The sequence below is a fragment of the Dreissena polymorpha genome, chromosome 8, assembly GCF_020536995.1.
Source record: "Dreissena polymorpha isolate Duluth1 chromosome 8, UMN_Dpol_1.0, whole genome shotgun sequence".
Classification (NCBI taxonomy): Eukaryota; Metazoa; Mollusca; class Bivalvia; order Myida; family Dreissenidae; genus Dreissena; species Dreissena polymorpha.
Genome location: NC_068362.1, coordinates 23,720,109 through 23,792,197, shown reverse-complemented (window position 1 = coordinate 23,792,197; position 72,089 = coordinate 23,720,109). Strand labels below are relative to the sequence as shown.

Below are 72,089 nucleotides of genomic sequence, written 5' to 3'. Positions count from 1 at the left end.
TCCTTTAAGCAATCAGCGCAGACCCTGAAGAGACGCCGCATCATGCGGCGTCTCATCTGGGTCTACGCTGTTTGCCAAGGCCCTTTTTTCTAGACGCTAGGCATAAATGAGTTAATAATTGAAACAGAAAATATTTCTTACTGATTTTGAGAACACGACCATGTTCCTGCAAACACTTCTTGGTAATAAGTAGCACATAAAAGCACTTCATGAATGTCAAGTTATCCTAATAAAAGTACATTTTATAACATTATAATAATGTATAATACCTACAACAACATGTTGTATTTATGCATACACTGGTCCTCAATGTATGACTATGTCAATTATATAAACAATTGATGCTTTTATCCCCCGCCATAGGCGGAGGGTTATTGTTTTGGCGTTGTCCGTCCGTCTTTCCGTCCGTCCGTCCGTCCGGCACTTTTGTGTCCGTAGCCATATCTTGGAAGTGTTTTGGCGGATTTCAATGAAACTTAGTATGAGTATATATATGGATTAGAGGATGATGCACGTCTAGTGGCATTGTACACCATCTGTTAATAACAGAGTTATGGCCCTTTGTATCTTGGAAAAATGCTTTTTTGTGTCCGGAGCCATATCTTGGAAGTGCTTTGGCGGAGGGTACCAATTCAACAAATTTGCTTGTTGATTTAGATTCTTGCGGCTTGCGGTTTAAATTTGAATCGCAGGTGCATGATTTCATATAAAGTTAACAGGTAAGCCGTCAGGGCTGTGCAGGGATAGTCTTGAACAATCTTGATACAGAACAACAATTTGATGTTACATGCCAAATACCAACTATCTGGGCCTTATTGTGTCAGGGAAGAGGTTTTTAAATTTTTTGCTATATGCATATCAATGAAACACGATAGCTCCAGGAAGGAGCAAATTTTAACCGGATGGTTTTAACAACTTTGTAAAGGACTATGATACAATGTGACATGCCGAATGAACACATCTATGTCTTGTCATTTTCAATAGAAAAAGTCTAGTCATTTTACGTTATAGGGCTACGTTAGCACGCCTGGGCTGTAGCTATTTTCAATCCCAGGGGCATGATATAAATTTTTTTAGCAGAGAACCACTAAACTTTAATACATGACAAATATTACAAAAAGACCTGAACCTTGCAGTTTTAGAGATTTTATGCGTTCATTTTCAAAATCTATTTTTAGCTCTGGTTACCTACAAATACAATGGACAGACATGAATTTTTTTTTGAAAGAAGGTTAACCAAGAATCATTTATGAAGTTTCAAAAAAACCTGCCAGCGGTCAGAAGTTGAAAGAAGAAAAAGTTAACAGATGCACAGAATAACAGACAACAGAAGAAAGGGGTTCCCTTGATAAATGTTTATAGTAAAACCGTCACCATGCATACCGTTTACTGTTGTTTACATTGACAGCCTCAGACACTGGAAAAGTGAGACATGTTGCTATGGAGATGGGCTTTTCAGAATACTAAGAATGTTTACCACATCAAAAACTGAGATGGAAATAAGAATTGCCAATGGGCCACTGGCCAATGACCCCCTCAATAAGTGGTTAACCCAATAATTTCTGAGCTTATTATTTAACTCTGTAAAAGATGTTTGGGAAAATGAATCATTGCAAACATGTTGGTATCTAACCAGGACAGGTGAATGAATATACAACAATATTAAACTATTAACCACTATTAACAAAAATGTTTATAATATAGAATGTCCGAATCCAAACGATTCAGAATCATCAAAGAGTCTGTCAGACAACTTTTCTAATTTCATATAGGTTGGACACTTGTCAGACAGATGGTCAGTAATGCATGCTCCTAATGTACATGAAGCTACTGTAATTTGTTAAATACTGTTTTTTTTAGAGATTGTTTCTAACACATTCGAATGTTAGTCAATCATTTGAAGTTTAGTAGGATATTTTTGTCATATTTGTCTGGATTGTTTCAGAAGTATAAAGAATCCAAAAAATTCTAAGACTATAGATGAGTTAATAGTACTTCTTCAAAAAGTTTGGAAAACCTGAAAGCGTCTATTCGGTATTTAATAACAAGTTGAACACTCTTTCATAATTACTTACATATAAGTTGTACATAATAATTCCTCATCCTTCAGCTCTTCAATGCATTATTGTCTTGCATATAATTGCCTAAAGAATCATATTTGATTCAAGTTTCAACCATTCAATATTTTATACATGGCATGTTACCCTATTTAATCTACTTCATTGAATCTGAAGAAGTGTAAAAAATAAACACTTAGATCTTAAAGAGATGTGTCAAAATAGTTTGCAAACTGAAATTAAAAATTGTAAGCAATAAAACTGCATTTATAAAACATAATCTTACTAATGACATGCAGTATAATTATTGTGAAACCACTTGTTCTTCTGTATGTATCCTCATGTGATCAGTCAAGTCACCACTTTGGTTAAATGCATAATCACACACTTTACACTTGTATGGAATTTCTCCTGTATGTGCCCTCATGTGTCTCTTCAAATGAACATTCTGTTTAAATAATTGACCACAGACCTCACACATATAGGGTCTTTCTCCTTTATGTAACCGCATGTGTCTCTTCAGGGAACCAATATGGTTGCCTGCATAAGCACACATCTCACATGTGTACGGTCCTGTATGTATCCTCATGTGTTTCTTCAAGTGACCACTCTTTTTAAATGATTGACCACACACCTCACACATGCACGGTCTCTTTCCTGTATGTGTCCTCATGTGCTGTGTCAAGTGACAACTATTTACATGCAAAACTACACGCTGCACAATTGTACTGTCTTTCTCCTGGATGCAACTTCATGTGTCTCTTCAAGTCACCACTTGTTATAAATGCTTTTCCACACAACTCACATTTGTACAGTCTCTCTCCTGTATGTATCCTAGTGTGAGTCTTCAAGAAACCACTGCTTTTAAATGATTGACCACACACTTCACACTTGTACGGTTTCTCTCCTGTATGTATCCTCCTGTGTGTCTTCAAGTTGCCATGAAATTTAAATGCTTCACCACACACCTCACACGTGTACGGCCTCTCTCCTGTATGTGTCCTCATGTGTGTCTCCAAGGTACCACGCAATTTAAATGCTTCATCACACACTTCACACTTGTGGTCTCTTTTCTGAGTGTATCATCATGTGTGCCTTCAAGTTACCACGCAATTTAAATGCTTCATCACACACTTCACAACTGTACGGTCTCTCTTCTGTATGTATGCTCATGTGTGTCTTCAAGTTATCACGAACTTTAAATGCTTCACCACAAACGTCACACATATACGGTCTCTCTCCTGTATGTATCCTTATGTGCCTCTTCAAAGTATGACGAATTTTAAATGCTTCACCACACACGTCACACTTGTAGGGCCTCTCTCCTGTATGTGTCCTCATGTGTCTCGTCAAGTTACCTCTCTGTTTGAATGCTTCACCACACACCTCACACGTGTACGGTCTTTCTTCTGTATGTGTCCTCATGTGTTTCTTCAAGTTACCACGCACTTTAAATACTTTACCACACACCCCACATTTGTACGGTCTCTCTCCTGTATGTATCATCATGTGTTTCTTCAAGTGACCACTCTTTTTAAATGCATAACCACATGCCCCACATTTGTACGGTCCCTCTCCTATATGTGTCCTTATGTGATCTGTCAAGTCACTATTCTGGTCACATGCATAATCACACTCCTCACACTTGTACAGTGTTTCTCTTGCATGTATACTCATGTGATCTGTTAAGTAACAATTCTGTTTACATGCATAAGATAAACACTGCACCACCTCTTTGACCTGTATGTTGTTGCATGGTCTGTGTACATGGCAGTCCATTTCATAGTCCTTGTTGCATTCTCCTCAGTCTAAGACAGCAAAATAAACATGGCATAACATTCAAACAAAGTCAAAAGCTTCAATCAGCCTCTGGGAAATCAGATTTAAAGAACCCACTAATATTTATTATAAATACATGTATGAAAAATCTGCTACATGAAACATATATTCATATCCAAAAGACAGCCGTTATGTAACAACACCCTCTATTATTACTATACCAAAGATCATCAGATCACATACTAGTAATTAAGTTCTTAAACTTTAATCAAATGTTCTTTTTACTTTCTTAGTTATGTGGAACACACAATCTGAAAGAAAAGCAAATAACCTAAACCAAAAAAAGAAAGCTGTGGTGACTTTAAATCACTAATCTGTGGTACAAAGTACAGGGTAAATGATTTGACCTACTGATTTAGTTTTTTTACAATGCATGACCAAGTGTTAATATTGGCAAGAACAAGATATGTGTCCATAGGGCACAGATGCCAGCATCATTCCACTTTTGTCTCGAAACAACACATACATTAAACAAGAAGGCCAAGATGGCCCTACTAGTTCGCTCACCTTTTTTTACAAGGCCTTGTTTAGTGCTTACCGGTAGTTGAAAATTCAGATCTCTAGAGCATATTAAATTGGTTCTCTTCTGTTAACTTTTGCAGTGTGAGCATATGATTAATTCTGATTGAGTACTGATCATTTGCATGTTTTTTTTGCAATGCAAACATTTTCAAGTAATGCTAATTCTACATGTGTTTACAAGGTTTTTGTAAGATTTGGACCTACAAATGTGGCCTCTAAAGTGTTTACAATGTTTCTCTAGAGCCAAATAAGGAATACTGCCCCGCCCACTGGCGGACATGTTTTTCAACGCACCGGAACCACTTTTGAACTCAACCAACATATCATCAAGACAAACATTTTGACAAAGTTACATAAAGATTGGGCATAAAATGTGACTTCTACAGTGTTTACAAGGTTTTTCTTTTTTTTGACCTAGTGACCTAGTTTTTGACCCAGCATGACCCAGTTTCGAACTCGATCGAGGTATCATTGGGACATATCTCCTGACCAAGTTTCATGACGATCGGACAAAAAGTGTGGCCTCTAGAATGTTTACGAGGCTTCTCTATTGCCAAATAAGAAAAACTGCCTCGCCCACTGGCGGCCATGTTTTTCAACAGACCAGAACCACTTTTGAACTCAACCAACATATCATTAAGACAAAACATTGTGACAAAGTTACATGAAGATTGGGCATAAAATGTGACTTCTACAGTGTTTACAAGGTTTTTCTTTTTTTGACCAAGTGACCTAGTTTTTGACCCAGTATGACCCAGTTTCGAGCTCAATCGAGGTATCATTGGGACAAATCTTCTGACCAAGTTTCATGAAGATCAGACAAAAAATGTGGCAAATAGAGTGTTTACAAGGTTTCTCTATAGCCAAATAAGGAAAACTGCCCTGCCCACTGGCGGCCATATTGTTCAATGGACCAGAACCACTTTTAAACTCAACCAACATATCATTAAGACAAACATTTTGACAAAGTAACATGAAGATTGGGCATGAAATGTGTCTTCTACAGTGTTTACAAGGTTTTTCTTTTTTGACCTAGTGACCTAGTTTTTGACCCAGCATGACCCAGTTTCGAACTCGATCGAGGTATCATACGAACAAATCTCCTGACCAAGTTTCATGAATATTAGACATGAAATGTGGCCTCTAGAGTGTTTAAAAACCAAATGTGGACAACGGATGGATGGCGGACGGACAGACGACGGACAAAGACCGATCACAAAAGCTAACCTGAGCAATCAGGTGAGCTAAAAAACTAAACTTTGGAGTTTAAAAACTCAACCTTGATTTGCAAGTTGTGCAGGATGACTCACACACCAACTAGAGCTTTGTCACAGACGTGACGTACCACATGCTGCATTGACACCGAAACATTTGCATGCTGTTGTCACAAATCAAGAGAAGCTAATTTATGGCGATGTTTTAGAATTATTATGCATTATCATTTATGGTCATTTTGACCTTTGACATCTTGAACAAATTCTTTTGCATGACACGCCATCCAATGACTGTGAACAAAACTAATGTACAGTCATTTTAAAATATCACAATGAATGAATGACATAGTTATGGCCCGGACAAGCTCATTTATGGTCATATATGACTTTTGAACTTCAACTTTCAAATGTGACCTTGACCTTGGAGATATCGACGTAATTTTTCCGCATGACACACCGTCCAATAATTGTGAACAAAAGTACCTAGTTATATTAAAATCTCACAATGAATGACATAGTTTTGACCTATGAACTCAAAGTGTAACCTTGACCTTGGAGATATCGACATAATTCTTTCGCATGACACACCGTCCAATGATGGTGAACAAATGTGCCAAAATGGTTCTAAAATCTTACAATGAACAACATAGTTATGGCCCAGACAAGCTCATTCACGCAAAGTGTGACGGAAAGACAGACAGACAGACAGACAGACAGACAGACAGACAGACAGACAGACAGACAGACAGACAGACAGACAGACAGACAGACAGACAGACAGACGGACGGACCGATCACTATATGCCCTCCTTCAGGTGCATAAAAAGGCCTGTACAAAAATATATGGGCCAGAACGAAACTTAAACTTGATCTGCAAGTCATGTAGATAGACTGACATTCACCAAAAAAATCAGGTATATATCTGCAAGCGTTTAGCAAAAACGCCCAGAAACTGTCATTGTAGCTCATGTTAATCAGGTAAAAAACTCCCAAAATAGAATTCCTGACAGACAGATGGATGGACAGTCTGATTTATGCCATCCTACCAGAGGCATAAGCGCATTTTGACAAAGTTCAATCCAAATAACCCACAAAAATGGCATTTGGGATTTTATAACTATAATTCTGAATATTGACTTTGTAAGCTAGTTTTTTTTTCGACGTGACGTATAGCCCCACATGCTGCACTGACACAAAATATTGTTCATGCTGTCCAATGATTGTGAACAAATGTGCTGAGTAATTTTAGAATCTCACCATGAATGACATAGCTATGGCCCGGACAAGATCATGTATGGCCATTTTTGACCTTTGAACTCAAAGTGTGACCTTGAACTTGGAGATATCGATGTAATTCTTTCCCATGACACAGCGTCCAATGATTGTGAACAAATGTACCGAATAATTTTAAAATCTCACAATGAATGACATAGTTATGCCCCGAACAAGATCATTTATGGCCATTTGTTATCTTTTAACTTACAGTGTGACCTTGACATTGCAAATATCGACGTAATTCTTTTGCATGAAACGCCATCCAATGATGCCATGGTGAACAAATTTGCCAAATGATTTTAAAATCTCACAATGAACGACATAGTTATGGCCCGGACAAGCTCATTTATGGCCATTTTTGACCTTTGAACTCATAGTATGACCTTGGAGATAATGACGTAATTCTTTCGCGCGACAGACCGTCCATTGATGGTCAACAAATGTGCCAAATGATTTTAAAATCTCACAATGAACGACATAATTATGGCCCAGACAAGCTCATTTATGGCCATTTTCGACCTTTGAACACAAAGTGTGACCTTGACCTTGGAGATATTGACGTTATTCTTTCGCGCGACACACCGCCCATTGATGGTGAACAAATGTGGCAAATGATTTTAAAATCTCACAATGACACGGCCGTTAATCACGCGCGCCACCTCTTTTTTGAGATGCGTTAATAAATGAGCCAATGCAACTTCCGAGGTGGCGCTCAGGCCCGGATGTTTTGAAATTTAACGGATATGTTAACAGGATGATTAGATTCAATATGATTTTCAAGACATTTCGCAATATTTTAACAAATCGGCCAATGTAGTGCGATTCAGCGATTATAAATTCATTTAAAAATGTACAGAAAAATTCAATCACAACCTATTTGGAAACGTAAGGACCTTTATAAGTTGTGGAATGGTAGAATTCGTAAATGCAAATCGATGTATTTTGCCTGTGTGACGAGCAAATACCCTGCCAATTAAATCGCTCATTACATAAAACGATTGCTTTGAACCTGTAAAAAACGTCGGCTTCTAGCCGATCTAATAGATAAATTTGCATTTTTCAAAAAGAGATGGAGCCAATGCCAAGGAGGTGGCGCTCAGATTAGCAGGTGGCGCCAAAGCACATTTATAGCTAATTTAAAGTGAAGTATTTTATGTTATGCTTTCTATTATGTTTATAGGACTTACATTATTTTTAGTAAGTTGACTACTTCAGCACATTTGAGTCGCGTGCGTTTTAATTAGAAAAAGTAGTTTTCTAATGATGTATTGATGGATTTAAACGATCGTTTTTGTAAGACAACAACATTTAACATGTTTTATACAAAAATGTCAACGGAAAAAACCCGAGCTATCTTCATTTTTTGGAGTTAATAGTGAGAAAAACAACATAACCGAGCCTAATTAAGATTTGTTGACCTTGGTCTTTTAGTAAATTAAGCATTTGGATTAACGGCCACAAAACATAGTTTCAAGAAGAAGTGTCATCTTATATTAATTTTGTGAACTTTCATACTGTATACAAATATTGATGTCGATGAATTATTTTGAAAATATTGAACATTAAGTAATTGGTTTGATTGAGTATTACAAATTGTTGTTATACACCGTACACTATGTTTCATTCATGTTGGTGACCTCTTAATTGAGTTGATCACTTATATATTTAAAAAAACTACATAATATTTATTACAGATTGTGTTTATGTTCTGTAAAGATTTGGGCCTTCGTATGCACGTTGAAAAATAAATTTGATATTAAAAATATCATTATCTATCAAATCTACGTCATGTGATAATGTCATTGCGATACGACTGTTAATTGATAGCATCCTGCATTTGCGCCACCTCCTATCATTAGCGCCACCTCCTTAGCATTGGCTCCATCTCTTTTGGAAAGATGCAAAATTATCTTCTACGTCGGAAAGAAGCCAATATTTTTGTGAATGCAGCATCTAATGTATGTTGTACGCAATCGTTTGATGCCGTTGGTGATTTAATTGGGTGGATATTTTCTCGTCACACATGAAAAACTCATCGGAATGCTTTTTAAACTCCACCATGCCACAGCTTATAAAGGTTCTCACGTTTTTAAATGGGTTGAGAATGCACGTGTCTGTACATTTTTAGACGACTCAATCTTCGCTGAATCGCACTACATTGCCCGATTGTAAAAATAATGCGAAATATGTTTTACAAACATATTAAACCTAATCACCCTGTCAAGTTGTCCATGAAATTTCAAAACATCCGGGCCTGAGCGCCACCTCGGAAGTTGCATTGGCTCATTTATTAATGCATCGCAAAAAAGAGGTGGCGCGCGTGATTAACGGCCGTGAATGAACGACATGGTTATCATAATGGCCTGGACAGGCTCATATATGGCCATTTTTGACCTTTGATCTCAAAGTGTGACCTTGATCTTTGAGATATCGTGGTAATTCTTTCTGGCAACACACGGTCCAATGATGGAGAACAAATGTGCCAAATGATTTTAAAATCTCACAATGAACGACGTTACGTTATGGCCCGGACAAGCTCATTTATGGCCATTTTTGACCTTTGAACTCAAAGTGTGACCTTGACCTTGGAGATATCGATGTAATTTTGCAGGACACACTGTCCAATGATCGTGAACAAATGTGCCAAATGATTTTAAAATCTCACAATAAATGACATAGTTATGGCCCAGACAAGCAATTGATCTTTGAACTCAAAGTATTACCTAGACGTAATTCTTTCACCCGACACACCGTCCAATGATGAACAAATGTACCAACTGCAAGTCATTTTAAAATCTTACAAAAAATAGTTATGGCCCGGACAAACTTTTGGTTTAAAAGGCACTAAGTCACCCCGTGACCTAGTTTTTGACCCGGCATGACCCATATTCAAACTTGACATATACATCATCTAGATACAAGTTCTGACCAAGTTTGGTGAAGATCGGATAAACTTTTTGGGACAGACCGAAAAACCAACACTGAAAAGACAGACAGACAAAGTGACTCCTATATGGCCCCCATTACCAATGGTAATGGGCGTATAATTATGAACAATGTTCTTCAAGATATCATATGACGTGACTTGTCATATGGTAACAAGGTTTTTCTGAAATTAGACTCGGCGACCTAGTTTTTCATCACACTTCACCCATAGTTTATCTTGGCCTATATATTTTAAACAGAGATAATGGCCAAGTTTCATCAATATTGAATCATAAAAAAGGCTTTAAAATGGTAATTATTAAAAAAAAAGTTTAACCTGGTGACCCAATTTTGACTCAAATTGACCCAAATACAAAATTTGCCTTGTTTTTGCCTTATTTAACATTCTGACCATTTCTCATCAAGATTGATTCATAAATGTGCCTTCTAACATAGTTACACAGATTTTCTAAAATTTGACCTGTTAAATTACAGGGTCCTCAATCTATCAAATCTGCCGCCGAATTTCGGCGGCAGTCCCCCACCTGAAAAGTATACTTTTTTCCCATTTTGGGGGGAAAAATTCCCCCTAAAAAAAATATTTTTTTTAATAGAAAGATGTGTCTCATGATTATTACATGTATATCTCAATTCTATTTCAATTTAATCTTTCAAACATACTAAATTATGACAAATGCAATGAATATAGTGCAAACATGTACAAATGTAATAATGAGAGAGTAAGTAAAAAAATCCCCCGAAAAGGGAAACGCCGCGAAAATTTCCCCCTCCTAAGGGCTGCGGACCCCTTCCCCCAAAGTAGTGTGAGGGCGCTGAATTAGTTTTAAAGTGATTGACCCAGGCTCTAACTTGGCCTGGATATTGCCAATATATAACATACTGACAAAGTCTTGTAAACATACATTTCACTGTTGCCTGTTACAAGCAAAATGTTGACTATGCTCAATAAATGATGAAGAACTTAAGTGACCAGAATACAATCTAGCTCGACTTGTGAACTTAGTGTTCAGGGAGGTAAACAATTATTACTATATAATGTTTGTAGCGCTTTCGCGAGACTTTCTAGTGCAAGGTAATTGATCTTTTGTTCTAGAGCTTACAGGCAAAGTGGGTATCATCTTATGGTTCCATATTCATACATCTGGCTAGGTTTCCCTCTTGAAAACTGTACTCAGTCAGGGGTCTTGGCTTTCTTCATTCTCTAAAAATAGTGTTTTAGATGACAAAATGTTGATAACATGCAACGCATTATATCCTACAAGATTTATCTTTAAACAAGTGGGCCTGAAAGGCCCTAAGTCGCTCACCTGAGATATCAAGATATATTGGGACAAATCTTCTGACCAAGTTTCATGAATATCGGAAAATAAATGTGGCCTTTAGAGTGTTAACAAAGTTTTACGATATCCATATAAGAAAAAATGCCCTGCCCCCTGGCAGCCATGTTTTTCAACCAACCTACATCATTTTTAAACTTGTACAAGATTTTATCGGGATGAATCTTCTGACCAAGTTTCATGTAGATCGGACAGAAAAGTGGCCTCTAGAGTGTTAACAAGATTTTAATATAGCCATATATGAAAAAATGCCCCGCCCCTTGGAAGCTACGTTTTCAAGCAAACATAATCATTTTAAAACTCGCTGAAGATATCATTGGGACAAATCTTCTGACCAAATTTCATGACGATTGGACAATGAATATGGCCTCGAGAGTGTTAACAAGGTTTTAGAAAAGTCATATATAGCCATATTAGAAAAAATGCCCTGCCCCTTGTGGCCATATTTTAAAAGCAACCAAAACCATTTTCGAACTCATCCAAGATATCATTGGGAAAAATCTTCGGACCAATTTTCATGATGATTCGAAAATAAATGTGACCTCTAGAGTGTTAAAAAGGTTTTACTATAGCCATATAAGGAAAAATGCCCCGCCCCTGTTGTGGCCATGTTTTTCAACCAACCGGCATCATTTTTGAACTAGTCAAAGATATTATTGGGATGAATCTTCTGACTGAGCTTCATGAAGATCGGAAAATAAATGTGGCCTCTAGAGTGTTAACAAGGTTTTACTAAAGCAATATAAGGAAAAATGCCCCGCCCCCTGGCAGCCATGTTTTTCAACCTACCGGCATCATTTTCAAACTCGTCCAAGATATTATTGGGATGAATCTTCTGACTAAGTTTCATGAAGATAGGACAATAAATGTGACATCTAGAGTGTTAACAAGATTTTACTATAGCCATATATAGCCATATATATGGAAAAATGCCCCTTGGCAGCCATGTTTTTCAAGCAAAGGTTACCAATTTTAAATTCATCCAAGATATCAGTGGCACAAATCTTCTGAGCAAGTTTCATGAAGATCGGGAAATAAATGTGGCCTCTAGAGTGTTAACAAGGTTTTATTATAGCCATATAAGGAAAAATGCCCCACCACCTGGCGGCCATGTTTTTCAACCAACCGGCATCATTTTCGAACTTGTCCAAGACATAATTGGGATGAATCTTCTGCCCAAGTTTCATGAAGATAGGACAATACATGTGGCCTCTAGAGTGTTAACAAGGTTTTACTATAGCCATAAAAGGAAAACTGCCCCGCCCCCTGGCGGTCATAGTTTTCAACAAACCGGCATCATTTTCGAACTTGTCCAAGATATTATTGGGATGAATCTTCTGACCAAATTTTATAAAGATAGGACAATAAATGTGGCCTCTAAAGTGTTAACAAGATTTTACTAAAGCCATGTATATAGCCATACAAGGAAAAATGCCCCGCCCCTTGGCAGCCATGTTTTTCAAGCAAAAGTTGTTATTTTTTAACTCATCCAAGATATCAGTGGCACAAATCTTCTGAGCAAGTTTCATGAAGATCGGAAAATAAATGTGGCCTCTAGAGTGTTAACAAGGTTTAACTATAGCCATATAAGGAAAAATGCCCCGCCCCCTGGCGGCCATGTTTTTTAAACCTACCGGCATCTTTTCAAACTCGTCCAAGATATTATTGGGATGAATCTTCTGACCAAGTTTCATGAAGATAGGACAATAAATGTGACCTCTAGAGTGTTAACAAGATTTTACTATAGCCATATATAGCCATATAAGGAAAAATGCCCCGCCCCTTGGCAGCCATGTTTTTCAAGCAAAGGTAACCATTTTTGAACTCATCCAAGATATCAGTGGCACAAATCTTCCGAGCAAGTTTCATGAAGATCGGAAAATAAATGTGGCCTCTAGAGTGTTAACAAGGTTTTACTATAGCCATTTAAGGAAAAATGCCCCGCCCCTGTTGTGGCCATGTTTTTCAACCAACCGGCATCATTTTTGAACTAGTCAAAGATATTATTGGGATGAATCTTCTGACTGAGCTTCATGAAGATCGGAAAATAAATGTGGCCTCTAGAGTGTTAACAAGGTTTTACTAAAGCCATATAAGGAAAAATGCCCCGCCCCTGGCAGCCATGTTTTTCAACCTACCGGCATCATTTTCAAACTCGTCCAAGATATTATTAAGATGAATCTTCTGACTAAGTTTCATGAAGATAGGACAAAAAATGTGACCTCTAGAGTGTTAACAAGATTTTACTATAGCCATATATAGCCATATATATGGAAAAATGCCCCTTGGCAGCCATGTTTTTCAAGCAAAGGTTACCAATTTTGAATTCATCCAAGATATCAGTGGCACAAATCTTCTGAGCAAGTTTCATGAAGATCGGGAAATAAATGTGGCCTCTAGAGTGTTAACAAGGTTTTACTATAGCCATATAAGGAAAAATGCCCCACCACCTGGCGGCCATGTTTTTCAACCAACTGGCATCATTTTCGAACTTGTCCAAGACATAATTGGGATGAATCTTCTGACCAAGTTTCATGAAGATAGGACAATACATGTGGCCTCTAGAGTGTTAACAAGGTTTTACTATAGCCATAAAAGGAAAACTGCCCCGCCCCCTGGCGGTCATAGTTTTCAACAAACCGGCATCATTTTCGAACTTGTCCAAGATATGATTGGGATGAATCTTCTGACCAAATTTTATAAAGATAGGACAATACATGTGGCCTCTAAAGTGTTAACAAGATTTTACTAAAGCCATATATATAGCCATACAAGGAAAAATGCCCCGCCCCTTGGCAGCCATGTTTTTTCAAGCAAAAGTTGTCATTTTTTAACTCATCCAAGATATCAGTGGCACAAATCTTCTGAGCAAGTTTCATGAAGATCGGAAAATAAATGTGGCCTCTAGAGTGTTAACAAGGTTTTACTATAGCCATATAAGGAAAAATGACCCGCCCCCTGGCGGCCATGTTTTTTAAACCTCCCGGCATCTTTTCAAACTCGTCCAAGATATTATTGGGATGAATCTTCTGACCAAGTTTCATGAAGATAGGACAATAAATGTGACCTCTAGAGTGTTAACAAGATTTTACTATAGCCATATATAGCCATATAAGGAAAAATGCCCCGCCCCTTGGCAGCCATGTTTTTCAAGCAAAGGTAACCATTTTTGAACTCATCCAATATATCAGTGGCACAAATCTTCCGAGCAAGTTTCATGAAGATCGGAAAATAAATGTGGCCTCTAGAGTGTTAACAAGGTTTTACAATAGCCATATAAGGAAAAATGCCCTGCCCCCTGGCGGCCATGTTTTTCAACCAACCGGCATCATTTTCGAACTCGCCCAATATATTATTGGGATGAATTTTCTGACCAAGTGTCATGAAGATAGGACAATAAATGTGACCTCTAGAGTGTTAATAAGGTTTTACAAAAGCCATATAAGGAAAACTGCCCCGCCCCTCGGCGGCCATGTTTTTCAACAAACCGGCATCTTTTTCGAACACGTTCAAGATATTATTGGGATGAATCGTCTGACCAAGTTTCATGAAGAAAGGACAATAAATGTGGCCTCTTAAGTCATAACAAGATTTTACTAAAGCCATATATATAGCCATATAAGGAAAAATGCCCCGCCCCTTGGCAGCCATGTTTTTCAAGCAAAGGTTACCATTTTTGAACTCATCCAAGATATCAGTGGCACAAATCTTCTGAGCAAGTTTCATGAAGATCGGAAAATAAATGTGGCCTCTAGAGTGTTAACAAGGTTTTACTATAGCCATATAAGGAAAAATGCCCCGCCCCTGGCGGCCATATTTTTCAACCACCTTGCATCATTTTCGAACTCGTCCAAGATATTATTGGATTGAATCTTCTGACCAAGTTTTTTATGAAGAACAGACAATAAATGTGGCCTCTAGAGTGTTACAAGATTTTACTAAAGCCATATATAGCCATATAAGGAAAAATGCCCCGCCCCTTGGCAGCCATGTTTTTCAAGCAAACATAACCATTTTCGAAATAATCCAAGATATAATTAAAATCAATCTGCTGACCAAACTTCATGACGATTGGACAATAAATGTGGCCTCTAGAGAGTTAACAAGGCAAATGTTGACAACGGACAATGGACAACGCACGACGCCAGGACGACGGACATAAAGCGATCACAAAAGCTCACCATGAGCATGTTGTGCTCAGGTGAGCTAAAAAAAGAACAACATGTTAATAATATTAGTAACCAACTCAATTAAGATGTCAGCAACCTGAATAAAACATATTGTATGATATAAACCCAAAATATGTCATACTAAATTAATCCAATAACACAGTTCTCAATATTCTCAAAATATTTCCTCTTCAACAAATGTGTTGATACAGTAAGATAATTCACAAAATAATCAAACGATGTTACTTCTGCTTGAAATGATGAGATTTGTCCCTTAATCCAAATGCTTAATTCACTTAAAGGCAAGGCTGAAGGGTGAACAAATCTAAATTAGGCTAAAATATATCATTTTTCCCCAATTTCTTCTCCACAAAATAAGGATAGCTCTTTCTTTAATCATTATCTTTTGTATTATACTTAAGTTACTTTCCAGTTTCATAGCATATTCAATGACCGAAATCACCAAAATCTTTTTGCATCGCAGTCATGTTTTTCATAATTATGAAAACTTAACCTGTTTCGATAATATTTCACTATCATCCAATAGAGAAAAAAGATCAAACGTTCAACCTAAAATACCACACAAAAAACATACGGTCGGTATTAAAAATTAAAACAGCTCAAATTGTGCATGGGCGCCACCTCCTGTCATTAGCGCAACCTCCTTGGCATTGGCTCCATCTCTTTTGAAAAAATACAAAATTATCTGTTAGACCGACTAGTGGCCGATGTATTTGTGCATGCAACAACTTGTATACATGCAAGCTCAAAGTAATTGTTTAATGGCGTTTTCATTGGATGGTTGGAAATTTGCTTGTCACAGGCCAAAAACATTGATATGCTAAAGAACCTCCATGACACAGCTCATAAAGGTCCTCACGTTTGCAAATGGGTTGTAATTGTGTGTTTCTGTACATGTGTGGATGAATTAATCTTTGCTGAATCGCACTATATTATATTGACCGATTTTTGAAAGTGCGCTATATGATAATGTTGAAAAACATAAAAATTACGCACCCTATAGCATTTTCCGTGAACTTTTAAAACATTCGGTCCTTAGTGCCACCTCGGAAGTAGCATTGGCTCATTTATCAGTACATCGCACAAAAGAGGTGGCATCCGCCACTAACCGCCGTGATCATGTAATGGAGGGTTGGAGAACAATATCCCGATATATATATCCTTTCATATTTTTGGGAGCAACCTTATAAATGCCTGTGAGAAACCTGTATTTATGAATTATTTCAATTGCAAATCAAGTATGTTGCTATTCTACTTATTCCACATAATTTCAAATGATAACCCTGTCAATCAAAAATTGGTTTGACACATCTGTGACACTCTCACTTTAATGAACAATACCGTGATTTCCTAGTCGCTAATGATGCAGCCTTATTGGACACCATAACCATTATGCCGCTGCCACGGAACCAGCTTTAAATTCCTGAGGCTAAAGTGATACCACAAAAGCACACACTTTATATTATTAGATTTAAAAGCTTGTAAGGTGGACAAGCTTATTTTTCATCAAGTAATAAACAAGATTTAATTATTTTTCATCGAGCAATAAAAAAAGACTTAATTATTTGTCTGCATAACTTTTAATTGATGATTTTGTATACCCTCATGACCATATATTCATTAAAATACACAGTTATTAAGTAAGCCTTTGCTCGTAAATTAGGGAGCACCAGTATTTTATCGCTTGATTGGTCATTGTCGGCTCAGGTACTACTTACATGTACCACGGGTACATTTGAGTATACTTACATGTACTCCAGGTACAGTAAATACACTTAAATGTACCCGGGAATTTTAATGCTACATTGGTCATTGTCAGCTTTAACAAAAATTAATCATCTTGACATATTTGTCTGAGTGTCAATTTACTGTTAAATGGCCTCTATATAATCGAAATTCATACTCAAAAAGCGTGTTTATTCAGTTATTTTTAAATAGAAGATTGTTTTGTAATTACGGTAATCGGTAGCACGTTTTATGAAATCGGATTTTGGGCGGGAATAGAACTAGGGAAAAGTCTAATATTGGCCGGGTATGTTTCAGTATATTTACCGTACCTGGGGTACATGTAAGTATACAGCCGATTGGTGTATAACGGATAGCTAAGGACCTCGAGTCTCATTTCAACGTAAACACCATGCATTCAGTAATGAAACCATTAAACCTAGAAATACACGTCTTTCCTACTGAAACATGCCAGCGGTTTTAAATTTCCGAAAAATATTATTTGTTTACAGCGCGAATTTCATGGTACACTGATTCAGTCATTACCAGATCGCTTAGGTCTTTATCGGATTACATGTGAATCGTGTTATTTCTTGAAATTTGACACAGCATTTGTAAAAATAATTGCAATATATGTACAGAACGGAAATTCATTTCTGCGTTTAATAAGACCAAGTTCATGGAAATCGTTGCACAATTGATGAAGAAATGGCTGTTCAAAGTGATGCACCCTATATTCGAGTCATTTTGAGTAGAATACATGTACCTTGTTATATATATAGATTTGATAGTGAAAAATATGTTTTCAGAGAAATCGATTTTTCGTTATAATTTGATTATTTTTCATTAAAAAATGATGTTTTCACTAATTAGTATCATAGCCAACGCTAACCACATGTGTATTGGACAACTTCAATTGAGTTTATATTTATTTTGAGACAATCCCGACATTCCTGAATATGGGTCACCACATGTCCATTATTCACTAAATCCCTATTTGCAGCTTTCATGCTTATTTTATATGGCACGCATCAATTTGGTTTCTGAGCATTCTTACGTTTGTAAAGGACACATAATACTAAAATATTACATCAATGAACATTATGTTTACCAAATACAATCTCAAAATTCAAGAAACCATTCCTTTGCACTTTTCCTGTCGTCACAAAAAAGGTACGTACATAACGTGACCTTGTTTTGTTTTATAAAAAAGAAACAGTTGTAAACATTGACAGACGTCAACAAAAACATGAATCGACTTAACAATGATAGGCTTTTTGTATTCAATTCATAGAAAACTATCAATCTTAACATAAATAAAAGTATTTTGCAAAAAACGTTTAACCTATCCGTTACTCACTAAAATCCGCTATACACCAATCGACTGTACTGTAGTTCCGGTGCCCGGCTCACAAAACATGCACATGCCTCATGATTGGGAACCAGCGGCCAATCAGAAGATAGCTTACTAAGAGCACGAGTTTTTACCACAGGGGCCAGTCAAAAAAAAAATTAGTATATATTAGAAAAAGGAACCTTTTTTTATAGATATTTTTTCCTTTTTTTTTTTGACTGGCCCCTGTGTTTTTTACGCTCTCTTCTGCACGGGCGGTTGATGTGAGTAGATGTGTTTCTCTAGGTGAGTATTGCCAGGAGGAATTGTGAGATTGTGACTGATTATTTTAGCCTGTGACTGTGTCATAATACGTGTTTCTCTGGAGAGCCATTCCCAGAAGGTATAAGTGCCAATCCGTGACGTGGAGCCAACGAGTTGTTGTAAATACTGTAATTTCACTTCCGCGTACTGACAAAACACACAGATCAAGATATAACAATACTTTAATGATAATTATGCAACAACTCATTTCAACAATCGTCTTTCTTTCTCGGCGTCCATTCCGTCTGCGCATGCTCCTTTTCGCGCTTCCGCCAGGTCACACACAACACTCCATCAGGTCAGCCACAGCACTCCCCCCGTCTTTATTGTTGGAGCCGCTCCCCGGAACCCGGTGCCTCCGCCGCAGACAATAGTCGGCCATTTGTCTGGATGTTGTTGTTCGTGCCCATCCTGGATCGCCAAACTGGCATACATTGGGGACCATCCATTACTAAGGTTGATCTACAGGGCAACCTGCCCTTTGGGGATCGCACCAAACAGGTTGACGGCGTTTCTCGTGGTGACCTCTAGGATGTGCTGCGATGTCACCCCACGAAGTTCCGCCAACATCGCAGCCACATCCACAACTTCCGCTGGCGCCGAAAATCGCTCATGGGACCGAGTGAAGTAAGGGGCGTGAATTTACTCCTGTTGAAACTTAAGTGGGTGTTGGGAAAAACTTCCAGCCAACACCCGACACGACTGAGTGAACGGCTCGCCCCCCGGGATCCCACGGATATGAATCAAGCGGACTAGCCGATTCCATTCGATTAAAAACACCATGGCCGCTTTCAACTTCTGTGACATCGCTAAGGAAACTCGGCCATCCGTGCTGAAACGTTGTTTGCTGACCCCTCGTTCGGAAACTGCCCTGCTCTACAAAGCCAATGTCGTCGTCGACTTCTTCGGAGAAGAGTGCGCCGATCAGTGCACCGGCTTGTTCACCTGTCAACTTCCCTATCGACGCTTTGTACACTTCCTGCAGATGGTCAGGAACGACAACTTCTTTTTCCTTCTTTTGCAGGTCCGACTCACCATGGCAACCTGCCACGGTCTCCAGTTCTCTGGTCGACCTTTTCGGCCAAACCGACTCCACCTGGCAACCTGCCACGGTCTCCGGTTCTCTGGATTGACTGGTCGACCCGGCACAGGACATTCCCAACGGATTTCTATTATCTTCCGCTGTTGAGCAGTGGTCCACCCCAGCTACGGTTTGTACCTTGATGCCATCACCTAACGTCGCTCGGATATCGCCTCCCTGAAGAATCTCTTCAAATTCATAGGCGTTACCCACTACAACATTTTTTTGAACTGGTCAGATGGGTTCACCAAACACACCACTGGAATTTCATTAGCTACCCGAATAACTTTTGGCATCAATACCTTCAAGTTATTCACTGGTTCCATGTAATGTGCCCCTAACCATCCTTCCAATGTACAGGGGACTCTTACAACCGAATTTGGAGGTACCACTGTCCTTGCAACCACCGGTTTGTCTCTGAATGTCGTATTCAAAGGTATACTTTCGTCCTTGACCAATGGGCAGTCTGAGTGCAAATCAATCAATGCCTTGAAGTGACACAGCAGGTCATGTCCCAGCAACATCTCATCACTGATTGGCGCAACGCATATCCCTACCCTGGAAGACTGATCTCCCAGCTGTACATGGATAGGCTGTGTAACAAATCTCTTCAGAATAGAATTTTTCTCAGCAAGCTGCATGTTGATCCCCTTGACCTTGCCTGGTTTCCGCTTTAACGGTCATAAACTTCTGAAGACAGTATGGATATATCAGCTCCATAGTCTACCCGAGCCCTAACCTGCCGGTCTCCCACCAACATATTCACATAAGACGACCCTGCCGTCACGAACTTGACTGCTATCGTCTCCCCTCCACTTGCTGACACGGATTTGCCCTCTTCTATTTCCGCCACCAATCGAGATGAAGTATCATGCCGCACTTCAACTGGCGCTAACAAATGGCCTCTATTGACATCGGGCTGCAGTGCCTGGCCTACGCCACCGGCCCCTTGGAGTTTAAAGGTTTCTGTGGACTCCTTTCAACCACTTGACCTCCAGACTGTTGTTTAAGGGATTCCTGATACTCTCTACAGTCTCTTTTCATATGGCCCCTGCCATTACAATGAAAACATCTAAAGGTCTTTTGTGGGAACTTCATGTCCTTGTTATTTGTTGAACTGTTTGATGCTAAACTAGCTTCAAACTTACAAGTTAACTGCTCAATCGCCTTTTCCAGTCTCTCCATTCTCACGTCTCCCGGGGACTGAACCGCATTGACTGTTACTTCTTGGTCATAGTTCCTGGCCTTCTTGCCATCAACCACTTGCGAAACATACTGATGATGTCGTACCAGATCAAGAGCATGTTGAATCGTTCGTGGTCGTTCAAAGCAGGCGTGCTTTCCCGCTTCCCTGTCAATACAACCTTGACAAAACCTAAAAACAGCCTCCCGTTGACCAAACTGATCTGGAAGGTCCCTAAAAGCAGGTGTTGCTAGGGTAAACACTCTATCCGCCCAATCTTCTAAGGATTCCCCCGGCTGCTGTGTAACCTGCTGGAATTTGGCTCTACGGGTCTCGGGTAGTTCCTTGGAACCAAAGAACCCTTCCATCTTTCTCATAATGTCGCGGAAAGAAAAACTTTCTCCCATGCGCGTCTCAATAGTAAAGTAGTCCAGAGCTTTTCCTTCTAAACACCAGTTGAGGTAATCCCGGCATTCATGGTCGGACCATTTGTACACCTTTCTGTAGCTGTCAAACTTCTGTTTGAATGACAGCCAACTGGTACGGCCATCATACCGTAGGTTCTTTGGCATCTTCTTGGGATCACCATGGACTTTAGAGTGGTAATCATCCTCTGATAAACTACCAGATTCTGAACTCGACCGATAGTAAAACCTGGATCCTGATGACCTTGACCTACGGCAAACATGACGATGACTCCTCCTTGCTTTACCACCGTGTCTCGACTCCGATCTTGAACTTGAGTTGCTGGAGTGGTTCCTGCGCTTTGACCTCCCACCGGATGAAGCATGACTATGGCGGGTATGTTTAGCGAGCCGACCGTCTGTCATCGCAGTCGCTGTCGTCGTCTTCCCTTGATAAACTATCATGGGAACGGCGACGCCTTAAATGGCCAGATGTCCTGGATTTTTCACCTTTACGCAATTTCTCCGCTCGCACCGGTGAATGACCCTCGGAGTCACTAGTCTCCTGTTTCTTGTATCGTGCACCGCTTTGTCGTTCCAAGGGCTTACATGGTTTTTCATATTTTTTCGGCTGCAAAATGTCAACATTTTTCAGATTAGGCTTCTGTTCGACTTGCTGTTGGCCTTTCTCTAATTTGGTGGCAGCGCATTTGCTTTTAAGCCTTGCTGCAACATCCAGCTTGGCTGTGCCTGGGGACTGGACCTTTACGCCTGCTGGTAGTGAGAGAACAAACTGCTCTATCTCTGCAAACTTCTCGCTAAGGTCATCTGAAACGACTAAACTGAAATCCTGCTCTGCCTCGGGAAACGCTACGAGCTCCAGCATGTGCCTGGGGACGGTTCTTCCCAATGCTAATGACAATAACTCTGGTGTCATAGTCCCATGTTTTCCCTTAATCGAACAATAACCTTCGCAGTCTTTTGTCCCGCCACCGGAATTGCACGTAAATCTGCCTCTGATGCAGTATTAATTTGAACAACCATTTTTATTTATTTAATGAACTAAATGAAACAAGCGCGGGTGTGTTGCAAGTCTATTTAAACTATACAGAGTTGTGTTATGTATATATTGTACACTTAAGTTTCAATCTGAAGTTACCAAAATAGTATATACAATGTATTAAAACCAAGTTGTTGTTTGTTTGTTTTTTAATAACGATGTTAACAAAGTTCACTTAATTAATGGCAACAAAGGCCCACCATACTATACATAAAAACCAAACTGGTTAGACGTATGTGAGCAGCCAAGTTCCAAGCACCTCCCTCCTTCTTATCACTGCAGTAGAGCCCCTGGATGCAAACTGCAACACCTCTGAGCACCTCCGCAACCTGCGATTGCTAGAAGATTCCTTGCTTCTGAATAGATACGCATAAACACGTGACGTCACAGCAACAATCGTTATTTCAATAAAAAACCGTCTCAGACAAATTTATTATGCCAAACTGGCTCAAATTTGCCTAAAACTAGTTGTTACTGATCGATCTCCACCGACAAACGTACTCTTGACGACCCACGCAGTGAAACCCACGGTTGCAAAAACACGTGGTTTGCCAAACTGGCAAAAGTTAAAAGTCGTTGTTTACCCTGAATTCCGGTGTTTTCCGCAATTTTCCTCGTCGCCAATGTTGTAAATACTGTACTTTCACTTCCGCGTACAAACAAAACACACAGATCAAGATATAAGAATACTTTAATGATTATAATGCAACAACTCATTTCAACAATCGTCTTTCTTTCTCGGCGTCCATTCCGTCTGCGCATGCTCCTTTTCGCGCTTCCGCCAGGTCACACACAAAACTCCATCAGGTCAGCCACAACTGAGTGTACCCGACGAGCCGACAAGTGTAGCCGAGGAGCAGACGAGTGAAGCCGACGAGTTTCCCTTGAAGACGACGAGGACGTTTGGTGTCATCCTGACGAGGATTCCAGTCGATGTCAACGTGAGTATTATATTAAGTGTCGTTGCAAGTGATTGTTGTTGTTGTAGTTAAACCCACAAAAAGCTAACCCTGATCAACACCACAATACTTACATGTACCCGAGATGTTAGTGGTACCCGAGCCGACAATGACCAATCGAGCCCTATTATCATATATTAAAGCTCGAACTGTTGATAATGAAATTAACCAATAACGACAATTATCTACCAACATTTTCATATTAAAGGCGCAATTTTATACAAGGGAAGTAACTTTTAATAAACACCAAAGGTTACAAAAAACTAATGTTACCAAATATTCCTTTGAATAATCATTATTTTATAACAATTCCGAATCTGGATCTGAATGATACGTTGAAGTGACCAAGTCATGCTTTTATTCAGCGTGGGTGGGTGGGTGGGGGGGGGGGGTATGCATATGTAGCAAACATGAGCTGGACAAATGTCCAACTTTTGCCGATATTGCAACCTTAAAATACTTTATAGATGTTGTGACAGTGCTTTCACAAAGTAAATTCCAGTCAAGAATTACGTAGTACCCGAGCCGATGACCAATCCAGCTTAATGCTATTACTTTGATTGCTCTACAAATTAGGCAGTCGTCTATGAATAGTTGGATGTAGGATTTTACTCTTACTGGTAGGTCATAATTAGTATGACGAAGAAACAGTCCTAATACTGTGCCTTGTTGTATTATCCCCGGATCCTACAGCAACGTGACGGGACTTCTCTACTTCAACCACCGCACACAATTCACGTTGTGTTAGGAAGTGTGATATCCAGTTGAGTAATGGACCGCGGATGCCGAAGTTTTCAAGCTTTAGCAGTACGTGTTGGCGAGGCATGGTGTAAAAAGCCTTACTGAAATCAAGGATTATGATGTCAACCTGTTTGTTCTGCTCATGGTACAAAGCAAGTCGTGGGATGCGACAACGAGTTGGGTTTCTTAAAGGTATTCTGAGCGAGAGCCAAGATTAAGGTGTATCAATACCTTGTGCTTGCTTAGTGGTTCAATATGACGACAGATGAAATGCTCTCAGAGCTTGAATAGCACTAAGAGGAGTGATGTTTGCGTCTCTCAAGTCTTTGGAAGCTTGCCTGTGTATACTGGCCGCTGGAAGATGACAGGAATGATGTCGCCCATATATCACAGAACTTCAGTACTCTGTTTTGGAGATCATCTAGATAGGCCGCTTTCCCGACATTGATGTGATTCAGCAGCTTGAGTACACCACCTTCACGCATGCGTAGTGAAGGGATATTGTCGTTTACCCGGCGTGTGAGTTGCGGATGTGTAGTGAAGGGAAATTGTCGTTAATCTTTCTTGTGAGTTGCGGAACTGGCTGAATTATGTCTTCCTTGGTGAAAATAGACTGGTAAGCAAAAAATAATGATATAAAACGATTGACAATACAAGAACAATTATGTTGTTTCGCTAAAGCTGATTAATAGTTCTATAAATATAGATTTAAATACCATAAAATGTTACAATACTAATTCGGTTTAATATGTGATGATTGAAGCCTCGAGTTAATTTACGAATCACTTGAAATGATCAGATCAGTAATATAATTTTAACATTAGAACAATCATAGAGTTATTAAAAATATTATTGATAAATAAGTCGTTCTACAATAACACACTATTGCCATAAGATTTTGTAGGAACCAGTTCATTGTGTAACATTTAAGTTTTGTATGCGGATTTCTTGCAGTCACAGTTAAGATCCTTCTAGTTCTGGCTACCATAACTTTAAATGTCGCTTTTTATGATTGTTGACAGGCGCGACTTTATACAGGTATGTCAATACTATATAAAATGTACGCTGAAGTTTCTTTAGCTAAGATCCTTCCAGTTCTGGTAGAATTATCAGTATGTTATTTTTGTATAATGTGAAAAGCGTGTGTAACGCTTTATTAATTTATTGTCTTTGATTGTAGATTAAATATACACGAACCCATATTTTTAAAACTCGTTTCTCCGTCAGAGATGATATTTTCATTACTTGAATATTTTTTATAAATGATAAATGCTATATAATTTATTATTAACGCACTGTCTTTTGCTTAAGGTTCATGGGGGGGGGGATAAAATTCATTAAAAATTCGCTTTGGTTTTTCTTCATTCAATGTGGTACAATATGGTCAAACTATATATCATTTTAAAGCTAAAGACGGATAGAATAACATAAACACATTTTTGACATTCAAAATTTGTGTGCTTTATTCATATTTTGGTTTAAAACCAATACATTTTTACACTAATTTACAAAATCTCAATATAAAGTTAGGAAGGATATGCACTATCTTAAGTTGAATAAATACAAAGCTATATACATATACAAGGTCAAGTTAGCAACATTTCACAGAAAATTATTGTCATAAAACAACAAATGAGTTTTTATTCAACTGCCTATTTTGGATAAATTTCCTAAACAAAGTTCTAAAAATAACTAAAACGTAACTACTTTTTAAAAATCCAGGTATGGTGGATAATAAGATGCACAATTCTTTTTCAAAGGCTTTACAATTTTGTTATTTACCTCTCAACCAAATTGCAAATTTAAACCATCTCAAATTGAAATAGATTGCAGGCGACATATAAAATTGTAAAGGAATATAAAGAAATTGGCAAACCGATTGATTTTATATTTCGATTCCTTCTACCCATTTTGAAAGCGTGGCCATCGCTGTGCTCCGTAGAAAAACGTGCAAAACAAATCGGTCGAAACCACGTGCAGTGGTGAGAAAACCTGGTATGTGTATACACATACCAGAGAAAACACAAACTTATTTTGACAGTTGGTGCGCAACTAGTAAAACAACTCTTAACATTAATCAGCAAGAGATCGCACTCAATAACAGAAATGACCACGTAGAGATATAATCACTTACCCTATTTCAAATATTTTCCAGCTGAAAATTGTCCCCCACACGTCTTTTTTAGTTTATTTGTATTGTTTTTTCTGGAGCCGAAGTGCATCTCACAGAATATCCATATAACTTCCGTTGTTTTCACTTTCGTTATTAAAAACTTTGTTTAAAAGAATTATTTCTCCTTTTAGATTGTTAAAGCGATGTGTTATTATATGTTATCAATATAATAGTATACCGTGATGAATTTAACGGAGTTTCGTATCGATCTTTCTGTCAGTCTGTAAGCGTACTATTTTATGCGCAATAATATAAGTATGGTGATTCGACAACAATTGTAAACATTGGTGAAATGCTTCTTACATAGTTATTCTTTTGAATGTTTATGAGGTCTGATCGTGCAGTTTGCAAACATCAACGGAAAGATTACAATCCAATGCATTTGTCATCGTCAACCGTTTGGGGTGTCAATTAGGCGATGAGTGAGTTTTTAGCATGTTTCTTTCTATTTTATGAATTTACAAATGGCTGCCCCCATGGTGATGAAATGACATGTGTTCGAGTTTTGATATTTCTAGATATGTAAACCTTTTTTACTATTTAAGCGTAACTTGCCCTCGTCAATGTCGATATTATTCACTAGTTATATAATTTTCCGCCGAAATACGTGGAATAAACATGATTCAGATTTTTGAAAATAATGTATATTTTAGTGTTAAAATCGCTTTGTATTTTGATTGATTTTGTGGATGGTATGATACGTTGATGTACAAAATTGGTAGCAGTTTGAAGGAAAAACATCCTTTAAAGCATATGTGTATACATTTTCAATGTGGCACTCTTCCTTTAGTCAAATTTGAGTTCAATGCTTGGGGTCCCACATTTTTCAAAATGAAGCCTCTACATGAACCTTAAAACCGTTCGCGAGTAAAGGTTAGATAATACCCAACAACAAAAAACACCGAATAAACTGATCATAACTGTATAGCATTATGTGATTGAATGTTGCATACATGTTGCAAAAAATGCACATTTTATTGCGCATGCGTGTGTAATTCCTGGTCCGTGATGCACGTGGAAAACATGTAATTGCATACAACCTATGTTGTGTACACACTCGTTATTTGGTCCTGGAGAACTGGGTGTTTTTGTTTAAATTAATCCATGTGAAGATTGTATGAAATTGCCATACAAGTGTTTATTAGAATATTATCTAAAACCGTAAGTAGATGTTTTTGTAAAACTATATTTCGCAAGAGTTAAAAGAAATAAAGTAAGCACGTAATCAGTTGTTGTGCTGTTGTTTTTTTCATGTTGATATTAAACAACATTATGCCTATTGGACTCTCCCATCCTTCTTAATTGTATCAATTTATTTCCAAGATTAGGGATGTCTAGTTTATTTATTTCTAGTTTAGAATATTTCTTACAGAAATTTCTTTTAGCAAACAGTGCAGACCCTGGTGAGGGTCTACGCTGTTTGCCAAGGCCTTTTTTCTAGACGCTAGGCATAAATGGGTAAAACAAAATTATAATGTTGAGCTATATACAGAAGCTTCCGTTATAATAATATTCTCAATAAAACAATAGCACATGTCAATAAATTGTCTCTATTTGTTTTCCATTTAAATCAATATAAATCTCTTTTTTTTCTAAGCACAGACAAAATATGCATACAGCCGTTAGCACTTCTAGCAATAAAATGCTGTTATCCGCCGCCAAAACTGGAGGGATATGGAAAATATTGACGTTGTCCATCATTCCGTCCGTCCGTGTTTCATTCCGTCAATCCTGCCGTCTGCCATAAAACTGTTCAGGGCTATATATCAGAACTATATAAGATATCAACATGAAACTTCATGGGTGTATAGTAATCAATTAGGGGATGTGCCATGCACAAGAACCACAACGCTACACTTTCTAAAATAAGAGTTCTTGCCATTTGTTTTATATGAAGTAACTTTGCAAGGCTATAACTCAGATGCCATAAATAAATTAAGCATGAAACTTCATGGGTGTATAGATATCGATAAGAAGATAAGAACCGTTACCTTACACTAAATTATTTTTTTGTTGATAAGCATTTATCAAGAGATTTGCACCCATTCATAAACACAATTTATTTTGCGGGGGATATCACTTAATCGAAAATGCTTGTTAAGTTTATTCTTCAGAAAAATACAGTCATGAGCGCGCTGAAGCTGTCGCCCTTTCAACAAGAAAAACTACAGTATTATTTCAACTTCTTTGGTACGATGTACTTCGCTTATTGGCAAAACCTTAAAGTATGCCATGCCGCCGTTGTCTGGTATTGTTTACTCATGTGAATGCGTCTTGTAGATCATACTACAAACGGTAAATTCAAGTAGATGCTCCGTTGGCTCAATTAAAAAATAAAGAAGTTGGTGGACTGTTCGTGTCTGTAAGCTAGGTAAACATGTAAATGTTTTTGTAAATTGTGTTAACGTATTTTCGTGTGGCGTAAATTCTAGTGAATTATATTGTGTTGAAATTTGTTATTGTTTAAAATGTAGTGGAGTCAAAACTGGTTTCTAGCTTATTAAAGTGGATAGTACATTTTATTGTTAGACCATAAAACCTTAAGTAATCGGTTTTCGCTTTTCAGAAATATGAACGTTTTTGGTTAATTGCGTTGTTGTTGGTTGATTCCATGTTTGTTTGTTAACTGCATGGTTGTTTGTTCATTGCATGGAGGCCTGTTTATTGCATAGTTGTTTCAGATTCGGACGGTAACGGACAACTGGAATTGAGCGATCTTGATGGATTCATGAAGGTTCGTATCTTATAAGAGTACTTCTTCATTTGAATCTCCTTCTGGCAGTTCGCACAGGCTAATCAGGGACGACACTTATCGCCTCGTCTGGATTTTCGTTTAGAAGATAATTCCTTAAATTATAAAAAATGCATAAAGTGGAAAGTTGTATCCATTGTTAGCCTGTGCGGACTGTTTAGAATAATCTGGGACAACATTTTACACGGAAAAAACCTATAGTGTTCTTTAATAATATAGGTTAAGCCGTAGAACATATATTATACATATATGTTACACAATTTTATCCATCCGCGGACATTTTAAACCAAATCACATATTCGTAGACATCTTTTATTTTCAGCAATTTGATATCACTAATGGCATATTTCTTCTATATTAAATAAACGAATAAGTGTCTAGTTTGTCAAAAAATATAGCCCATAGTTCACATATTACCTTTTATTCAGCCTTATTCTGGGAAAAACGTGACTTCATGCATGCGCGTCGTCCCAAATAACCCTATTCAGTCCGGAATAATCCATTAAAACGGAAAGTTTCGTCCCTGATTAGCCTGTGCGGACTGCTGGGCCGGCAATTTTACGCATATGCATTAAGCCCCATTTTTCGAAGACGGGGTTAAAATAATTTTAATGTTTGCATGTCAATTCTAGAAAGTGTTGGACTTCACAGGATGGGACGTGGACTCTCAGTGTGCACGCGAGTGCCATGAGGTGCACGAGTGCTTCTTTCACACCCTGATGGAGAAGGCGGAAAAGGGATCCGGTATGAACCCCAACCGTCCGTGTTGCAAACACTGTTAAAAGACGTTTTTGTTGACACGTTCATGTGTGAATTCTTGAGTTAGGAATACAAAAGAGGACCTTCCGATGTGTTTGTGTTGAATTCGTGGATCGGTCATCCCTCGAAATCAACGAAAATAAATGCACCACGAATTATAATGGTTTTACGGTATCACGGACACTATGATATCATGTATTCTTTGGCTTTGACCCAGTTCTCGCTTGAATCAAAATGTTTGATTTCCTCACAAAACTCTGGACAAATGTGACGTTAATTTATATTTGCGGTACATGTATGTATCGTGTGATTTGTCAGCACTTATTACCCGAAGGCAATTATAACTCAAACATGTTTAAATGAGTCCCCGAAAGGTCAGTAATAAAAATATATTACCAGTGCACTTGTTTAGCTTTTGAACTATGAACACTTTCTCGTACGATGTTTACAGTGTAAAAGAAAGATTGTCCATCAACACATTAAATTGTGGGAAAGATGAAAAACGATGTGTATTATCAATATCGCTTGGCACCGTCTAGATTTCAACATTATGTTTGTATTAAAATACCGTTTTAAGAAATTCGCTTTGTAAAATATTACCATAGGCGGAAAGTTCCGTCCCGGTGCAAACTTTTCGGATTGCTGCATACTTATTTGAGACGATGTGTATAAAGATACCAAATACCTTCGACTCACCTTTGGGCTTCAGATCGCATCAACCTTGCAAAGTGGTTCCGGATGTGGGACGGACTGATTCCCGGCTGCATGTCCATGAGAAACTTCCCCGTCTGGTTAAGGCTGCTGCCAAAGTCTCTCTTCAGAATCATCGACAAGAAAGGTACAAATCATGTTTGCTGACGCTGTTTACATAAAAGTAACCTTATATCTTGGTGTTATGTGGATTTATAAACTCTTTTTAACATGCCTCTTTCAAATTTGACTTATTTCTGTGTTGTCTTTTACATTTTAAGGCGATTCATGTCATTATCTGTTTTTGTTTTTAATTTATCCAGGATACAAAACTTGGATATGGTAATTGTTATCCGGAATGCTGAAGTACCAGCAATATGAAATAAAACACAAGATTCAGCCCTCTGCCAACATTTGCCATAAATGTTTATCATGAATTGGACAATGATGCTGTTGTCCCATTTATTTCAGGGTAAAAAATGGTTAAATGTGCGTAACGAATCAGTCCACATTAGCCTGTGCAGTCAACACATGCTAACCAGGGACGTCAATTTCCGTCTAATTGGATATTCGCTCAGAAGAGACATTCTTTAAACGAAAAATACCATTAAAACAGAAAGTGACGTCCCTGATTAGATTGTGCTGACTGTCCAGATTTGCCAGAACGCGGCTCTTTTGTGTCAGGTGATGAAAAAATTGACGCCAAGGAGTTGGCAGATTTCTACGTGAAGTTTGTCGGTATTCCGGAAGGCAATGTGACGTCACTCGTTAACTACGCCATGGAACAGATGACAGACGTATGTGCTCTTGTAATGTGAAATGTGTTTCTTTTTAGCTCACCTGAGCACAACGTGCTCATGGTGAGCTTTTGTGATCGCTTTTTGTCCGTCGTCCGTTGTGCGTTGTGCGGCGTCAACATTTGCCTTGTTAACTCTCTAAAGGCCACATTTATTGTCCAATCTTCATGAAATTTGGTCAGAGGATTGGTTTCAATAATATATTGGATAAGTGTGAAAACGGTTACGTTTGCTTGAAAAACATGGCTGCCAAGGGGCGGGACGTTTTTCCTTATATGGCTTTTTATGGGTATAGTAAAATCTTGTTAACACTCTAGAGGCCAGATTTATTGTCTGATGTTCATAAAACTTGGTCAGAAGATTCATCCCAATAATATCTTGGATGAATTCTAAAATGATGCCGGTTGGTTGAAAAACATGGCCGCCAGGGGGTGGGGCATTTTTCCTTATATGGCTATAGTAAAACCTTGTTAACACTCTAGAGGCCACATTTATTTTCGAATCTTCATGAAACTTGCCCAGAAGATTTGTGCCACTGATATCTTAGATGAGTTCAAAAATGGTAACCTTTGCTTGAAAAACATGGCTGCCAAGGGGCGGGGCATTTTTCCTAAAAAGGCTATATATGGCTATAGTAAAATCTTGTTAACACTCAAGAGGCCACATTTATTGTCCAATCTTCATGAAACTTGGTCAGAAGATTCATCCCAATAATATCTTGGACGAGTTCGAAAATGATGCCGGTTGGTTTAAAAACATGACCGACAGGGGGCGGGGCATTTTTCCTTATATGGCTTTTTATAGTAAAACTTTGTTAACACTCTAGGGGCCACATTTATTGTCCAATCTTGATGAAATATGGTCAGAAGATTTGTCTTTATGATATCTTGGATGAGTTGGAAAATGGTAACGTTTGCTTGAAAAACATGGTCGCCAAGGGGCTGGCATTTTTCCTTATATGGCTATATAAGACTATAGTAACATCTTGTTAACACTCTAGAGGCCACATTTATAGTCCGATCTTCATGAAACTCGGTCAGAAGATTCATCCCAATAATATCTTGGAGGAGTTTAAAAATGATGCCGGTTGGTTAAAAAAACATGGCCACCATGGGGGCGGGGCTATTTTCCTAATATGGCTATAGTAAAACCTTGTTAACACTCTAGAGGTCACATTTATTTTCCGATCATCATGAAACTTGGTCAGAAGATTTGTCCCAATGATATCTTGGATGAGTTTGAAAATGGTTTTGGTTGCTTTAAAAACATGGCCACCAGTGGCGGAGCATTTTTCCTTATATTGCTATATATGGCTAAAGTAAAACCTTGTTAACACTCTAGAGGCCACATTTATTTTCCGATCTTCGTGAATCTTGGTCAGAAGATTTGTACCAATAATATCTTGTTATCTCAGGTGAGCGACTTTGGGCCTTTCAGGCCCTCTTGTTTACCAGTTACCGTTTATTACATCATTTCACATAAAATCGTCCTCTTCCTTCTCATCATCATCATTATCATCGTCGTCGTCGTCGTCGTCGTCGTCGTCATCATCATCATCATCATCATCGTCTTCGTCGTCGTCAGCAGCAGCATCGTCATCGTCGTCGTAATCATTTTATAGTGGCTATTTTGGTTTCTAAAAATTACCAAGTCGAATATTATGCAAAACTTTCTAGGCGGTACGCTTACACTTTCGGGTCAATATCGCGTCTCCCTATTTTCGACAACGCGAGATTTATGTTAACTTATTTACCTTTTATGTTTGATCGCAGCACGGGAAGTACCCCCTCACTCTGGATAGCTACAACCAAATGTTTGCCAACTTTCTCATCGGGCGGACGCCGTACGGACCGGGCCGCTTCATCTTCGGCTGCTTTGAGCACATGGTGCAAAGGACGGAGTTCCAACTCATCCAGGGACCCTCGGACATTCTGCAAGGTACGTAGATAGCAGTCTAGTGGCATTGTGAGAATTGTTTGGTTGAATCCTGATGTATATTCGATAGTCGAATTAGTTCTTTTAGCAAAAAAAAACAACACAAATACATATTAGCGTTTTGTTCGAAAAAGATCTATAGCAATTAACAAATCAACAAACAGTTACTGTAACTTCTTATGCTGACTATAACTGTATATGCGTGTTGTAAAGTGTAGTCCAAAACAACGGTTGTTAGTGGTGATATTAAGTGTCCAATAAATTTTAGTGCTTACACGAATATGTTTCATGTTGCAGATCCTCTCAGTGAGTTCAAACGTCTCCAGATAGCACAACACTCTCCGCAGACGCCCAACTCTCTCGTTAAAGTCAAATTCTTCCGCGCTGCCTAGCAACGACCACCTGACAGCCTAGCCACTGACGCTTGTTTTTCTCGTCTTACAACGACCCAGTTGTGTCGAAATGATAATTATTGTATTGAAACATTCCGATATACGTGTATGATAATGTATATTTGTCCTTTGCGCCACGTGGTGGTTCGTAAAGAGTGTCTGTTGTGTGCCGAGTCAGTTTGCAGCAATAAAGCATTTCACGTTCAAAATGTACTGTTTAGGTTACTCTATGGATTGTTATATTGTTTATAATACAAAAGGCTACAATAGAAAGATGTCTGTCTGATTTTATGTATAACGACGCATACGAGTTCAGGGATAATATCAGGGTTCAGGATCAACAGGGTTCACAGGGATTTACAAACGGGCTGGACAGAATGCAAACACACTGTAAAGAACTTTATTTTTGCAAATATATAACTTTAATGAAATATATTTGCACAAATCTTTACGGCTAAAAGACAGATTGTCTTGCAGTTTGTGACGATATCTGTGGATTTAAGAATACATTATTGAATACGTCTTAAATCGCTGACAAAAGTTCACGCTTCGTGCAGCATAACCGTGTTAATAATTGCTGTAAAAATCGAACTTTTGGCCAAAAACACCGGCTTATTAAATAAAGTAATTCTGACGTTTTTCACATTCCCATAAGACGCATTAAAAACTGTCTTTTATGCACTAATTAAAATTCTTCAGAAAAATTGTTTTAAAAAGTTATTTGAAAAACACACACACACACACCCATATCGATGTGTTTACATCCATTAACATCCATGTGAACCCCATAAAGTCACGTGATCCTTCACCCTGAATGTGGTGCGGCACTTAATCTGGGTATGGCAATGTCGTCATAATAGAATAGAGACTACCTCATAGCAACGGACTGTCTATCGTTTTTGTTCCGTGAGATAATCGAATTGTCTCGGCAACTTGATGCCGGATGTATATGAGCCGATTTCTGTAAAAACTTGGCTGAATACATGTGCGCAGTCCGCACGGGCTATTCAGGGACGACACTTGAATACATGTGCGCAGTCCGCACGGGCTATTCAGGGACGACACTTGAATACATGTGCGCAGTCCGCACGGGCTATTCAGGGACGACACTTGAATACATGTGCGCAGTCCGCACGGGCTATTCAGGGACGACACTTTCACCAATGACTGGATTTTCGTTAAGAAGAAACTTCCTTCAAACGAAAAAAAATCAATAAAAGCGGAAAGGGTCGTCACTGATTAGCTTTTGCGGACTGCACAGGTAAATCAGGTTATCACTTAACGCACATGCATTAAAGGGGCCTTTTCACAGATTTTGGCATGTTTTAAAGTTTGTCATTAAATGCTATATGTTAATAAATGTAAACATTAAATTTAAAAAGCTCCAGCAAAATATCAAAAATAAAATTTAAAAAAGGAAAAAAAAGTAGCCCGCAGCAGGGCTCGAACCAGTGACCCCCGGAATCCTGAAGTAAAAGCGCATAGGCCAACTCAGCTATCCTGCCAAGCATACCAAAGATGCGTATTTTATACCTTTTATAAGCAATCTTCGTAGTTTCACAAATTTAAACGACAACAACAGAACTCTCCAAATTATTAAATCGTTTCGCGTTGCAACGCTTTATAATTTTTAGGTTTTTAAATCGTCAAAAGATGCATATAATGGCTATATTAGACCATGGAAAATGTTCAGTAATACTGTTTCCTCACAAATATCATAACTAAACCGAAAATTTGCGAATCTGAAACAACTTTTTTCAATTTTGTCAATTTACCGAACCGTGAAAAGATCCCTTTAAGCCCCGGTTTTACAGAACACGACACCTATATGTAATACCGCATACGCTAACATACTCGTCCATACTACACAAACAGAACAATGCGGTGTGTATAGATCAAAGTACAGGTACTTGATTTAGTTCCGGTAATTGATATTTTTCAGTAGATGACATACATAATTATATACATTTTGATAGCTTTATCATTAGGGCTCATTAAGTTATACAAATCTAGCGGTGAATCGCCTGAAGAATATCAGCTATAAAAATCATTGCATGTGGTACACCGTAAGAAAGCATTGTATTTGCAATCCAGATATCGAACTTCATTTGAAGAACTATTATTACATATTTGGTTCTCGTTTTGTACATCATTGCGTCTCCCCAGTTCGTTTTGTAATTTGTGGTCTAAGGCTCGGAATTTCGAAAGCGCAAACTTATATTTTGGTGTTTAATGAATTGATAAGTACTTGTCTGTGTTAAGTATGCTTTTGTAATATTAATAATAATTACATCGAGTCGAGTTTGAAACGTCGTCATGCCATTTTAAAAGCAATCAATAAAAATCGATTGCCTGTACATACTCATTACCCCATATTTGGGATCTGTAATAAATTATAGGTTTGATCATGGAATCAACGATTTTGAATATTTCGAAAGGCTGAAAGTAGCCAAATAGCGTTTGAAAGTTATTTATTGAGAATATGGCCGTTTGTGCTTGCGCAGATAGCTTATTAAGTGCCAAATTCCATGATAATAAAGGAGTAAAAATAGGCCCATATACTTGTAAACTGGTGTTTACTTCTTTGCCCCGAAAATACCAAAGTATGTTTCCTTTTAGTACTCCATCATTATGAAATACAATTATCTCAGTTTAATTGAGATTTACGTCAATCCATGTGTTTTGACATACATCTTAAATTTATTTGTTCTTGTAAATTGTGTTTTGTTTCAGCGCAATTTGCATTATCATTAGCGGGCATTAAACAGATAATGTCGGTTATTTCATTGGTAAAAACAACATCCGAACCACAGTTTAAACGCAGAAATGTAGATAACTCGTCAAAGAGGGTATATATTGTAGAACTTGTTTTGTCCACTTGTCTGGTGCCAATGATACAAGGGAACCAATTGGTAACAGCGTGCTCAACTTACTGTGTGTTATTATCATTTCAGCATGTAATTTTTTTTTTTTGCTATTTTACGCAGGATTTTAAGTTCTTTTACATAGCTTTTAAAACATTCCGAAATTAACCATGTGACCATTTACATTCAATACATTTACACAATTTAAAATGGTTGATAAAGTCAAAAGCTTTCTAAAAATCAACGTATAGATACTAGAATCTGCCTTAATTTTGTTTAAACATGATTGTATCAAAGCTCAGAGGCAAACATGTTATCAATACTTTTTACATCGTTTTAGTAACAGAAATGCCCCTGCAATTTCCAGGGTCATTAGTTGTTCCCGATTTAAAAATAAGACATATTATACTGGTACCCACAATTCTGGAAAATTACTTCGATTGATAATTTAGTTAAGGAGTGTATACATAGATAGGGTATTATTTCGTTCGAGGTATACTTATAAAATACCGCCATGAATGCCATCATCAGCACAACTTTTGATGTTTGTCAAGTCGGACAATGGCCGTTCAACTTCTTGTATGGCAAATGTTTCATTAAGTTCGTATTCTGATACATCAATGACTTCTGTATTTTAATTCAGAATTATCAATTGCCATAGCTTCTGTAGCATAAAGTATAGTCCATATAAACGGACTGCCAGAGCCTTTGATATTTTTTGCTATACCTTTGGCAATCCATTGGGTTATTAATCTGATAGTTGAATTATTGCAACTAGCATAAAGTAGTGCACTTAAATAGTTGTATGTTTAATTTTCGTCCAAAACATAGATCGACGCATTGTTTTTTATATATACGGTTGTTTTCTTTAACGACGTCCCTATTAGATGATTGCGTATGCACGCATAAAATCCAACACAGGATTATTTACTGTTTACTGTATATCGACATACGCAAATAATCCTCCAGTCTGGAGTCCAGAGGAATATCTGCGCATGTACACAGAATTTGTCCACGTCCCTATTAGAGAATTGCGTATGTACGCATAAAATCCAACACAGGAATATTTACTGTACACATATATCGACAGACGCAAATAATCCACCGCAGGATTTTCTAAGCCCTGCGCAGAAAATCCGGGAATGGAATACGTATATACCTGTGGAATGTAACCTCATGTTCGACGACAAAGGAAATTTTCGTACATTACATGCCACTATTCGTACCCAAGGGGTCGTACCAAGGCAAGTGAGTTTGCTTCCGAAAAAGATCACATACCTATTCTGCAACTGTTTACGCCGTTGATCAAGCAGGTTTGTTCGTGTTTAATTAGCTCAGAGAAAATCCACAACTTATTTTTCAGGTTACAAGATCTGTATTGTAGTGAAAAGTTTCTCTCAGTCTCAAACTTTGAGTCAAAGAATCTTAGCTGAGCCTGAAATAATTCGCGTTCAGAATAAGTCTGCCAAAGCAAAATTCATCAAAAGACACTATGGCGGCAATTTAAATTGACTAAAATAATCAAGTCCATATCAACGGACTCCCAGATTCTTTGATGATTTTTGCTCTGGCGCTCCAGCAACCCTTTGTGTTATAAAGCTGTGAGTTGAATTATTGCGTTAAATATTTTCAAAAACAGACTCGATCAACAGTGGGATCATGCCGCTCAGTACATCTTCTAACTAGTGTTATATCTCAATTGAGGTATTGCCTATTCGCTATAGGATGTATAAAATATCACTAGATCAATTTTGATGTGAAAAGAGTATGAGAAAGTTTTAATACTAAAGAAGTCCATTCACCATTAAAAAACGAAGATGTTGGGTAAAAAGGATCCTGTTCCTTACTTACCAGCCTAACAACAAACCAATGGTACAATCAGTTCTGGTCGGCCTTTTGCTTTTTCGCGGCAAATTCAACAATTGCTTTAGACAGCAGTGATTTTTTACCTGCGAGTCCTACGTCCTGGACTCACAAAAACCTCCGGGGATGCAAAGTTTCAAATAATGCGAGTCCCAAAAATGCATTGAAATTTCTCAAAAAATAATATCATTTAAAAATTGGACACATTCTTTCAATTCAGGGACTCATAGATTTGCAATTTATCGAATCCCACGACTCAGATTCATGAGAAAATTTGTAAAAATATCACTGTTAGACATATTTATCTTTTTTTCTTGGGATGAAAGACAATTCTTTTATCTACAATTTAAGTCCTGTTTGAATGAAATCAAGCAAGCATAAGTATGTAAATTACGCATTTAAAAAATGCACCCAACATACCCAATTCCGATCAAAGTCAATTAATTCCAACACTAATATCTATTTAAGATGTGTATAGATGTGTGCAATCGGGGGTCATCTCATATTTGCCACTTTTATTGATTAAAAAAATCCTAATTTTGACTAGACTCCTTTTTCCCAAAATGGCTAGAAAAACCCTTGGTCCTGTATTTCAGAGATACATCAGTATGGGTCTAGCAGCATCAAGACAAGAAGCATTCTGGGAGGCGTGTGGGTTTGGTAACGTGGAAAGGGCCAAACACTTCCTGCAAGAAGGCGACATTGACGTTAACTGGGTCTCATACACAGTGGGTTGAATCACGGATTGAAGCATGTTTTTAAAAGTTTTATATTACATTTTTGAACAGAGTTTGCCTCTGTGTCCTTATACTCTGATTAGAAGTTTAATAAGACGGTATTAGCGGACATTACCGGTGTAATCCTAATGTGCCTTTATAGCTGACAGATTATTGATTAGCCATTGTGAGTTGGCATTGTCTAGTCTGGGGCCACTTTGGTCTCATATGGCATGGCATTGTCTGGTCTGGGGCTACTTTGGTCTCATATGGCATGGCATTGTCTGGTCTGGGGCTACTATGGTCTCATATGACATGGCATTGTCTGGTCTGGGGCTACTTTGGTCTCATATGACATGGCATTGTCTGGTCTGGGGCTACTTTGGTTTCGTATGGCATGGCATTGTCTGGTCTGGGGCCACTTTGGTCTCATATGGCATGGCATTGTCTGGTCTGGAGCTACTTTGGTCTCATATGGCATGGCATTGTCTGGTCTGGGGCTACTTTGGTCTCATATGGCATGGCAATGTCTGGTCTGGGGCTACTGTGGTCTCATATGGCATGGCATTGTCTGGTCTGGGGCTACTTTGGTCTCATATGGCATGAAACTCATGACATATTTGTAAGAAACAGCTCATATTGAGGTGTTCTAGCCTTGATTTTGATAAGGAAGGAAATACACTTATATTTTATTAAGTTATAATAGGGGACCGTGAACCATATTGTTTGGACAAAATATACCAAATTTTCTAACTATACAGACCCCATTTTAAGAGCTTGTGAAAAATGTTTTATTTATCAATATACATTTTAAAAACTGTGTTAATTGATCCATCCTCATCATTGTTAGCTTACCTCACCATGGCACAGCATGCTGATGGTGAACTTTAAAGGGACTGTCAACCACGAATGACGAAAAAAGAAAAGTTGTAAAATACCTTTTTTTTTTACAATTCTTAGTATATATTGATAAAAATATCACAACTGGTATATTATATTACTTGAAAATTTTTCAAATTTTCAGTATATTTTGTAATAAAATTTTGCGATGTGATATCGAAAGTACATCGCGAAAATAGGTGAAATAACAATATACACACTATAAATAACGTAAGTAGATTGATCATTTTCTATATTAGATATATACAGTTCACTACGCATGCACAATTTGCATTCCTGGGTTTACCACGTGACGATGATGATCAATCTACGGGCGTTATTTATAGTTAACTGGTAATTACCTGGTAGACATACCCAGAAACATTAATTACCAAATATACTGAAAATATGAAAACTAAACAACTTGTTTCAAGTAATGTAATATACCAGTCGTATTATTTTCATCAATATAAACTGATAATTGTAACAAAATACGGTATTTTACAACTTTACTTTTCTACATCGTCGTGGTTGACAGTCCCTTTAATAATTGCTTTTGCCTGCTTGTCATGCATGTTCAGTTGTCAATAATTACCTTGCTAGCACACTACAGGCCACATTTATTATCCAATCTTCATGAAACTTGTTAAAGGAAGTTGTAAAATATCGTATTTTTTTACAATTATTTGTTTATATTGTTTAAAATATCACAACTGGTATATTTCAATCATGAAATTTTAATCAATATATTCTAATAATTGTACAAAAATATGGTATTTTAGAACTTTTCTTTTTTCGTCATTCGTGGTTGATAGTCCCTTTAAAACATGTTTCCAATGATATTCTAGCCTAGTTCAAAAGTGGGCCGGAAGTCAGGGTCACCTGAGATCAAAAACAAGCACACGTGATCAAATTAACACTCTAAAAGTCACATTAATAGTTGAAACTCATAAAAATTGATCTGATCATTAATTATAACGTTTTGTTCTAATGATGTCTCATCTGAGATAAAACATTGAAAAACTTTGGTTCTTTGAAAAACATGGATGCCAGATGGCGGGCCATTTTTTTACATGGCCAAAGCATAGTGAAACCTTGTTAATGCTCTCTTGGTCACTTTTATTGTCCAATCTACATGACACTTGCTAAGAGCATTTGTTGAAATTATATCTTGACTGAGTTTGAAAATTGTTCTGTTTTTCCAAAAAACATGGCAGTCAGGGGTCGGGGCACTTTTCCTTATATGGATTAAGTGAATTCTTCTTAACTCTTTACATGTTTGGTAAAAAAACTTGGTCGCTGGGTCTAATTTTTTTTAAAGTGTTGACACTCTAGAAAATGCATTTTTGTCCAATTTTTCTTTAAACTTTTCAAAACATTTGTTCTCATGATTTCTCAACTGAGCTGAAAAAAGTTTTGGCTTGCTGAAAAATTTAGATGCCAGGAGATATGGCAGTTGTCCTTTTATGGCTAAAGTGAAGCCTTGTTTACACTCTAAAAGTCATCTTCATCAAACATAGTCACATTATTTATCCTTAATGATTATCCCCAAGCTTTTGAAAAGCGTGGGGATATTGTGGTTATCTCCGCCGTCCGTCTGTCTGTCAGTCTGTCCGTCCTGGCCACTATCTCCTACACTATTAGCACTACAACCTTGAAATTTACACACATGGTAGCTATGAGCATATGTGCGACCCTGCACTATTTGGAATTTTGATCTGACCCCTGGGTCAAAAGTTATGGGGGTTGGGGTGGGGCCGGGTCAGAGATTTTCACTCATTTTTTTCTTCAAAAGGGGGCATATAGTGATTGGACTGTTCGTCCGTCTTTCCGTCACACTTTGCGTTCAGGTTTTGAAAAATGCTCATAACTTCTATATCCTTGAGATATAACCTTCATATTTGGTATGCATGTGTATATGGACAAGACCTTTCTGTACGCACAAATTTTTTTACCCCTGTGACCTTGACCTTGAAGTTAGGGTCCACGTTAAGGTTTTGAAATCTGCGTTTAGGTTGCGAAAAATGCTCATAACTTCTATGTCCCTTGAGATATAACCTTCATATTTGGTATGCATGTGTATATGGACAAGGCCTTTCCATCCGCACAAATTTTTTTACCCCTGTGACCTTGACCTTGAACTTAGGGTCCGCTTTTAGGTTTCGAAATCTGCGTTTAGGTTTCGAAAAATGCTCATAACTTCTATGTCCCTTGAGATATGACCTTCATATTTGGTATGCGTGTGTATATGGACAAGGCCTTTCCATACTCACAACAATTTTTACCCCTGTGACATTGACCTTGAACTTAGGGTCCGCGTTTAGGTTTCGAAAACTGCGTTTAGGTTTCGAAAAATGCTCATTACTTCTCTATGTCCCTTGAGATATAACCTTCATATTTGGTATGCATGTGTATATGGACAAGGCCTTTCCATACACACAACAATTTTTACCCCTGTGACCTTGACCTTGAAGTTAGGGTCCGCGTTTAGGTTTCTAAATCTGCGTTTAGGTTTCGAAAAATGCTCATAACTTCTATGTCCTTTGTGATATAACATTCTTATTTGGTATGCATGTGTATATGGACAAGGCCTTTCGAAACGCACAACAATAGGGGGCATAAGTCATCCTATGGTGACAGCTCTTGTTTTAGGTTATTTTACATTAACTTCTTCATTTCTACACCGATTCACTTCAAATTGATACTGAACCTCTCTTATGACAATACGGTCAATCTCAACTATGCATGGATCCATTACCAACCCTGGGACGCCCCGCCCACATAGACCACGCCCACCCAAAATTGCCTTTTACTATAATTTCTACACCGATTCACTTCAAATTGATACTGAACCTCTCTTATGACAATACGGTCAATCTCAACTATGCATGGCCCCATTACCAACCCTGGGGCGCCCCGCCCACATAGACCACACCCACCCAAAATAAGCTTTGACTATAATTTCTTCATTTCTACACCGATTCACTTCAAATTGATACTGAACCTCTCTATGATAATACGGTCAATCTCAACTATGCATGGCCCCATTACCAACCCTGGGGCGCCCCGCCCACATAGGCCACACCCACCCAAAATTGCCTTTTACTATAATTTCTTCATTTCTACACCGATTCACTTCTTACTGATACTGAACCTCTCCTTGACAATACGGTCAATCTCAACTATGCATGGCTCCATTACCAACCCTGGGGCGCCCTGCCCACATAGGCCACACCCACCCAAAATTGCCTTTTACTATAACTTCTTCATGTTTACATTGATTCACTTCTAATTGATACTGATCTTCTCTTATGACAATACGTTCAATCTCAAGTATGCATGGCCCCATTATCAACCCTTGGGCGCCCCTGGGTCACACATGCGGCATGGGGATACGCGTCGGCCTCTGTCGCGCCATTTCTAGTTTCAAAGTGTGAAAAATGAAGTGACTAGACATTAAATATTTATGTTTCATAAAATATTTTTCTGAGCTCCATCTTCTCAGAATACATGGAGTTATTTTGGGTCACAGGCTTGTGCTTAAGGGCCCATGGACCTCTTGTTATCCTCCCCCTGAAATTGATGCAATTTATTGTTTTCCTTAAAGTTATGGTACAATATAACCATTCTTTTGTTTAATTTGCCTTTTACTTAATATTTCTATCCGGGCTTGGCTAAAAGAGCTTCTTTTGAAAAAATACTTTACAAATTGAGCTTCGCTTTGTTTAAAGAGATAGGAGAAATTCACTCTAATTATCTAGATAGTTCATTAACAAACAATACCTGTAAAGCAATCTCCTATTAAAATTCCAGCAAATGTAATTAGCTCACCTGAGCAAAAAATGCTGTGACCTATTGTGATCACTTGGCGTCTGTCTTCATGTAGTTTTCAATATTTTTCGTCAATATTTAGCTTGTGATCTCTCTAGAGGCCACATTTTTTATCAATCCTGACCTAACTGGTTTGAATGTTTTTCTAGACAATATCCAGGTGGAGTTAAAATCTGTATCACACGCATAAAGAATGTCATTTCGTAAAACCTTAGAAAAACAAGCTATGTGTTTGTGAAACACTATGTACCCATATATATGACCTTTGACCTTGAAGGATGACCTTGACCTTTCACCACTCAAAATGTGCAGCTCCATGAGATACACATGCATGTCAAATATCAAGTTGCTAGCTTTAATATTGCAAAAGTGACATTAAATGAGCGATTTTGACCCATATATTTGACCTTTGACCTTGAAGGATGACCTTGACCTTTAACCACTCAAAATGTGCAGCTCCATGAGATACACATGCATGCCAAATATGAAGTTGCTATCTTCAATATTGCAAAAGTTATGGCAAATGTTAAAGTTGGAGCAAACCAACAGACCAACAGACAGGGCAAAAACAATATGTCCCCCACTATAGTGGTGGGGGACATAAAAATTGTTGCCACTGTACAGGCCATATGAATGACTCATGAATCTTGGTCAGAATGTTAATTTGCAATATCTAGATTATCTAGGTCAGAACGGAATGTTGATCATATGAGTCCCCAAACTAGGTCACCAGACCACGCTTATGACTCAGTCTTGACAAACCTTTGTTAGAATGTTTATATTGACATTTTTAACCAGGTTTTCCGAAGGAAAAAACTGGTCATTAGGTTGCCGAATGCGGGCGGGCTGGCTGGCTGGCTGGCTGGCGGGCGGAACAAGCTTGTCCGGGCCATAACTATGTCGTTCATTGTCAGATTTTAAAATCATTTGGCATATTTGTTCACCATCATTGGACGGTGTGTCGCGCGAAATTATTACGTCGATATCTCCAAGGTCAAGGTCACACTTTGAGTTCAAAGGTCAAAAATAGCCATAAATGAGCTTGTCCTGGCCATTACTATGTCATTCATTGTGAGATTTTAAAATCATTTGGCACATTTGTTCACCATCATGGGACGGTGTGTTGCACGAAAGAATCACGTCAATATCTCCAATGTCAAGGTCGCCACGACTAAAAATAGATTTAAAAAAAAAAAACTTACAAAGGGGGTTAATTTTGTTTGTTCATTTCAAAAGTTCAGTTTGAGTTTTCTCCCTTTATCAGATTTTTTTTTCACAATGAAAACCTGGTTTTTGTGACAATTTTGTCCCTTGTCTAGGTAACATTTTAATTTGAGTCATGTGTGTTCTAAAACTAAGTCACCAGATTATATCTTAAAAAAACATTGTTACCTTTCTTAAGGCCCAAAAAGAAATAAGTCAAGCTGGATTAAACTTGTTTATCTTGACATTATGCAGGCTGAGTTCTTATCAAGGCCAAGTATGTTCCAAAACAAGGTCACTATGTTACATGTGGACAACTCTTATTAATATTCAATATAGGAGTGTATGCTTTAACTCGCCTTTGACTGGAATGTTATTTATGTTTCAATTTACATGCACTTGTGTATATCATTTGTTTGCTTGATTATGTTTTGGCTGTTACAATACAGATTGTTATCTCGCTTGCTAATTAACACAATTAAACATAGAACTGTGAGATTTTCTATATTTTCTTGTAGAATGACTGCTGTCCGATTCATGTGGCATCCCAAGGCAAACCAGAGATTGTCCAGCTCTTGCTTGACCACAAATGTGATGTGAATGTCAGGGACAATGTAAGTGCCAGGTGCCAGTGCCATATTTTATGCTAAGAAGTGAAGTATAGAACCATTATACACAAAAATTTACTACTCATTGGACTTGGCATTATACTTTTAAATTTGTCTATTCACCAATCAGGCAGAGCTATACCCAAAGTTCGAAGTTGAAAACCAGGTTTCTAATGCCCTTGTCAGGTTTCTAATGCCCTTGTCAATGTTAAGGTGCAAACTATCCATCTGTATTTTTTCTTCTACAGAAACTTGGTATTTCTTTGAAACTTTACAAATGTGTGTGGGGTCATTGTGTAAGGTCATTGACAAAGTTCCATACCACTGACCTGCAATCAAGAAGAATTATGCCTCTTTTATGTACTTAGAAAATTAATTATGGTAAAACATCTTTATATTACTGTATCTACCTCTCATATTATATTGACACTTCACAGATTTGTTCTTTTCATGGTGTGACTTCAGGCTGGTCTGGAGCTATGCTTGCAGTATTTAGCCAAGGACACATTTGTTCATGATCCATGTCAATTAAACCTTTCCCACTCAGAAGAAAAGTGAGAATGGCTACGGGTATGTGCAAGCAGCATAAAACCAGAACAGCCTGCAAGTAATTCGCAGACTGTTCAGGTTTTATGCTGTTTGCTGTTCATCACTATCTAAGGGTTGGAAATGAATCCTTGAAAATTTGAATGTAGTAAAAAATGTCTTTAATTGTCCCCTACCGGTTTCATCGGAGGGGACTTTTGGTTTGCGCTCTGTGTGTCCGTCTGTCTGTGAGTCTGTCTGTCACACTTTTCTGGATCCTGCGATAACTTTAAAAGTTCTTAGTATTTTTTCATGAAACTTAAAATATGGATAGATGGCAATATGGACATTAGGCACGTCATTTCATTTTGTTCCTACGTCAAAAATTATGGTTGCTATGGCAACAAATAGACAAGAAATACTGCTGAAAATGGTGGTTTTCTGGATCGTGCGATAACTTTAAAAGTTTTTAATATTTTTTCATGAAACTTGCCACATGGATAGATGGCAATATGGACATTATGCACGGCATTTCATTTTGTTCTTACATCAAAAATTGTGGTTGCTATGGCAACCAAAAAAAAGAATAATTCTGAAAATGGTGGAATTTCTGACAATGGTGGAGCCGGTAGGGGACCATATTGCTTGACAATAGCCTTGTTAAATTTAACTTTCTGAGGGACTACAAATGCGTCAAAACAGGTATCTAAGTGGTAAAGAGTTAATCAATGTGTACTGTTTCAGCGAGGCAACTTGCCTATCCACCATGCAGCCATGAAGGGCCACACCACTATTGTACAGATGCTGATCAATGCAGGCTCAGAAATTAATGCTCAGGAGAAGGTAGGTGTCATATGCCTGTATTAACCAACCCTTTCTTGGCCTTAAGTCTAAAAAAGAAGAATATTTTTAACCAGGTTTTCCGAAGGAAAAAACTGGTTATTAGATTGGCGAATGCGGGCGGGCTGGCTGGCGGGCGGGCGGAACAAGCTTGTCCGGGCCATAACTTTGTCGTTCATTGTGAGATGTTAAAATCATTTGGCACATTTGTTAACCATCATTAGACGGTGTGTCGGGCGAAAAAATTACGTCAATATCTCCAAGGTCAAGGTCACACTTTGAGTACAAAGGTAAAAAATAGCCATAAATGAGCTTGTCTGGGCTATAACTATGTCATTCATTATGAGATTTTAAAATCATTTGGCACATTTGTTCACCATCATGGGACAGTGTGTCGCACGAAAGAATCACGTCAATATCTCCAATGTCAAGGTCGCCACGACTAAAAATAGATTTATTTTAAAACAAACTTACAAAGGGGGTTAATTTTGTTTGTTCATTTCAAAAGTTCAGTTTGAGTTGTCTCCCTTTATCAGATTTTTTTTCACAATGAAAACCTGGTTTTGTGACAATTTTGTCCCTTGTTAAAGCTGTTCTGTTTTAAAAATAAATTTTACCATGCCATTTCACACCTTTCATTGCAACTTTCTTTATTTACAGTAGTTTGTTAATGACATAATCTTCATTTTAAGCCTGTACATGTTCAATAGATCTCTGAAGTAGGATATCTTGGGTCTGAATCTATATTTTTATTCTTAAGCCTTGCATTTGGATGTTGTATGCAGTCCCTGGTCAACTAAAATGAATAGAAATGAATGGTAAAAGTGAAATGTCCTAATTAAAACTGCAGATATCTAGCCCAGTTGCATGTACATCTTTTTTATTGCTCAATTCAGAAGATCAGACTTTAGGATCCACCCAGATGAGAATGAACCCTTTACAACTTAGATACATATTTTTACGCATTTGAAGTCTCTTAGAAAGTAACATTTAATTAAACACCTTTCTTATTAGATTCAAGTTTTAAAGGCTTCATTTCCAACCCTGAAATACTGATAAGCAGCAAACTGCATAAAACCTGAACAGACTGCGAGTTACTCGCAGACTGTTCTGGTTTTATGCTGTTTGCAGATAGCCATTTTCACTTTGCTTCTGAGTGGGAAAGGGTTTACCCTTCAAGCTCTGGAACTGAATTTTAAAGGCCTTTGCAAACAGTTTGGATCCAGATGAGACGCCACAGAACGTGGCGTCTCATCAGGATCCAAACTGTTTGCTTTTGTGATAGTATTCTTTGAAAAAAAATCGAAGAAAATGTTAATTTTAGAAATTCAGCAGACAACATTTTAGCAAATTTCCCAGCATGCAAAGGGTTAAGAATGTTGGTCAGCTCATGAACGTTTCAAGTCTCAGCCACGAGAATATGCTGGGTTGAGTCAGAGTCAAAACACAAGTCTCTTTATGAACACCAAACTGTGCATAATGGTCGGATTCATCAAAAAAAGGAGAACAAACTAAATGTTTAGTCAGAATATTGACTTAAGTATGTGATAAGAGGCCCTGATCTACTAGATTTTCATACAAGTATTCTGTTATTCTGTGTTTCTAAATATATTGATTGAATTTGCCTTGACAGTAACACATGATTGAATTTGCCTTGACAGTAACACATGATTGAATTTGCCTTGACAATAACACATGATTGAATTTGCCTTGACAGTAACACATGATTGAATTTGCCTTTACAGTAACACATGATTGAATTTGCCTTGACAGTAACACATGATTGAATTTGCCTTGACAGTAACACATGATTGAATTTGCCTTGACAGTAACACATGATTGAATCTGCCTTGACAGTAACACATGATTGAATTTGCCTTGACAGTAACACATGATTGAATTTGCCTTGACAGTAACACAATGTTTCCAATCAAAGACTTTTGTTTGGTGTCTCTTGACTGAGGTATTGGATTAACAGCATAGCCTCAAACAAGGGTAGAAATTGGTGGCTGCCTGTTTTCCTGTGGGGAGTTGATTTAAATGGGAGAAAGTCAATTTCAAAATTGTGTTATCTGTCAGGTCAACTAGTTGTTTAAAATATGCTTGAAACAGTTTTACGGCAAAGTATCTTTTTGTTAAGCACAAAGATTAAGGCTCATAAAAGAGCATAATGAATTTAGTCATGACTGTAATTTTATACTATACTATTATACTATTGTCTCTGATTTAGTTTTGTTAAAGATATTATTTAGATAATAATCACATGTTCTTGGTTCTTAGCTTCTTGCTCTTTAGAGGGGCTACCAAAGTATTAAAGATACTTGCCTGTCTGGGCAACATGCTTGAAGTTAGTTTATACATCTGCTTGAATTTGTTACAGAATGGCTGGACAGCTCTGCATAATGCAGCATACTGGTGCCAATCGGAGGTTGTGAAATTGCTGGTTAAAAATGGGTGTGATGTCCACAAGCAGAACAAGGTATGTTGTGGGTAACCGTAACATATGGGTCATGCTCAGTGAAAAGGGGGGTTCAATGCATATGTGTTAAGTGACATCCCAAATTAGCCTGTGCAGTCTGCACATGCTAATCAGGGACAATACTTTCTGCCATAACTGAATTTTTGCTTAGAGGAGACTATCTTTAAACGGAAAAATACCTTTTAAGGGGAAAGTGTCTTCCCTGATGCGCCTGTTCAGACTCTACCAGAGGTCAACCAATTTGGAATGTTAAAAGTACAGATGAGCCTTGCTTTGGGAAAACAGTGCTTAATGCAGGTGCATAAAGTATTGTTGCAGATTAGCCTGCACATTCAGCTCATGCCAATTAATGGACAACACTTTCCTCTTGTCCCTCATTAGCCTGTTAATAAAGTGTCAATGACATTCATATACTCATTACTTAGATTAAAATATATGTCTTCTGAAAATGTCCACTTTATATATGTATGTAATTAATTTGCAGAGAACTTGAAGTCTAATTTAATGTTGATTTTATTTTGTTGACTTGCAATCGATGAATTTGATAGAAATCTTATTTTTGGTACTTCTATCTTTGGAAGTGCAAAAACAAGTTGATTAAAACTGTATAACATCAAAAACAATAAATGCGTTAACTCAATATTTTTGTTAGCTGAACTTATATATAAAAAATTACTTGACCTTTTAATAAAGCATCACTATGTAACGAAGAAATGAATATTCTAAAAGTATCGAACATTTTTGGAAATTACATTTTAAATTTCAATTTACTTTACATATTTTATCAGGATGAGCGCACAGCGCTTCATGAGTGTGCAAGGTCTCAGTGTCGGGAAGAGTTACATCTCGGTGAGATAGCACGCACACTGATCGAGGCAGGCTGTGACATCAACAGCAAGAGCAGTGACTGGGGAGAGGTCAGTAGCGGTAGTTAATGTTAGTAACCATTGTGGTATTTATAGCATGTGGAAGAAATAAACCCGCCTAAACTCAATTTTGATTGCTATAAGCTGTTTATTTGAGCAGGTCTCTATGAAAACCAGGCATAATGCATGTGCCATAAAGTATCCTCCCAGATTAGCCTGTGCAGTCAGCCCAGCCAATTTGGGAGAGTACTTTTTGCTTTTATGGAATTTTTGTTTATTATGAAGGAGATCTCTTCTTAACAGTCTAGGACAAAAGTGCTAAAAGTTGTTCAAATCATTCTGCTTTGATGCATTTGTAGGTCATAAAAGTTAGAAAAAAATATTTTAAATGTGATAACTTAAAAAAATTGATTTACTCTCTAGCTTGTAAAACATGATTATCTAGAAATATAGTTTAATAGGTCTGTTAAGAAGCATTCAGAAAAATAATTACATCAAAAGGTTGCAATTCTTTTTATTGGCTGAGGTAAAAAAAATGTAAAAATTACAATTTGCTTGCAGGAAATCGGATTCTGCTTAACTTTAAACTGGCCCCAGCTTGTCAGTATATTGTGAAAAACTGTGAAAAGTTTCTTGCCCAAACATAGCTTAGTACATGTATGCACCCCTTAAACAAATACCATATGGGTCATGTGTGATCTGTGAAAAGGGGCTTTAATGCATGTGTGTAAAATGACCTCTGAGATTAGCCTGTGGAGTCCACACAGGCTAATCAAGGACGACACTTTCCACTTTTCTGATATGTTCTGTTTGAAGAAGACTCTTCTAAGCAAAAATTTAGTTTGTGGACTGCACATGCTAATCTGGGACTGCACAGGCTAATCTGGGACTGCACAGGCTAATCTGGGACTGCACAGGCTAATCTGGGACTGCACAGGCTAATCTGGGACTGCACAGGCTAATCTGGGACTGCACATGCTAATCTGGGACTGCACAGGCTAATCTGGGACTGCACAGGCTAATCTGGGACTGCACAGGCTAATCTGGGACTGCACAGGCTAATCTGGGACTGCACAGGCTAATCTGGGACTGCACAGGCTAATCTGGGACTGCACAGGCTAATCTGGGACTGCACAGGCTAATCTGGGACTGCACAGGCTAATCTGGGACTGCACAGGCTAATCTGGGACTGCACAGGCTAATCTGGGACTGCACAGGCTAATCTGGGACAACAGTTTACGCACATGCATTAAACCCCTCATATCCTTACTACACCTCCAGTTGTCTTTAATCCTTGTCTATTGCTGTCCCCAAGGCTGATCTGACAGGACTCATGTACACTGCCTACCATAACCATCCAGACGTGGCGGCTGCACTGATAGAGGCAGGATGTGAGCTGGATGCTGTTGGAACGGTATATACTTAACGGCCAACAGTTCCAGGCCCTGTGTAATCAAAGATTATTACAAATTTTAAATTACAACTAAGTAAGATATTTAACTTTTTCCTGCTCAGAAATAAGGTGGACATTGGTAATATGCAACAAGCACAAAACCAGAACAGCCTGCGACTAATTTGTAGTCTGTTCACGTTTTATGCTGTTTGCAGGTCATTACTTCATCAGAGTTGGAAATGAAGCCTTTAAAACATAAAACAGAGATCTAGAAAGAAAAGACTTTGATTTAAATAGATGTTATAAGGGACTTCAAAAGCGTCAAAGTGTGTTTCTGAGCGGTTTAGTGTTAATAAGATTGGCACCATAGTTGCATCTTCCAATCTCATCAGGGAAGTCTTTTGTTAATTTGTACTTAACTGAAAAGCTTAGTTTTTAAGGAAATGCAATTCTTTGTGTTTACAACAACAAGCAATATTTCATACTTTAGAGTCGTGAAAACACATGTTTATGTAAACAGATCTATACTTGAAACAGCTAGATGTAAGGAATTAAAAAACAAATTCTTATTGCAATTTAAGAAACTTTGTGAATACGATCCCTGCCTACTTGGAAAACCTTTCACCTGTATTGAGCTTTCATATTGTCTCTGGTTGTTGTGTTTTCTAAAGGCCTTAAAGGAGCCTAATCAGACTTGAATATTTACAATTGTTTGACTCATACCTGGAAGAAGATATAAAATACTGTTGAATCTTTTAATTTTAAATAAAATTAATTGTTTTTGGTAAAATTTGGCATTTTGGTATTGGATCTTGTTGGATCACACTGAGTTTTTTCTAAGGTCCAATGAAAGACATAGCATAACCTCTGTTGAAAATTTGTTTTGATGGTTCATTGGCACCCATTGGCACATGCAAATTAAGGAAAATAAGTGTCCCACACATAATCTTGGTTTTGTAGTATATGTACTGACATTATATATTCATATACAGGGCTTACTCAGCCATTCGCCAAATTAGCCAATGGCTACAAATAAGGAAATTTGGCTACAAAATATTCCATCTGGCTACAAAGATTTCAACATAATCACCCATAAAATATCCTCAATAATAAGAATTCTGACATAAAAAGGTAAATTTGGCTACAGAAAATGTTGAGCCAGAGGGAGCCCTGATATATGTGGCAGTGGTTGGAAACATGTGTATTGTGGCTCAAAAATGACATAATTTCCACTTTCTTTAAGAAACAAAATAAAAAAAATAAAAAGGCTTCCATCACTTTTAGTTTTGGAGATATTAACCTAAACCTTATACCACTGTTTAGTACAAAATGAATCATATTTCGCAAATATGCTTACATAAAATGAACATAGGACAAACACTAATAATAAAATAATATTCAGCAATATTATTGATAGTTTAATTTATAAGCGGATTTTATACTTAATTCGACACATAGAAACATTTTATGTGTGTCCCCTGATACAGTTTTGTAAATATTGTTTCAATGGTAATAGACTTTGAAATTTGGTCATTTTTTTTTCAATTAAACAGTGAATATTCTGTCATAATTTACTTGACCATACCAAAACAACGCATATGTACATCTAATATTTTTTTTTTATATTCATATTTCAGGTGTATCTCCTGAAAATATCATGAGTATAGAATTGATAATTATACTACAGCATTTTTTGTGTAGACAGTAAATACACAAACATACCATTTTCACTTAAGGTGTTTGACTTCACTTTTCAACATATGCGTAATATATGCACTATTGCCTTTGCAAATTGAGGTAAACTTGCCCCTACATGTCTAATATTATTAGAAGCAAAATAAAAAAACTTACACAAACTTTAAATCATTTTAATTAAAAGTTTAAAAAAATGCATCTTAATTTGACGGAATAACATTTCAATTGCTTGCTAATGCAAACACCAGAACATGAGAAATGCTTTCATTCATTTTGTTCAAATCTTCCAATTGCCATGTTTTAATTGTAAGCTGTCAAATGTCTATAAGATTTCATGACATAAGTGGATTTCCATACATTCATTGATATCTCATTGCGCTGATTTTGGCATATCATATGAATTCCTTCTTTTAAAAGATTTCTTCCATCAAGATGGTTGATATTTTTAAGTGTTGTCCTCCTTTATGCTGTTTTCATATTATTTTCGTATGGAAAAACGCACATTAGCTTCAGTATACCATGGTACTTAACTTTGATTCAGGATAAGATGTAGTGGGCTAATTCTCCACTGGCATTATTTTTTAAATCACTTTTGATAATGAGTCACATATATCATGAGTTTAATCCCTACTTTTGAAACATTTGAACATTTAATCAAGATTATATGATTTTTTATATGTGTTAAATTGTAATATATCTATAAAATAGGCAAGAGAAATTATACATTGAAGACAAATTTCATAAAATGCAGTGAAGACAAATAAGTGCCATGTGCCGATTGTGACGAAGATATTTCGTACATATTTTCCTACAATAATCAAAGCATTCATCTTTTTAGTTAGTGTTCGCGTGTCGTATGAATAGATATCGTTGCAGGAATTTATTACAAACCGTTAAACTAAATTTAGATTCACATGGTACATGCATCATTTACATGCTTGCGAATTTGACTGTACAGCCTTTTAGTTCGTATTTGTCGACACATGTTCTTCTTAACTTTTATTTTCATTTATATTGAAATATATGTTTAATAAGTTTTTTTACCTATTTTATATTAATTAATAAATATTTGACAAAATCGTATAATCACGCTTTAACTCTTTCAGTGCGGGAACCAAATTTTGAAGGCCTTTGCAAACAGTTTGGATCCAGATGAGACGCCACAGAACGTGGCGTCTCATCTGGATCCAAACTGTTTGCTATTCTGATAATATTTTTTTTAAATCAAAGAAATGCTAATTGTAGAAATTTAGCAGACAACATTTTAGCAGACGATAAATTTCCCAGCATGCAAAGGGTTAAGTACTGATTCTTCTCAGGGAACAAACTAAAATGTGTCACATTACATTTCTAGGATTTGGTATAATTGATAAAAATGTGACAACTAACAATACTTAATTCAGCCCCATTCTGGGGAATCTGGGCTCTAGGCATCATGTGCATAAGGCTACATTCTACCAGATGGCAAAGGCTAACCATGGGCAATACTTTTCATTTAATTTCAGCGTATTTTGTTGCCTAAAGGACGTTTCTTCATAGCGATTGCCCCCATGCATTTAGCCTGGTTATCCCTGAGCCAGGCTCAAATGTGTCAACTGACCATAATAAATTGGACTATTTCTATTTGCAGACATTCTGGACGGCACTTCACTGGGCAGCAGACAGAGGGAATGATGAGTTGGTCTACATGCTCCTGGAAGCAGGGATCAACCCTACTATAAGGGACATGGTGGGTGCACATAAGATGTGGATAGTAGACTTGCTCTGTTCAAACTGGGCTAAATGCATATGTGTTAAATGTCCACCCAGATTAGCATGTGCAGTCTGTATTGGCTTATCAGATATGACATTTTCTGATTGTATGGTATTTTTAGCTCGGCTGTTTTAGGAGAAAACCCGAGGTATTGTCATAGCCAGCTCGTCGTGTCCGTCGTCATGTCGTCCGCTGTCCCCCTCATGCTAAAACCTTAACATTTTGTCAAGGTTTTGAACATTGGCTCTAAAATCAAAGTGCTTCAACCTACAACTTTGAAACTTCATATGTAGCTGCACCTTGATGAGTTCTACATGCCACACCCATTTTTGGATCACTAAGTCAAAGGTCAAGGTCACTGTGACCTCTTGTCAAGCTTTCATTTATTCAAAACTGCACCCTCAGCCAAGCGTGGCACCCGTTATGCGGTGCTCTTGTTTGTTAAGAGGAAGCCTCTTCTAAGCAGAAATCCAGTTAAGGCGGAAAGTGTTGTCATAGCCTGTGCATACTGCCTAGGCTAATATAGGATGACACTTGACACACAGAGAACATTGAGATCTGTTGATTTTGGTTAAAAGTTTAGTTGTTCTTTTTAACAAAATTATATCACAAATAATTTGGAATTAACATTTCCTCTAAATTAATTTTGAATTAAACAGGCTGTGTCTTTATCCTTACAGTCTTTTAGTTGCGTCATTATTGTCCCCTACCGGTTTGCGCTCTGTCTGTCTGTCAGTCTGTCTGTCTGTCACACTTTCAGGATCCTGCAATTACTTTAAATGTTCATAAAACTTGAAACATGGATAGATGGCAGTATGGGCATTATGCACGTCATTTCATTTTGTTTGTAAATCAAAAATTCTGGTTGCTATGGCAACAAATATATATTAAAAAAAATAATTCTGACAGTGGTGGAGTCAGTAGGGGACATATATTGCTTGGCAATAGTCTTGTTAACCAGGTTTTTGGAAGGAAAAAACTGGTTATTAGATTGGCGAATGTCGGCGGGCGGGCTGGCAGGCGGAACAAGCTTGTCCGGGCCATAACTTTGTTGTTCATTGTGAGATTTTAAAATCAATTGGCACATTTGTTCACCATCATAAGATGGATTGTGGCACAAAAGAATAACATCGATATCTCCAAGGTCAAGGTCACACTTTGAGTTCAAAGGTCAAAAATGGCCATAAATGAGCTTGTCCGGGCCATAACTTTGTCATTCGTTGTGAGATTTTAAAATCATTTGGCACTTTTGTTCACCATCATGGGACGGTGTGTTCCACGAAAGAATCACATTAATATCTCCAAGGTCAAGGTCGCCACGACTTAAAATAGATTTATTTAAAAACAGGGGGTTAATTTTGTTTGTTCAGTTCAAAAGTTCATTTTGAGTTGTCTCCCTTTATCAAACTTTTTTTCACAATGAAAACCTGGTTTTGTGACAATTTTTTTATCCCTTGTTATATATTTTTATAGGAAAGGCTCCCAAACCATAAAAAAATCCATTTAGTTCTTAAGTTGAGGATTCAGCGGGAAACTGTTGTAATTGCCTCACATTTCTATATTAAAAAAACACAATTATAATTGTGTGCTTAACCTCAAATGTGGGGTTACATTTCTATAAAAAACAAAATAATTATAGTTTTGTGCTTAACTTCAAATGTAGGGTTACATTTCTACATAAAAAACAATTATAGTTTTGTGCTGAACCTCAAATGTGGGGTTACATTTCTATATAAAAAAACAATTAAAGTTTTGTTTTTAACCCAAAATGTGGGGTTACGTGTGGGGTAACTTACATTCAAAATGACCCAGTCGTCCAAAAAGAAGGCTCATATCAGTTTTGATACCCCCATATAACTTTAGATATAGACCAGGTGTCCTCAAGATATACCCCCATATAACTTTAGATATAGACCAGGTGTCCTCAAGATATACCCCCATATAACTTTAGATATAGACCAGGTGTCCTCAAGATATACCCCCATATAACTTTAGATATAGACCAGGTGTCCTCAAGATATACCCCCATATAACTTTAGATATAGACCAGGTGTCCTCAATATTGAGACTTACTGATTGCCTTCATTACCTATGTTTGAACTACAATGGTTGCTGTACATACGTCAGTTAAGACAAATGCATCTTTCTACAGTATATATGGCAAATACCCTTGCTTTTTAAAATTTAAACAAAAATGTTATATAATTAACTGGGCCTTAATGCATTTGCGTAAAGTTTAGTCCCTGATAAGCCTGTGTTGTCTTCACAGGGATGACACATTCTGCCTTGACTGGACTGTGTTGTCTTCACAGGGATGACACATTCTGCCTTGACTGGAATTTAGTTGAGAAGCGACTTTCTTTTAACAAAGAATTCCATTTAAGTGGAAAGTGTTGTTGTAGTGTAGCCTGTGCTGACTGCACAAGCTAATCTTTGACGACACTTTACTATCATGCTTTAGGCCCTTTTTTCCTAGAACAGGGCTCTTATGTTTGCAGAGGGGAGAGACAGCCTATGACCGCGCCAAGTCTGATCAGATGAGGGAGGTACTCAAGACAGCTATAGATCTACACAAGGAGCTGAATGCTATGAAAGTCACACCCATTCTTCAAGTACTTAAATCCACCCCCAAGACTGCAGACAGTTTTAAACCAAAATGTGATGTCAACTTTAAGGTATATTGTGATGGGTTATAATGAAGAAATATTATTCAATTTATAATTGACTTTTTGTTTATAAACATTGTTACATTGAGGCCAGAGATTTCAAATGAACTGTTTTTATATTTTGATAGAAGAAAATGCTCAGATTGAGATATTGAGATTGCCTGTCATTCTAAAACTCATTATTTTTGCAATTGTATCAAAACTTTACATAGATGCCCACAAACCACTTTAAAACCATTAATGACTTAAACTTGGTTAAAATGTTTTACTGGACAAAATGAATGCCATGATTTAGGCTGGGCCAAGAGTGGTAAAAACTCAATAAAGATTATGTTTTTGACGATTGTTGTTCCGTTTACTCAGGTCTTAACAAAGTAGAATTTCACAGAAGTTTATACGACAGTTTTTATGTGTTAATGCTGGCATTTTGATTGGTAAAACATAGATACATGTGCACAACCAACTCAAGGTGTTTCACTGTTTGGTGCCTAGGTTTTAAACACAGACTTAGCATGGGCTTAGGCCTATGCAAAACAGGTGCTTTAACTAAGTCATTGGGTCAAAAGAACGTCGTTTTAACAGTTTAAAATAGTTTATTTACTGTGTTTTGCCTTAAATTTAGAATTGAACATTTTTTAATGTGACACATTTGTTTATGTATTATTTAGAGTCAGTCATTGCTCCCCAAGGATTGGAAAACTTCTAATTCCTTGAATGTGAAAAATCTCATCAACGAGAAGAAGTCAAAACTTGCCGCCATGACATCGGAAAAGTATCGCAGTGAGTTAGCTCGTAGAACGGGGACAGCTATGATAAAAGATGAAGATGTTAAAACAGCTGAAACAGAGGAAAAAAAGGACTTCCAAAAAGATTCATTTGTCGAAACTGATACGTCTGACAGTTTTTCTAAAGGTGCTGAAAATATCAGTTTGTGTTCAGAGACTGAAGTGACAGCTGATGATCAAATTGAAAGTTTTCACATTGATGCTGCAGAATTTGGAAGCACTGTTGAAAAAAGTGATATCAGTTCGGATGAAACCTGCAAAATGGAAACAGAAGTAGAATATGTGAAAACAGATGATGTATACATGATTGAACATGTTCATGGCAATACTGAAGAGCTTGGAAGCACACTGGTGAAATTGAAAGAGGCAAACCATGTCAGTTCAGTTGAAATTGTCAAAACTGACTGTGACATTGTGATAACAGACATAAGAGAAAGTGAACAGGCAAGTGGTAAGAACTTGAAAGATTGTGATCGTGATCATGCTTTAAAAGAAATTGTCGGAGACTTTAAAGTTGAACTTGAAACAATGAAAGATGAGAGGAAATACTCGGAAGATACAATTTGTGAGGGACATAAAGTAGGTTGTGGCTCAACTTGTGAAGGAAATGAGAAAGTAGGTTTTGACAAAGATATTGCTAAGCAACTTGTAACTGAGACAGGTGACAATGAAGCACTTCAATAAGTTTATGGTCTTTTAGAAGAAAAAAGTCATTTAGACACTAAACTGGCAGTTTTGAATTGTTGAATAGAAAATAAGCACACTTGCGTATAAAAAGGAAGATAAACAATCATATGAGCATGTAATGTGTTTGATGAAAGAATATTATGTAGCCTTATATTCCCAGGGGAAAAGTAAATGCATCCTTATTTTGCAAACTAATACATGTATTTGGTTCCATTTACTTATACAAAGTGAACTCTGCTTTCAATTTATTGAACATAATACACAATTTTACTCTTCCTGTTGTTTTTTTATCTGCCATGGAAAGACAGTTATATTGAAGAGCATATACCAGGCTCAATCAGAAATGAAAAATCAAAATAATTTTAAGCTTGGCGTTTTCGGAGAAAACCCAAGGTATTGTCATAGCCAGCTTTTCGTCCGCCGTCCTACGTCGGCGTCATGCTAAAACCTTAACATTTTGTTTAAGTTTTGAACATTGGCTTTAAAATCAAATTGCTTCCACCTACAACTTTGAAACTTCATATGTAGATGCACCTTGATAAGTTCTACAAGCCACACCCATTTTTGGGTCACTAGGTCAAAGGTCAAGGTCACTGACCTTAAAAAAAAAAAAAAAATCTGACAAGCTTTCATTTATTCAAAACTGCAGCCGTAGCCGAGTGTGGCACCCGCAATGCGGTGCTCTTGTTGAGTTATGCATTAAATGATCTGAATCATAAGGTATTGTTTGTACATTTTTGTCTAACGGCTTAATGTCAAGTGAGGTTCATGTAGTCTCCTTAACTGTCATATAGCTATTGAACCGTTCACCCGTCCGTACATCTGTCTAGCCGCCCGTACAATATTAACAGATAATAAGACTTTTTGTTTAAATTGTATAACATCAATACTGCTTCCTACAAAGCTTTTGTGTTTGTAGAGATATTAAATAATTTGGCCCAGCTATGTGAAAAGGGGGTTTAATGCTTGTGCGTAAAGTGTCATCACAGATTAGCCTGTGCAGTCTGCACAGTCTAACCAGTAAAGCCACTATTCGCTCAAACTGGAATTTTTTCTAAGAAGAGATTTTCTTAAATGTAAAAATATCAAACAAAAAAAAGCTGAAAGTGTCCTTCCTGATTAGCCTGTGCGAACTGCACAGGCTAATCTGGGACAACACTTTACACACATGCATTTAACCGACAGAGCAAGGTCCATATGAACATGCTCAACGCACCCTCATCACCTGAACTCATTCGACCTTGACATTGATGTTTGTCAAGACTTGGATTAACTAAAAAGGTACAAATTCGTGGTTAACCCAAAGTGACGTGTTTCGTATTATATCAACACTGCTTGATTTAAAGCTTTGATACTTGCATGGACATCATGTATGAACACTAACACAATCGTATCAACCTAACTCATTTTGACCTTGACATTCACATACATTTCGTGAACTAGTATATGGTTTTATTCATTGCATTGTGACATTCTATTCATGGAAGTGTGACCTCATCTCGTTCGTTTCGTTTTTGTACGATAGTTTGATTACATCCCGCCATTGTTGTTGTCCGTTGAAGAATGGAATAGTTTCCAGACAGGCATAAGTTTTAACAATTCTAAAAAAGCTAAGATTACAAATGATCACTAAGGACTATTTGCATTTTTAACATTCGAAAAACTGACTACTTGTCAGTGCAATACAATGCATCTACTTTTGTATTGTATTTTTATGTCCCCCACTACAGTAGTGGGGGACATATTGTTTTTGCCCTGTCTGTTGGTTGGTCTGTCGGTCTGTCTGTCTGTCTGTTTGCGCCAACTTTAACATTTGCAATAACTTTTGCAATATTCAAGATAGCAACTTGATATTTGGCATGCATATGTATCTCATGGAGCTGCACATTTTGAGTGGTGAAAGCTCAAGGTCAAGGTCATCCTGCAAGGTCAAAGGTCAAATATATGGGTCAAAATTGCTAATTTAATGTACGCTTTTGCAGTATTTCAATATTCAAGATAGCAACTTGATATTTGGCATGCATGTGTATCTCATGAAGCTGCACATTTTGAGTGGTGAAAGGTCAAGGTCAAGGTCATCCTTCAAGGTCAGAGGTCAAATATATGTTACCAAAATCGCTCATTTTATGAGTACTTTTGCAATATTGAAGAGAGCAACTTGATATTTGGCATGCATGTGTATCTCATGGAGCTGCACATTTTGAGTGGTGAAAGGTCAAGGTAATTCTTCAAGGTCAGAGGTCAATTATATGTAGCCCAAATCGCTTATTTTATGAATACTTTTGCAATATTGAAGATAGCAACTTGATATTTGGCATGCATGTGTATCTCATGGAGCTGCACATTTTGAGTGGTGAAAGGTCAAGGTCAAGGTCATCCTTCAAGCTCAAATATATGGGTCAAAATTGCTCATGTAATGTCACTTCTGCAATATTGAAGCTAGCAATTTTATATTTGAAATGCATGTGTATCTCATGGAGCTGCACATTTTGAGTGGTGAAGGGTCCAAAGTCAAGGTCATCCTACAAGGTCAAACGTCATATAGGGGGACATTGTGTTTCACAAACGCATCTTGTTTTTCTACTTTTAATTCCTAATATATGAACTAGTATATACTTTGACATGAAAATGTTTATTGAAAAATATGTTATATTAGCATTTATTAAACATGAATAAATAATGCAAATAATGCAAATACTGAGTGTGCGACGTTACGTCTTATGTAACATAATGGCATTTTTTGCAATTGTTAAATGGAAGCGTCTCGTGCACAAGTTAGCGCAAAATGGACACAGTTCTTATTTACAAACACCACGCGAACATACAAAAGTTAGTTTAAAAACAACACTGTGGAAACAATATGCTTTGTGATATAATCTTCAAAAGTTATTGGAGGGCAAATCTCAATATCATGCTCTCTTAGGGACCACTAAAAAGTTATTTTTTATTGAAAATATTTTTTATGTATGAGTTGTCATCTTTTATGATCTGAAATAATTAAACAGAAATAAAGTTACAATAAATAGCAGTTGATGTTTACACCATCTTGATAAAACACTGCCAGAGTATGTATCTTGACAAGATCAAAGCCACGTGTCAAGATGGGTTGAAAGAAAGGTGACGAGGTGACGATCTTGGTTCACCTTAAAATCATCCTAGCGCTCATGGACATTAAGCCTCCTTTGTTACAGAATCTTTTTCACGATCTTATGTGTTTGAAAAGATATTTGTTGTATAATATTATATAATATTTGTTATATAAATTTAAGTTGAATGTATATACTCTTATTAAGGATTGTAGTATCGTAGAGCCGGTAATAAATGAGTTATATGAAAACAACCTAATTTTCGCCTGTTTTTATTTATTTTCATGATCACACAAATGTTTTCGTGAGGTAGTTCAACAGCAATCATAGTCGCCGTGGCGTAGTTGATACGGTGTCCGCCGAGCGATAGGAGGTTCACGGGTTCGATACCCACTGTGGAAGCGTTCTTTATAAAGTTCTCCCTAAAATACACCACGTACTGGTTCTACCCAGGTCCAAGACTCATTGAAAAGTCAAATTGCATGGATTCTCCAGAGGATCCCTCCACTTAATGTCCATCAAAATTTAGTGCCGTACAGCCATGTACAACGACCTTAAAATCAAAAACATAAGGAAATACTTAACAAAAGAAGAAACAGAAATACTCGTTCTGTCTTTGGTAATATCTGGATTATTGTAATTTTATTTTGTATGGAACAGCTCATTGCGAAATAAACAAAATGCAACGTATCCAAAACATGTGTGCCAAATTGGTACTCGGCCGACAGAAATATGACAGTTAAAATGATGCTTTGTATGAACTACACTGGCTACCAGTAAAGGCCAGAATAACATTCACATTACTGACCTTCATGTATAATTGTTCTGTTGGTCACGCGTCAAAATACCTTAAGAACTTTTAACAGAAAAAGTACCAGCACGCAACCTACGATCTAACGTCTCGTATGACGGATGTTATGATGTGCAACGCACACAGAGAAAAACTTTCATGGACAGGAGTTTTATTCGGAGTTGTTGGTCCGAAACTGTGGAATGACCTACCATCAAGCATCCGGACTTCTGTCTCAATATACATTTTCAAAACAATTCTTTTCAAAGACTCTAACAAGCTATTTTAATTTGAATACCTGTAATTTAAAATATATTCGAGACTCACTTGTACGGGCTTATTTGTCCATCAACCAGGACTCAGAGGACAAAGAAATCAAAGAATAGTGCGGGCTACTTTGCTCGACAATGATATTTATTGTACAAGTGACCGGTAACCAAAAATCATTAGGGCTTCTTTGCTCAATGATTGAATGACATCATCCAGCTGTCTTTTAGTCCCTATAGTTGTGTCTTATAGTCACACTGTAATTTTAACCTTCAAGTTGTGTCTTGTAGTCACACTTGGTCCGTTTATTTGTGACTTGTAGTCGCAATAGTTCAAATAAGGTTAAAACCCAAACCAGTGTCCGTAATGGTGACAGGTGACCGGTAGCTGTGGGATCCGACAGCCAGAGTGCAGAAATATTCTTTCACGTATCCTTTCAGTTAATGAAAAACAGTGTCTTCATGTTGCCAAAAATTTGCTCATAATATCATTAATAGTATTGTCTAAACCCTAGTTATATCAATTTATTACATAATATTTTACTTTTACTGTGTTTTAATATTGTAGCCGGTATTGTTTTATTGCTTAAGTTTCTTTGCAGCATTTTTATTTACATCACACAATTTTAGATTATTAATTCTTTAATAAATGTTGCATAATAGTATCAATCACTCTAATATTTTATAAATTGTATGTACATATATATGTTTTGTGCAACGCCATTGAATATAATTATATAAATAGGCGTTTCATCAAATTAGCAAGTTTCAAGTTAATGGGGAGAAGAATTGTCTGCATGCCCTCCAATCACGTGTTGGTTTTATTTTACTTGAACTTCTGTCAGAAAGTACTAGGTGGAAATTAAAAATGATATTTAATGATACTACAAATTGTAATTACCATGATGGAATCTCAAATGATGTCCTTAAAACAGTAATTTATTATCACTTTTATTTACAATACATTTATTCCAATTGTATCTCGGCCGATTTGGAAACACGGTCATGACGTGCAAAAAACAGGTCAAATGATTTATTTTTGAATGAAATGCCTGGGAACATTTTACATGTTTTATGTGTTGCTTTGAGTTCAGGTAAATGGATCACGTCTTTATGTGTTGCTTTGAGTTCAGGTAAATGGATCACGTCTTGTGAAAAATTAGGTCACTAGGTTTAATAAAACGGAGGTCACATTTATTACCACATCTTCGTGAAAATGGTTTAAATATTTATTGTGCGAATGAAAAAGCGTTTGAACACTATATCAACATTGTACTCTTGAATAGGTATATCTCTTAAACTTCTTCAATAGAATGGTCGTATGCATGTTTCATGTGAATATTTGTTTATGTGTATGTAAAGTCATATAAGTATGTATACGAATTAGACAATAATAAAGTTTGAATATTCATTGTTTTTTGCTGAATGTTCACGAAACTTGGTCAGAACATTTCTCTCAATGATCGCTTAGCCAATAACGAAACTGGGTAACATCGGTTAAACGAGATAACACGGTCGAATTAAAGAACAAGTACGTGATCGCTCTATATGTCAGATTTATTGACTGATCTTTATTATGTTTTAGAAGAGAGTTCAAATCTTGATCACATGGTATCAAAAGCCAGGTAATGAAGTTTAACGAAAGAAAAAAATCACTGTAGAGGCCATTGCCCACTCTTCATGATACTTGGTCAAAACATTTGTCCCTATGATATATCTCAGTTGAGTTTGAAATTGTGTTACGTGGTGCCTAAATTCAAGGTCACTTTGTCAAGTTATCTTAAAGCGAGATTATACGATTTTGTCAAATATTTATGAATTTATATGAAATTTGTAAGAAACTTATTCTATATAATTATATTTCAATATAAATAAAAATAAAAATTAAGAAGAACAAGTGTCGAAAAATGCGAAATAAGTCAGATATTTAATTCTGAAATCGAAAATGCCTAAGCAGTCGAAATCGCCAGCATGTATATCATGCATGCACGATTTGAATCTTAACGGTTCATTTTGGATTCCTGCAACGATATATATTCATACGACACACTAAGTCTGATCCTATTAAAAGACGAATGCTTTGGTTATTGTAGGAAAATATGTACGAAATATCTTCGTCACAATCGGCTCGGGGCGCTTATTTTTCTTTGCTTCATTTTATGAAAATCGTCTTAAATGTATAATTTTTCTTGGCTATTTTGTGTTATTGTAACGATATTTTATCAATATATTACAATTTAACAAATATAAAAAATCGTATAATCTCGCTTTAATAGCTTGGGAAATTACAAGAAGCCGGAATTTTTCCAATCATCATGAAATTTGCTCAGACTATTTGTTCTATCTTTATCTTGGTCGAGTTCGGAAAGCCTTACTGAAACATTAATTAATTAGCATTTGATCAAACCAACTCAAGAATTAAGTCACGTATTGTATTTATTGAATTTATTTTCTTCACATATACAATAATGTTTTATGGTTTATTCAAGATACATTAGGCATTACAGTCCATGAGAACACATGCATATTGAATATATTTATTCAAACAATGATTTGAAGCTTACAATATAAATATGAATCAAACTTATATACTTAAACTTGACAATTTAATTGTACTGCATTTGAGAAACCAAATAGAAGTGTAAGTTAGCAAAGTATGTTAGTAAATGTCTTGGAGAAAAATAATTTAATTGGAAACAAATATTTGTCATGCCATATAAATCAACTACTGATAGCACATTGATCAATTTCTAATATAAATACATCCAGAGAATCATAGCTACAAATAAATATCTTTTTAAGTGCAACCTATCCAACACAAATCTATGAGATATGTGTAGTGAACATATTGAAACAATAGAACACCTTTTCTGGGAGTGTAAACATATTCAATCTCTATGGAATCAATTGACAAACATTCTACAGAAACAACAATAAAATGTTAAAATATCTCTCTTAGACATCACTTTAGGGGTAAACACCTTCAAAATACAAGAGGGTTATATTAATGAAATATTGTTTATTAAGCATGAAATGCAGAAAACAAATACCCACCATGAACTGTTTCATCAGTTATTTAAATTAAAGACTCAAATTAAAAAATAAATTGCCCTTAACAACGATACACTTCATACATTTGAACATAAATGGAAACACATTAAACTTTCATAAACAAGTCCAGTTTGCTTTCTTCCCACTGTATGCAACTCATATTTATTCATAATTATTCTGTGTTTTTTTTCAACACCTATCACAAACAACCAAAGAAAAAAAAATACATATAAACTTTTTTTTTTAATCAAAAAGAAACCACATGTTCAAAAAAGATATATTCGCATATCTTGTATAACATGTTTGAACATTATTACTGTAATGTGGTATCACTTTGTTGTATGATCATATACATGTAAACATTGTATGTCTCATATTGAATAAAAAAATGAAGAAAAAAAAGAGTTAGTAAATGGATTACATTTTACATGTATTAAAATACTGCAAATTTCGCACAAACATCGATGGTATGAAGAGTTGATATGATATGAAGACATTTCACATGAAAATAACAAAGAAGGGTTGTTTACAGGATATGCACGTAATCATATACCGAGGACCTTTACACAATCTTTCGGATAAACAGTAACTAATAAATAAGAAGTTTTAACAAATATGCATAAAATAAGATCACAGCGATGCTATTATAAGATCAATAGTTAATTACTTAAATGAAACCGTCCAATAGTGATAAATGTGTTTCTTTAAATTGTTTAAGGTGATGTGCTATTTTTTTTAATTAAATGTCCTTCTGTAACGAAATTGATAATAGTTATAGAAGTTGTTTTTATGTAGATATGCAATTTTACAGGTGGTGGTATTGGTTCATATCAATTAATAAATTGCTTTCCTACCATTTATTGGGATTTATTGAGATTGATGCTTTTATAAAATTACTATTGGGAAAAAGCATTTGTCCTTTAAAAATGTACATATCTGTCCAGGCTTCTAGTGCCTGGAAGCTATAAATACATGATGCTATAGATAACTACTCAATACTGATAAAATAGGTTTGCGATGATTCTTTTCTCCACAGTGCTTAATTGAAGCGATTCTGGTTTAGATAAATAAAGCGTTAATATCTAGTTATGTGCTTTAAATAAGAGTGCCGTATTTTCAACGATTTGAAAAACACAATATAAAAAGAGGCAAACATACACGGGGACGGTGTTTCCATTGTTCATGTAAATTTGTATAATTAAAATGTAAGCGTGTGATATCTCTGATGCTAAATGTTCCATTTTAATTATTTCCGGAATGTGCATGACGACCAATACAGCTTATGTGTAGACTCAATCTGGAAAAAGGCGATTCGTTCATTATCATCATCCCTATATAGCGGTTAAACACATAATCTGGCTTATAAAATAACAAAGTCACACCATAAAGTTAACAATTTACTGCTTACATAAATTCCCATCTGAAGCACATAATAACACTGTGAAGTATATTATGTCTTTGCATTATGAATCCTCACGTTTAGCAAAGTCAGTGTCCATGTTATGATGGTACTGATTCAGTACAATGTGCAGTTTCTTTTTAAATCCACATTACTTGTTCGAGAACACAAATATTGATGCTTATTTATATCGCTGAGTATGACAATTCACCGGGTTTTGGTCAATTTTTGAGCAACCGTTGTTTGCAAATCATATCAACATGCTCTTAAACATATTTCTCATTTTCTTTTTTAATGTTCACGTGCTGACATAGATTGTCAACTTAATTACAGCCATTTATAACACTTAAGTTGATTGCACTTATCAATAACCGTATAACATTAATGTAAATAGATGAGTCATTTTATAATTATATTGATTGTTTATTCAAATAAACATACGACTATTCCTGCAATGTTTCGATAAACTCATCCGTTGGAAAGCGAACCTAATTGGCGTGAGCCATTCGTTATATCTCAACTGATATACTATCAATTAAACCTATAAAATTAATTAGTATATTATATACAGAGGAAGAAGGAGTCATAATGGCGTTCGAATCAAAAGTGCTTACGAATAACCTCCTGTCACGTTATCTTGAATTAAGGTGTAGCACATTAATTTATGGCTAAATATTCATTCGAGCGCGTGCATGGTTAATATGTAAACGAGTATATGTATTTAAAGTTATCGCGTTTAGGGAAAGGTTATAAAAGGGTGTGGTATATGAATGATGGTCTCAGACGATTAACAATTTAATACTTTTAACATAAAACGCACTTCCCAAACACTTTCAGAAACGTAAACTGTAAAAATTCATTCAATTACATCTGTATTTCCGCTCAGCACATACATTAATTAGGATGCAATCTATATTAAACAAAATATAAAATATATACAATATATACAATAAATATAAACATATATATATATATATATATATATATATATATATATATATATATATATATATATATATATATATATATATATATGATCTTGCATGAGTGTTCGTTTTGTATTGAATTTATTAAACGGGTCATCTAAATAAAGATAAAACGAGGCTTGCCGAGTTTTTATCTTTATTTAGATGACGAGTTTAATTAATTCAATACAAAAAGACCACGAATATAAGATTATATTTATAACATGACCAACAACTTTTCTTTTTATGTTATGCTCTTTTCACCGTTTATTCACATTGTAAAAAGAGTTAAAGAGAAGAAATTCGCTATAATAATGACGGCATTTTGTTACTAAAATGACGTCATTTCACAGTTATATAACTAGTGTAATAACACCCTTGTAATAAACAAAATTGAGCATTACGTTATTTCACTCCTACAATATCTTAGACGTGGTAATTGTTAAACATACTAGTTAACATTGACAATATAAATATTGAGATTGATGCTTTTATAAAATTACTATTGGGAAAAAGCATTTGTCCTTTAAAAATGTACATATCTGTCCAGGCTTCTAGTGCCTGGAAGCTATAAATACATGATGCTATAGATAACTACTCAATACTGATAAAATAGGTTTGCGATGATTCTTTTCTCCACAGTGCTTAATTGAAGCGATTCTGGTTTAGATAAATAAAGCGTTAATATCTAGTTATGTGCTTTAAATAAGAGTGCTGTATTTTCAACGATTTGAAAAACACAATATAAAAAGAGGCAAACATACACGGGGACGGTGTTTCCATTGTTCATGTAAATTTGTATAATTAAAATGTAAGCGTGTGATATCTCTGATGCTAAATGTTCCATTTTAATTATTTCTGGAATGTGCATGACGACCAATACAGCTTATGTGTAGACTCAATCTGGAAAAAGGCGATTCGTTCATTATCATCATCCCTATATAGCGGTTAAACACATAATCTGGCTTATAAAATAACAAAGTCACACCATAAAGTTAACAATTTACTGCTTACATAAATTCCCATCTGAAGCACATAATAACACTGTGAAGTATATTATGTCTTTGCATTATGAATCCTCACGTTTAGCAAAGTCAGTGTCCATGTTATGATGGTACTGATTCAGTACAATGTGCAGTTTCTTTTTAAATCCACATTACTTGTTCGAGAACACAAATATTGATGCTTATTTATATCGCTGAGTATGACAATTCACCGGGTTTTGGTCAATTTTTGAGCAACCGTTGTTTGCAAATCATATCAACATGCTCTTAAACATATTTCTCATTTTCTTTTTTAATGTTCACGTGCTGACATAGATTGTCAACTTAATTACAGCCATTTATAACACTTAAGTTGATTGCACTTATCCATAACCGTATAACATTAATGTAAATAGATGAGTCATTTTATAATTATATTGATTGTTTATTCAAATAAACATACGACTATTCCTGCAATGTTTCGATAAACTCATCCGTTGGAAAGCGAACCTAATTGGCGTGAGCCATTCGTTATATCTCAACTGATATACTATCAATTAAACCTATAAAATTAATTAGTATATAATATACAGAGGAAGAAGGAGTCATAATGGCGTTCGAATCAAAAGTGCTTACGAATAACCTCCTGTCACGATATCTTGAATTAAGGTGTAGCACATTAATTTATGGCTAAATATTCATTCGAAGCGCGTGCATGGTTAATATGTAAACGAGTATATGTATTTAAAGTTATCGCGTTTAGGGAAAGGTTATAAAAGGGTGTGGTATATGAATGATGGTCTCAGACGATTAACAATTTAATACTTTTGACATAAAACGCACTTCCCAAACACTTTCAGAAACGTAAACTGTAAAAATTCATTCAATTACATCTGTATTTCCGCTCAGCACATACATTAATTAGGATGTAATCTATATTAAACAAAATATAAAATATATACAATATATACAATAAATATAAACATATATATATATATATATATATATATATATATATATATATATATATATATATATATATATGATCTTGCATGAGTGTTCGTTTTGTATTGAATTTATTAAACGGGTCATCTAAATAAAGATAAAACGAGGCTTGCCGAGTTTTTATCTTTATTTAGATGACGAGTTTAATTAATTCAATACAAAAAGACCACGAATATAAGATTATATTTATAACATGACCAACAACTTTTCTTTTTATGTTATGCTCTTTTCACCGTTTATTCACATTGTAAAAAGATTTAAAGAGAAGAAATTCGCTATAATAATGACGGCATTTTGTTACTAAAATGACGTCATTTTACAGTTATATAACTAGTGTAATAACACCCTTGTAATAAACAAAATTGAGCATTACGTTATTTCACTCCTACAATATCTTAGACGTGGTAAGTGTTAAACATACTAGTTAACATTGACAATATAAACAGACTAAACTTATATAAACATGAGTTTGAACTATTATTTATAGGCATGGAATACAATTAAGTACTGGTATTCAAGTTACGAACTTCTACAATATATTTTGTTATGTATTTTGGATCATAGTGCCCGAGCAAGATGTTATATGTTCAACGTATCCTTCACCCCACGATATAATGTTCTTAGCATTGCAAAAATGTTACTCGCTTGCGTTGAAGAACGTCTCAGACGCACTAATACATCTGTATGTTGTTCCAGAGGTGAACTGCACCATTGTGAGTCGAAGTCTACCCCGCAAGTTTGAATGTCGAGTTAAATCATGCGTTCTATGTGGGGATTATAACAGGGGCAGAGGAAAAATAATTGTTCAACAATATTGTCACACCATCTTGAGCACTTGTGACTCTGTACCGCGTATAATATTGATAACATACGCCTTATCGCTCTATTTACTGAATTCACTATGGGCTGCGACTCTGAATGGGTTTTCGAGATTGCATAAGGCACATATTGGTTACCGTCCTTCGGCAATATCTCGGACAAACCTAGTCTTTGAGTGCATATTACCGAGTAATGCATATTACAAAACAAACGCATTTAAATCGGTATCAATTTATAACAAGGCAACATCGGAACCGTTGTGTCTGCGTAATGCACCGTGAGGGAACAGGTGAGAACAATTTCGTTTATGTATTCCCCGCCAACAGGCGGAGGGATATAGAATTGGGCTTGTCCATCCGTTAGTCAGTCTGTCAGACCGTCCGT

The 72,089-nt window shown here is 36.7% G+C and overlaps 3 protein-coding genes across 9 annotated transcripts; 2 read left to right on the top strand and 1 right to left on the bottom strand.

The window, feature by feature from the left end:
* Positions 1-2,361: 2,361 nt before the first annotated feature.
* Positions 2,362-11,052, bottom strand: LOC127840384 (gastrula zinc finger protein XlCGF7.1-like). Its single transcript, XM_052368795.1, has 3 exons — positions 10,954-11,052; positions 3,164-3,865; positions 2,362-2,597 (listed from the first exon to the last, which is right to left on the bottom strand). The coding sequence occupies exons 2-3, from the start codon at positions 3,834-3,836 to the stop codon at positions 2,362-2,364; spliced, it is 909 nt and encodes a 302-aa protein (XP_052224755.1). The 5' UTR covers positions 3,837-3,865; positions 10,954-11,052.
* A 16,306-nt stretch (positions 11,053-27,358) lies between these two features.
* On the top strand, positions 27,359-33,897 carry LOC127842837 (sarcoplasmic calcium-binding proteins I, III, and IV-like). Of its 7 annotated transcripts, none has more exons than XM_052372588.1 (8): positions 27,359-27,524; positions 28,478-28,553; positions 29,036-29,097; positions 29,748-29,859; positions 30,584-30,712; positions 31,249-31,361; positions 33,134-33,299; positions 33,594-33,897. In XM_052372588.1, the coding sequence occupies exons 2-8, from the start codon at positions 28,490-28,492 to the stop codon at positions 33,686-33,688; spliced, it is 741 nt and encodes a 246-aa protein (XP_052228548.1). In that variant the 5' UTR covers positions 27,359-27,524; positions 28,478-28,489; the 3' UTR covers positions 33,689-33,897. The 7 variants fall into 7 exon arrangements, with proteins under 7 accessions (XP_052228548.1, XP_052228550.1, XP_052228551.1 ...); XM_052372590.1 differs by having other exon boundaries at positions 27,360-27,524; positions 29,045-29,097; XM_052372591.1 differs by having other exon boundaries at positions 27,363-27,524; positions 28,466-28,553; positions 29,045-29,097.
* Positions 33,898-37,719: 3,822 nt separating this feature from the next.
* LOC127842143 (putative ankyrin repeat protein RF_0381) lies at positions 37,720-59,616 on the top strand. The gene is made up of 10 exons (XM_052371486.1): positions 37,720-37,865; positions 39,012-39,143; positions 45,563-45,658; positions 46,922-47,020; positions 49,398-49,496; positions 50,285-50,413; positions 51,678-51,776; positions 55,081-55,179; positions 57,702-57,878; positions 58,538-59,616. The coding sequence occupies exons 2-10, from the start codon at positions 39,024-39,026 to the stop codon at positions 59,336-59,338; spliced, it is 1,719 nt and encodes a 572-aa protein (XP_052227446.1). The 5' UTR covers positions 37,720-37,865; positions 39,012-39,023; the 3' UTR covers positions 59,339-59,616.
* The last annotated feature ends 12,473 nt before the right edge of the window (positions 59,617-72,089 follow it).

Excerpts from the sequence above, each read along its gene's own strand:
- LOC127842143 (XM_052371486.1), top strand. The coding sequence starts at position 39,024 with ATGGGTCTAGCAGCATCAAGACAAGAAGCATTCTGGGAGGCGTGTGGG. Across the intron at positions 49,497-50,284 it reads ATGTCCACAAGCAGAACAAG|GATGAGCGCACAGCGCTTCA; the intron begins GTATGTTGTGGG and ends ATATTTTATCAG. Across the intron at positions 55,180-57,701 it reads ACCCTACTATAAGGGACATG|AGGGGAGAGACAGCCTATGA; the intron begins GTGGGTGCACAT and ends TTATGTTTGCAG.
- LOC127842837 (XM_052372588.1), top strand. The coding sequence starts at position 28,490 with ATGAGCGCGCTGAAGCTGTCGCCCTTTCAACAAGAAAAACTACAGTAT. Across the intron at positions 29,098-29,747 it reads ATCTTGATGGATTCATGAAG|AAAGTGTTGGACTTCACAGG; the intron begins GTTCGTATCTTA and ends TGTCAATTCTAG. Across the intron at positions 29,860-30,583 it reads GAAGGCGGAAAAGGGATCCG|ATCGCATCAACCTTGCAAAG; the intron begins GTATGAACCCCA and ends TTTGGGCTTCAG.
- LOC127840384 (XM_052368795.1), bottom strand. The coding sequence starts at position 3,836 with ATGGACTGCCATGTACACAGACCATGCAACAACATACAGGTCAAAGAG. Across the intron at positions 2,598-3,163 it reads TGAAGCATTTAAATTGCGTG|GCAACCATATTGGTTCCCTG; the intron begins GTAACTTGAAGG and ends GTGCTTATGCAG.